Source organism: Somniosus microcephalus, chromosome 29, assembly GCF_052327205.1.
Source record: "Somniosus microcephalus isolate GS21.2 chromosome 29, FLI_Smic_1.0, whole genome shotgun sequence".
NCBI classification, from domain to species: Eukaryota; Metazoa; Chordata; class Chondrichthyes; order Squaliformes; family Somniosidae; genus Somniosus; species Somniosus microcephalus.
The window spans coordinates 6,136,724-6,208,812 of NC_141015.1; the positions used below are offsets into that span (position 1 = coordinate 6,136,724).

General features: G+C 44.3%; 4 protein-coding genes and 1 pseudogene across 4 annotated transcripts; all 5 read left to right on the forward strand.

Annotated features, from left to right (window-relative positions):
• The first annotated feature begins 8,200 nt into the window (after positions 1-8,200).
• LOC147098421 (histone H2A type 2-C-like) lies at positions 8,201-8,659 on the forward strand. Its single transcript, XM_085970110.1, has one exon. The coding sequence runs from the start codon at positions 8,216-8,218 to the stop codon at positions 8,603-8,605; it is 390 nt and encodes a 129-aa protein (XP_085826236.1). The 5' UTR covers positions 8,201-8,215; the 3' UTR covers positions 8,606-8,659.
• A 12,902-nt stretch (positions 8,660-21,561) lies between these two features.
• Positions 21,562-21,976, forward strand: LOC147098422 (histone H2A type 2-C-like). Its single transcript, XM_085970057.1, has one exon. It carries the CDS (start codon positions 21,562-21,564, stop codon positions 21,949-21,951), a length of 390 nt encoding a protein of 129 aa, XP_085826183.1. The 3' UTR covers positions 21,952-21,976.
• A 26,966-nt stretch (positions 21,977-48,942) lies between these two features.
• On the forward strand, positions 48,943-49,405 carry LOC147098423 (histone H2B-like). Its single transcript, XM_085970058.1, has one exon. The coding sequence runs from the start codon at positions 48,967-48,969 to the stop codon at positions 49,339-49,341; it is 375 nt and encodes a 124-aa protein (XP_085826184.1). The 5' UTR covers positions 48,943-48,966; the 3' UTR covers positions 49,342-49,405.
• A 2,986-nt stretch (positions 49,406-52,391) lies between these two features.
• Positions 52,392-52,792, forward strand: LOC147098424 (histone H2A type 2-C-like; annotated as a pseudogene).
• Positions 52,793-68,897: 16,105 nt separating this feature from the next.
• LOC147098425 (histone H2B) lies at positions 68,898-69,343 on the forward strand. Its single transcript, XM_085970059.1, has one exon. It carries the CDS (start codon positions 68,905-68,907, stop codon positions 69,277-69,279), a length of 375 nt encoding a protein of 124 aa, XP_085826185.1. The 5' UTR covers positions 68,898-68,904; the 3' UTR covers positions 69,280-69,343.
• Positions 69,344-72,089: the final 2,746 nt, after the last annotated feature.

The window sequence follows — 72,089 nt, forward strand, 5'->3', positions numbered from 1 at the left end:
GTGAAACTCACACTCACATACCAGAGACTGTCAGATACAGAGTGAAACTCACACTCACTTACCAGAGACAGAGATACATAGATACATAGAAGATAGGAGCAGGAGTAGGCCATTCGGCCCTTCGAGCCTGCTCCGCCATTCAATGAGATCATGGCTGATCATCCAAATTCAGTACCCGGTCCCTGCCTTCTCCCCATATCCCTTGATCCCTTTAGCCTTAAGAAATATATCCAACTCTTTCTTGAATATACTTAATGAACTGGCCTCCACCGCCCTCTGTGGCAGAGAATTCCACAGGTTCACCACTCTCTGGGTCAAGAAATTCCTCCTCATTTCAGTCCTAAATGGCTTACCCCTTATCCTTAGACTATGACCCCTGGTTCTGGACTTCCCGGCCATCAGAAACATCCTTCCTGCATCTAGTCTGTCCAGGCCTGACAGAATTTTAAAGGTTTTCATGAGATCCCCTCTCAATCTTCTAATCTCCAGTGAGTATAAGAGTATAAGTATAAGACTGTCAGATACAGAGTGAAACTCACACTCACATACCAGAGACTGTCAGATACAGCATGATACTCACACTCACATACCAGGGACTGTCAGATATAGAGTGAAACTCAAACTCACATACCAGAGACTGTCAGCTACAGAGTGAAACTCACACTCAGACACCACAGACTGTCAGATACAGAGTGAAACTCACACTCACATACCAGAGACTGTCAGATACAGAGTGAAACTCACACTCACATACCAGAGACTGTCAGATACAGAGTGAAACTCACACTCACATACCAGAAACTGTCAGATACAGAGTGAAACTCACACTCACTTACCAGACACTGTCAGATACAGAGTGAAACTCACACTCACATACCAGAGACTGTCAGATGCAGTGTGATACTCACACTCACATACCAGAGACTGTCAGATACAGAGTGAAACTCACACTCACATACCAGAGACTGTCAGATACAGTGTGATACTCACACTCACATTCCAGAGACTGTCAGATACAGTGTGATACTCACACTCATATTCCAGAGACTGACAGATACAGAATAAAATCCACACTCGCATCCAAGAGACTGTCAGCTATAAGAAGATAAGAAATAATAGCAGGAATAGATTATAAAGCCCCTCAAGCCTGCTCTGACATTCAATAAGATCATGGCTGAACTTCGACCACAACTCCAATATCCCACCCTATCCCTATATCCCTTGATTCCCTTAGTGCCCAAAAATCTATGATCTCAGTCTTGAATACACTCATCGACTGAGCATCCACAGCCCCATGCAGTAGAGAATTCCAAAGATTCACGACACTCTGAGTGGATACATTTATCATCAACAAGTCCTAATTTTCCGATGCCTTATCGTGAGACTATGAACCCTAGTTTTAGACTCTCCTGCCAGGGGAAACAGCCTCGCAGCATCTACCCCTGTCAAGCCCGCTAAGAATTTGAAATGTTTCAATGAAATCACCTCTCATTCTTCTAAACTCCAGAGAATATCAGCCCATTATACTCAATCTCTCCTCATAGGACAGCCCTCTCATCCCAGGAATCAATCTCGTGAACATTTGACGCACCCCCTCTAAAGCATATATATCCTGCCTTAGATAAGGAGTCCAAAATGTGCAAAGTACTCCAGTAATGAGATAACCAAAGGCCTGTATAATTGCAGCAACACATACTTACGCTTTACTGCAACCCCTTTGCAATAAATGCTAACATACGTTACCTTCCTAATTGATTATTTTACCTGCATGACCACATTCTGCGATTCATGTAAAAGGACACTCAAATCCCTTTGAATACTGACAGAGTTAAACCCACGCTCACATCCCAGAGACATTGAGGTAAAGAATAAAACACACACACACGTGGCAGAAACTGAACATTACAGTCAAAAACCCACACTCACATCCCAGAGATATAAGAATTAGAAGCATTAGCAGTTCATACGGCCCCTCGAGCCTCACAGATACAGAATAAATCCACTCTCACACAACAGAGACTGTCAGGCACAGAATGAACACCAACTTTTCCATGCCAGAAACTGACAGGTAAAGATTAAAACCTGGCACTCTGAAAGCAGAAAGTGACAGGTAGATTAAAACTCACACACACACACCAAAGACTAACATATACAGAGTAAGAACCGCACACACATCCCAGAGTATGACAGATACAGAGTAAAACCCCCAGATACATCCCAGGTTATGGCATATACAGAGTAAAACCCCCACACACATCCCAGAGCATAACATTTACGGAGTAAAACCCACACTCACATCCCAGAGACAGACAGATAGAGAATAAAGTGCTCACTCATACACCAAAGACTGAGATACAAAGTAAGTCCCACATTCACATACCAGAGACTAAAAGATACAGAGTAAAACTCACACTCACATCCCAGAAACTAACAGGTACCGATTGAAATCCACACATACAACAAAAACTAAAAAGTACATAATAGAACCCACTGGCACATACAAGAAACCATAATGTACAGAATAAATCTGATCCTCACGAACCAGACACTGACAGGTACAAAGAAAATCACACTCTCAGCTACCAGAAACTGACAGAGACAGAATAATCTCACACTCACTCACCTGTGACTGACTGATACAGAAGAAACCCACACTCACATACCAGAAGCTGACAGGTACATAAAAAACACACATTTGTATAGAAGAAAAAGAAGATAGTGAAAAAGACACTCACATAGCAGAGACTGACAGATAAAGACAAAAACCTACACTCACAAACCAGAAACTTCCAGATTCAGAGTGAATATACTTGGCCTGCTACCTTCAGGGATCTGTAGACATGTATTCCAAGGTCTCTTTGTTTCTCTGCACTGCTCAGTGTCCTACCATTTAATGTGTATTCCCTTTCCTTTTTACCCCTCCCCAAATGCATTACCTCACATTTCTCCGGATTGAGTTGCATTTGCCACTGTTCTGCCCACCTGACCAATTTATTGATACCTTCCTGCAGTCCACAGCTTCCTTCTTCAGTGTCAACCACACAGCCGATTTTAGTATCAACTGCAAACTTCGTAATCATACCCCCTATATTCAAGACAAGATCGTTGATATATACCACAAAAAGCAAGGGACCTAGTGCTGAGCCCTGCAGTATGACTCCCACACTCACACACAGTACCAGAGACTGACAGATACTGAATTAATCTAACTCTCACATACAGAATCATAGACTGACAAAGAGAAAATGAATCACACACTACCTCAGAGAATCAGAGACAGACAGGCACATAATTAATCCCCCACTCATATACAGTACCAGAAAATGATAGGTACAAAATGAATCTCAATCTGATACAGAGTATTAAAGACTGACTGATACAGAAGGAATCTCACTCTCAATCTAATACCAGAGAATGACAGACACAGAATGTACCTCACTGTGACATAGAGTATTTGACACTGACTAATTCAGAATCAATCCACACTGACACAGATTATCAGAGACTGACAGGTACAGATAAATCTCACGCTCACATACTGTATCAGAGATGGTCAGATACACATAATTAATCTCACATTCACTTACATTACCAGATAGTGAGAGACAGAATTAAACTGACTCTCACATGCAGTATCAGAGATGACAGATACACAGAATGAATCTCACACTCTGAAACAGTACCAAATAATGACAGAGACAACATTAATCTAACTCACACATACAGTATCAGAGACTGAAAGGTACAGAATAAATCCTAAACTCACATGCCATAGCAGGAACTAACAGATATAGAATAAATCTCAGTCTCACATACATTATTAGAGATTGTCAGAGAAAGAGAATTAATCTCACACTGACACAGCGTATCAGACGGTGACAGACCCAGGATTAATACACACTCGTACACAGTACCAGCAAATGAAAGAGACAAAGCTAACCCCAAATTAAATGCTGATTGGTGCAGAATGAATCTCACTCTCACATACAGTACCAGAGATTGACAGATATATAACTACACTAACATTGACATATAGAGCAGAGACTGACAGACAGAGATGGAGTCTCACAGTAACACAGAGCATCAGAGGGCCTGGCAGATACAGAATGAGTACACAATCACAGGCAGTACAATTAATTTGCAGAGAGGTTCATTCCCACACTCACATACAGTACAAGATACTAGCAGAGATGGAAAGTATCTCAAACTAACATCAAGTACCAGAGACTGATAGATGCAGTACGAATCCTACTTTCATAAACCGAGTGAGTAGCATATTCATGCAGAAACCGTCGCTGAAATACAGTACGAGAGACAGACTGATTCAGAGCTAATTCAACACTAATGTACAGTACCAGAGACTGACAGATACAGAATAACTCCGACACTCACAATCAGCACCAGAGACTGACAGATGCAGAATGAATTTCATACTCGCACACCGTCCCAGTGATATATAATTACTCTAACACACACATACAGAAGAGACTGATAGACAGAGAATGAATCTTATAGTAACACAGAGAATCAGAGGGCTTGGCAGATACAGAATGAGTACACAGTCACATGCAGTATAATTGATTTACAGATAGATTCAGTCCCACACTCACATACAGTACCAGATACTAGCAGAGATGGAAAGAATCTCAAACTAACATCAAGTACCAGAGACTGATTGGTGCAGTACGAATTCCACTTTCATAAACCGAGTGTATGGCATATTCATGCAGAATCCTTTGCTGAAATATAGTGCGAGAGGCGGACTGATTCAGAACTAACCTGACACTAACATACAGTACCAGAGACTAACAGTTACAGAATGAATCTCAGACTCACACATCCCAGTGACAGACAGATACTGAATTAATATCACACACACGTACACTACCAGAGAATGAAAGATTCAGAATGAATCCCAACACTGACACACGGTACCAGAGTCTGACGGATACAGATGGAATCCCACACTGACACATGTAACAGATGTAAGAAGTCACACAACACCAGGTTATAGTCCAACAGTTTTATTTGAAATCACAAGCTTTCAGAGCGCTGCTCCTTCATCAGGTGAAGTGGAGAGATGCATAAAGACACAGCTTATATAGTCAGAGAATAATGCCAGATGATTATAGGTAATCTTTCTAACTGCCATTTATCACACCTCGGCAGAGAGATAATCACAGCAAACAAAGGTGTGAATGGTGTCCAAACAGGTCAGTCAGGAAAACATTACATCAAAGAACAATGAGGTGGGATCACAAGGGGTCAAATGTTGCAGATGCTGGGGTCTGTATGAAAAACAAAAAACAGAGAAAAAAACATTTTTTTTTGCTGGAAATCACAGCAGGTCCGGCCGCATCTGTGTAGAGAGAATAAGCCAATGACGACTCGAGTCTGGATGACCCTACATCAGGTGGGGTTACATGTAGTGTGACATGAACCCAAGATCCCGGTTGAGGCCATCCTCGTGAGTGCGGAACTTGGCTATCAGTTTCTGCTCTACGATTTTGCATTGTCGTGTGTCTCGAAGGCCGCCTTGGAGAATGCTTACCCGAAGATCGGAGGCTGAATGTCCTTGACTGCTGAAGTGTTCCCCGACTGGGAGGGAACACTCCTGCCTGGCGATTGTTGCGCGGTGTCCGTTCATCCATTGTCGCAGTGTCTGCATGGTCTCGCCGATGTACCATGCTCCGGGGCATCCTTTCCTGCAACGTATGAGGTAGGCAACGTTGGCCGAGTCACATGAGTATGTACCATGTGCCTGGTGGGTGGTGTCCTCACGTGTGATGATGGTATCTGTGTTGATGATCTGGCATGTCTTGCAGAGGTTGCCGTGGCAGGGTTGTGTGGTGTCATGGTCACTGTTCTCCTGAAATCTGGGTAATTTGCTGCAAACGATGGTCTGCTTGAGGTTAGCCGGCTGTTTGAAGGCGAGTAGTGGAGGCGTGGGGATGGCATTAGCGAGGTGTTCATTGGCATCGATGACATGTTGAAGGCTGCGAAGAACATGGCGTAGTTTCTCCACTCCGGGGAAGTACTAGACGACGAAGGGCACTCTGTTGGTTGTGTCCCGTGTTTGTCTTCTGAGGAGGTCTATGCGATTTTTCACTGTGGCCCGTCAGAACTGTCAATCGACGAGTCGAGCGTCATATCCCGTTCTTATGAGGGTGTCCTTCAGCGTCTGTAGGTGTCCATCGCGTTCCTCCTCGTCTGAGCAGATCCTGTGTATTCGCAGGGCTTGTCCATAGGGGATGGCTTCTTTAACATGGTTAGGGTGGAAGCTGGAGAAGTGGAGCATCCTGAGGTTGTCCGTGGGCTTGCGGTAGAGTGAAGTGCTGAGGTGTCCGTCTTTGATGGAGATTCGTGTGTCCAAGAATGAGGCCGATTCTGAGGAGCAGTCCATGGTGAGTTTGAATAACCAGAGACTGATACAGAACTATTCACACACACACAGTACTAGGGACAGGCATTACTGAACTAAAGTGGCGCAGACCACCCCACAAGGCTTGAATATAGAGCACAGGTTGGACATTTAAATTGCAGACCCGTGCAGCAGAAGTGCTTGGGGCCTCTTTAATGATCTGGGAAATGGAGAATGGGAAGATGACCTCTCTGACTACAGGGGGCGTGCTTGTGACAGAAAATCAATCTGATTGGATTCTTAAAGCAGCCAATCAGAGATATGCATAACAATGGTAAATGACATCACTCGTCAGCAGCCAATCACAACCATTCCTTCACCCATCCCTCATTAGCATAGGGCGGTGGGGGCACCCTATTTAAGTCGAGCGCGGAGCAAGATTGCGTCATTTTGTGTCTGAAATCGAGTTTGAGAATGGTTGATGAAAAGAAGACAGTTACCAAGAAGGGCGCCAAAAAAACCGTCACTAAACCGGCAGCGAAGGGCGGCAAGAAGCGCAGAAAGTCGAGGAAGGAGAGTTACTCCATCTACATCTACAAAGTGATGAAGCAGGTTCACCCTGACACCGGCATCTCCTCCAAGGCCATGGTTGTAATGAACTCGTTTGTGAACGATATTTTCGAGCGCATCGCGGGTGAGGCTTCCCGCCTGGCCCATTACAACAAGCGGCACACCATCAGCTCCCGGGAGATCCAGACCGCCGTGCGCCTGCTGCTGCCCGGGGAGCTGGCTAAGCACGCCGTGTCGGAAGGAACAAAGGCGGTGACCAAATACACCAGCTCCAAGTAAAACTCCACGCTGTCCTGAAAGAACAAACCCAAAACACAACGGCTCTTTTAAGAGCCACCCACAATCTCTCTGAAAGAGCTACACAATCGCATCTCCCTTTAGAATCAGTTTACTGCAATTATTTACTGAACAAGTATCATTCAGAACGTTTAAAGTTCCAGCTGTGGATTTCGTTTTGAATTCTCAGATAAGCAGTTTTAATGTCTTGTTCGACATTAGCGTCACTTGAATTTCTCGCCCTCACAGTAAATTGCGAACACGATCCTTGGTCGCTCTTTACCTTTGTTCTCTGACCCGACGATTAACAGCTTGTTCTAGGGTAAGACTCAGATTCCAGTCACGTCGTTCTCAAGGCGTTTTCAAGTTTTAAAAATAAATGTTGGGGGTTTATTAACCCGAGACTACTTGCAGTGTTAACAGTCCAGAATGGGAGTTCTAACAGAGACGGAACGGGGACAGTTTGAACACTGTCCCTCTTCTTTTCACAGGGCTCCCGGTTCTGTTTTCACTCCCGCCTGTGCAAAGGATCCATCGATAATTATTGAAACCTCACTGTTAAAGAGATTGAGCTGGAAAGTGTCCGCTTACAGAATCAATGGGCATTGATTCCCACCCGTTACATTCTGAAATTGAACAGGCAAATAATCCTGATTGTCACAGCCTGGAATGTGCAAGGGAAATATGGAATAAGACAAACGGGAATAAAACGTGCTTGGAAATCTGTGGCTAATGGTGAATTTATTAACATAATCCTCAATTTAAAAAATATTGGCGGGGATTTTGAAATTTAAAAATTCGTTGGAGGTCTGACTGTTGAGGCTGTTATTTCCACCCTCTTTTCATTGGTGGGAAAACCAGACTGTGATCGGTCACTGAATAGCACCAATGAAATGCACCACAGACCGACCAATCACAAGTTCGCTCTCTGCATTCCTCCAGAAGGTATAAGAAGGGCAGATGTGGGAGGAGATTTTCATTCTTTCTCTAACCGTATTGATTGTGGAAATGTCTGGAAGAGGAAAAAGCAGCGGTAAAGCTCGGGCCAAAGCCAAGTCTCGCTCATCCCGGGCCGGACTGCAGTTTCCTGTGGGCCGTGTTCACAGGCACCTGCGAAAAGGCAACTACGCTGAGCGTGTGGGTGCCGGAGCCCCGGTCTACATGGCTGCTGTGCTCGAGTATCTGACCGCTGAAATCCTGGAGCTGGCCGGCAACGCGGCCCGCGACAACAAGAAGACCCGCATCATCCCCAGACACCTGCAGCTGGCCATCCGCAACGACGAGGAGCTCAACAAGTTGCTGGGAAAGGTGACTATCGCTCAGGGCGGGGTACTGCCTAATATCCAGGCGGTGCTGTTGCCCAAGAAAACCAGTACTGCCAGCTCCAAGACCAAGTAAAGCGAACAAAATTCAATCTAATAACCCAAAGGCTCTTTTCAGAGCCACCCACATTATCTTTGAAAGGGCTGGTTTCTGTTCTGTTCTATGGGTCACAATTATACCAGGTCTGATTTAACATGTTAAATCTTAAAATCTACTTTGAAATTCACAGATTTGTCGATTGTTATCTATCCACCACTCACCTGACAATCAAACGCTGCCACGGAGTAACAGATACAATTGGTATCCTGTATGAACGAATATTCCCTCAGTCACAAGCAGTACTAGTGAGTGAGTGGTAGTGCATTTCCTATACTCACCTGTAAATCCCGCACTAACACACTGCAAGAGAGTGACAGACACAGTATCTATCTTCCCATATACAGCAGTGAATCTCACCTTGCCACATAGTTCCAGAGTGATAGAGGAAGTGTCTATCCCACACTCAATGATCAACCACACTGTTCACCCTAGAATCGGGTGAGCGCGTCCATCTGCTTTTAATGGTTTTTTGGAGTTTTCAGCTTGACCAATAAACTACTTGGCAATGGTTTTAAGCGGAACATAAACACGGTGCTGAGGTATCTGTCGAAAACAAAATGGTTTCTGCTGAATCATTGTCTCTTGTTGCAGCACTCGCTTTCAGCCAGGAGATGGCACCAACCTCTAACACTTTGGAGAGTGCGGATTGTGGACACACATCCAGACCGCCGTGAGTCTGGTGCTGTCGGGGAGTTGGCCAAGCACGGGGTGGCCAAGAACGCCAGCTCCAAGTAAAACTCCACAATTTACTGATAGAAATATAGAAATCACAACGGGTCCTTTAAGAGCCACCCACAGCCTCTCTGCAGGAGCCGCCTGTTTAATGCACTGACTTCGTCGGTTTATTCATTCCGGCTAAAGTCCTGTCAATCTGGTGAGGAAATTATCAGAAAATTAGTGAAACTGCCCCAATTTAATGTCTGTCTCGGTTGAATTGAATAATTATAAATAAAATCTTTTTTGAATTTGGTGGAATGTTTCAAACTTAATTTTAAAACTGATCAATTGAGGCCAATAGTTTATTCTGTTAAGGAAATGGGATTCCAATCAAGCGACCAATCCGAAGTAGCCTCAGGTTACAGCGGGCTCCGACAGATGGAACTGGAGTCATTACAGTCCATCCAATGACTTTACTTAAACCCTTGATTTTCACAATCCCCGACAGTAAGCAAACTTCAGAAGGGGAATAATCTCACAAGTTGGCCTCTTGTCATAGAAGCTCGGTTTAACCTATTGTGAGGTGGAAAGCTCCGGTTCCCCGTCACACCATCTGTCTGATATATAAAAGCTGAATGGAAACAGAACACTGAGCGCATGGACACCCAGGAAGACTAAAGGAGCATTTCACTGTGAGGGGAGAATACAGGGTCCGGCCCAAAGAGTCACTTGTAACCCCATAATCCTTATAATTCTGAAGCTATACCCCACCCCAATATATCCCCGCTCCCGGTCCTGGGGCGCTGCTCTCTCTCTGTGAGGCGGTGTGGGGTTCTAAGAAGAGCCTTTGTTTTGTGCCCTGGATGTTGTCACTAAGCACTTTACGGTGGCGCTTGGATCCGCCTTTTCCCAGTCCTTTGCCTCCTTTACCTCTTCCAGTTATGACGATTCCTCACAGGAATATAAACTGAATGATACACTCTCGCCGTCCTTATGTATTTATGAAGCCAGCCCGGATCTGGTTGAGAAAAGCAGAGTGTGAGAGAGGCTGGGAGGAGACAGAATCAGAGTGACAGACAGAGCAGAGACAGCGTCCTCTGAGCTTCAGCTCCGCCTCCAGCTTTCAGGCTTCAGCATTGAAATATTTGCCTGCTCCTCCCCCTCTCCCCGCACAGTGTTTAAAGCGACAGGAAGGGCCCATGCGAGCTCCCCTCCCCCAGCTCTGCCAGCGGGGGCCGTTTCCTCTGGGCTCGGCTGATGATCGCTGAACACATCAGGGAGCGGAGATATCACGGGCCCGAGTAAGGGAGCAAACAGCAGCCTCCTCACAGCAGCACATCGCATTGGGACTGTGTCCACAGATGGGCTTTGAGTCGGGGCAAGTTCATCGGAAATAACAACAGAAAATGCTGGAAAAACTCAGCAGGTCAGGCAACATCCGTGGATAGAAATTTGAGTTGACGTTTCGGGTCGAAACCCTTTTTCAAAACTGGAAAGAAAAGAAAGTAGATCGAAGGCAGGGCTGCGATCGATAAAAGAAGTAAAAGAGACAATAAAAGGTATTCGAAACCAGACGAGATGGTAATAGGCCGGTGGAGACAAAAGGCAGCTGAGATTAGGTGTGAATTGTACAGGCAGGTAAGAGACAGCTGCCAGGTGGGAGAGAGAAACAAAAGGAAAGGGGGGGGGGGGAAGGAAGACTCAAAAGAAAGGGGTGGAAAAAATTATAAGTAAAAAAGTAATAGGGGCCGAGGTTATGATCTGAAATTGTTGAATTTGATATTGAGTCCAGAAGGCGGCAAAGTGCCTATTCGGAAGATGAGGTGCTGTTCCTCGAGTTTACGTTGAGCTTCTGTGGAACAATACAGGAGGCCAAGGACGGTGAGGTCCGAGTGGGAATGGAGCGGTGAATTAAAATGACAGGCGACTGGAAGCTCGGGGTCACCCTTACGGACTGAACGGAGGTGTTCCGCAAAGCGGTCACCCAATCTGCGTTTGGTCTCCCCAGTGCAGAGGAGACCGCATCGTGAGCAGCGAATACAGTATGCTAGATTGCAAGAAGTACAAGTAAATCACTGTTTCACCTGGAAGGGGTGTTTGGGGCCCTGGATAGTGGGAAGGGGGGAGGTATAGGGGCAGGTGTTACACCTCCTGCGCTTGCACGGGAAGGTGCCAGGCGAAGGGGAAGGGCTGTTTGGGGTGATAGAGGAGTGGGCTAGGGTGTCTCGGAGGGAGCGGTCCCTATGGAATGCTGAAAGGGGAGGGGAGGGGAAGATACGTTTGGTGGTGGGGTCACTTTGGAGGTAGCGGAAATGGTGGAGGATGATCCATTGAATGTGGAGGCTGGTGTGGTGAAAGGTGAGGACAAGGGGAACCCTATCGTGGTTCCAGGAGGGAGGGGCAGGGGTGAGGGCAGAAGTGCGGGAGATAGAACGGACACGGTCGAGGGCCGTGTCAACCACGGTAGAGGGGAATCCTCGGTTGCGGAAAAAGGAAGACATGTCGGAAGCACTGGTGTGGAAGGTGGCAACGTCGGTGCAGATATGGCGTAGATGGAGAAACTGGGAGAACGGGACTGGACGGGCCTCTGTTCAAGGAAGAATCGGAGCGCCCTCAGACCATCATGCTGGGGGATGGAGGTGTAGAGGGATTGTACGTCCATGGTGAAAAGGAAGCAGTTGGGGCCAGGAATCTGGAAACTGTTAAAGTGGTGGAGGGCGTCCAAAGAGTCGCGGATGTAGGTGGGAAGAGACTGGTCAAGGGGAGAAAAGATAGAGTCGAGATAGGAAGATATAAGTTCCGTGGGGCAAGAACAGGCTGAAACGATGGGTCTACCAAGGCAGTCCTTTTTGTGGATCTTGGGGAGGAGGTAGAAGCGGGCTGTGCGGGGTTGGGGAACTATGAGGTTGGTGGCAGCGGGGGGAAGATCTCCAGAGGAGATGAGGTCAGTGTCAGTGGTTTGATGTTCGGCAGTGGGGTCATGGTCCAGGTGGAGGTAGGAGAAGGTGTCGGGGATTTGGAAGCCGGGGATTGTTTGTAAGAGACAGATTGGAACAGGAACTAGTTCCTTAACATGGAGTGAGTGGGGGCAGGGAGAAGCCATTCTCGGGCTGTGTGTGTACAGTGTAAGGTAACATAGAAAGTAAATCACCTCGCACTTTCAAATCATTGCTGTTTTCTCCAAATCAGCAGTGAATGTTACTGATTCAGTTTGAATCTCACCGTGTCTGTTGTTATTGAACAGTGAACAGTGGATCGGAGCCTGAGAGTGAGGATGTGAGGAGTTTCACAAAGTGCATCTATTGCAGGCACCAGGTGAGAAGTGTGAAATAACACATTTCAAAAATTGGTGATTCTGTTTCGGTGCATTGAGTTCTCCAGAACCGTGTTGCTGGTGATTGGGAGATACATAGTCGCTCCTTCAGGTACATCAGAATCCGTGCTCTGAGACATTCTGTTAATTACACAGGCCCTCAACTCGGTTTCAATGGAATGATAGAGCCATAATCATAGAGTCATAACGGCACAGAAGGAAGCCATTCGGCCCATCGAGGGTGTGCCATCTCTCTGCAGAGCAATCTAGTCAGTCCCATTCCCCCGCTCTAACCCGTAGCCCTGCAAGTTTATTTCCCTCAAGTGCCTATCCAGACTCCCCTTGAAAACATTGAGTGTGTCCGCTTCCACCACTTCCATCGGCAGCGAGTTCCAGGTCCTCAACACTCGCTGCGTAAAAATGTTTTTCCTCACACCACCCCACCCCCCACCCCCCCGCCCCATCTCTTGCCCAAAACCTCAAATCTGTGTCCGCTAGTCCTGGCACCATCAACTAGTGGGAACAGCCTTTCCCCATCTAGCCGATCCAAACCCGTTATAATCTTGTACACCTCTATCAAATCACCCCTCAACCTCCTTTGCTCTAATGAAAAAAATCCAGCACATCCAACCTTTGCTTGTAGCTAAGATCCCCAATTCGCAGAACTTTTTGATAAATCTCCTCTGCACCCTCTCAAGGGCCTTCTCATCCTTCCTAAAGTGTGGTGACCAGAACTGGACGCAATTCTCCAGTTGTGCCCTAACCAGCGCTTTATAATGATTCAGCATAACTTCTCTACATTTGTACTCAATACCTCTATTTATGAAACCCAAGATCCCATATCCTTTGCTAACCACTATCTCAATATGTCCTGCCACCTTCAGGGACCTATGCCCATTAACTCCCAGGTCCCTCTGTCCCTGCACATTCTTTACAATTGTGCCAATACGTGTATATTGCCTCTCCCTGTTTCCTCTGCCAAAATGCATCACCTCACACTTCTCTGTTTAAATTCCATCTGCCACTTGTCTGTCCATTCTGCCAATCTTTCTATGTCCTGTTGCAGTCGATTGGTATCATCCTCACTCTATGGCACACCCCCACATGAGGTGTGAATTGGAAATTTAGAAATTCTACTTTGTATTCCAATTTCCAGGTCATTTATTATAAATATAAAGAATACCGTGGCCCCAGCACTGACAGTTGGTGAACACTACTGTCTACCATCCTTCTGTCTGAAAAACAGCCATTTACCACAACTCGCTGTTTTCTGTCCATAGACTGAAAACAATTGCTTGTACAGACCAGGTACCTGTGGTTATATTCCAGGAAGCCTTGCGGAATTTGATAGGTAGTCCAATGGGACTGGGAGATATAAACCTGGACTGTGGCAATAGGGTTGTCCCATTCATGGTCCAATGCTGGGATTGGTTTGTGTCTGGATGCTGATAACATACTATAGAACCGTCCTACACACCTGCTGTGGAGAATCGGAGTCCTGCTGTATTGCAGTGAGATCAGACCATGACACCATTTGTATCGCAGTTTCCTCTCCCCAGATACTTTACTTTGTTATCATAAACAAACACATTAATTATTAATTTATTTTTATTTTCTACCCACAACTGTTCATATCGTATAACTAATTCTGTTCTCATATTGTAATTCTCGGAGCAAAATACTTCACTGAGCCAGAGTAAATGTGATCTTTCCTCCACACGGAACAGGAGGATCAATGCAGGCAGCTCCTTCTCACACACAGTAAGTACATTATCACACACAGAAAGACAGATTGAGATTGAATCACAATCACTTACTGTAACTGAGATTGACTGACAGATACAGATGAAGACCCACACTCAAATACCAGAGATAGACAGTTACTGAGTAAAATCCACACTCCCATACTAGACATAGACAGATAGACAGAAACTGAAGCTCACATAGCAGATACAGACAGGTAGAGAATTAAATCCACAGTCACTCACCAGAAACTGACAGGTACAGATAACATCCAATGAGAAGCTGATGGGTACAGGACAACATTGCACTTACATACCAGAAACTGACAGACACAGGACAAAACCCCACTCACATACCAGAAACTGACTGGTATAGGACAAAATCCCACTCACATAACAAAAACTGACAGGTACAGGACAAAATCCCCCTCACATACCAGAAACTGACAGGTACTGGACAAAACCCCCCTCACATAGCAAAAATTGACAGGTACAGGTCAAAATCCCCCTCACATAACAAAAACTGACAGGTATAGGACAAAATCCCCCTCACATTACCAAAACTGACAGGTACAGTGGAAAATTCACTCACATACCAGAAACTGACAGGTACTGGACAAAAACCCATGCACATGCCAGAAACTGACTGGCACAGGAAAAAAACCCTCTCCCATATCAGAAATGGACAGGTACAGTACAAAATCCCACTCACATAAAAGATAATGGCAGCTACATTACTAAATCTCACCCACATATCAGAAACTGCCAGATACAGAACAAAACCGCAATCATATATCAGAAACATATTTACAGGACAAATCCTCCCTCACATTTCAAAATCTGGCAGGTACATTTTTCTGGACATTATGTGACATTCTGGACATTTTTACATGCAGTAGCACGCTCTGGTGGTGGTTATTGTGTTAGCAGTGTGTTTGTATGAAACAGAGGTCATTTGACCTTTGTTCCTTTCTTCCTGTGAGAGGTCATTTGACCTTTGTACCTTTCTTTCTGTGTAATCCAGGAAGTAGAATTCCAGGAAGAACCTGGCAGTAATGGAGGATTCCATAAGGGATTCACAATCCAATGTAATCTGATTTCATATGTTAGGCCAAGCGCAATATCTGTGAGCATCTTTGTTTGTTAGCATAATAGCAACGTTGTCAGAGTAGTATTTTGATAACACTATGTTTATAAAAGGTTAATATTTGATAGTTATAGAAGTTAGTCCAAATGTTAGTTAGTTATACAATTAGTCTATTCTACTGTTGTAAATATGTTTATATCTTATGTAATATCGAATGTATAGTACTCAGTTTATGTACAAAACATACTTTATCTTTGTTTACAGTTTCACAAATTTGTTCAAGTAAAGCTTCAAAACAGCAAACCGCTTCACGAAGAATTATTTTTGAATAAGTGTTTAACTTGCTGGATAACTAGATAGGAGCACATCTAGCGCGGCCAGTACAACAGGACAAAACCACACTCGCATATCAGAAGCTGTCAGGAACAGGTCAAAACCACATTCACAGATGAGAAACTGACAGGAAAATGTCAAAACCCCACTCACATATCAGAAACTGACAGCTACAGGAAAAAAGAACAATAACAAAAGAAACTGCCATATACAGGACAAAACCCCACTCATGTACCAGAACCTAACAGGTACAGGACAAAACCCACTCACATATCAGAAACTGACAGTTACAGGGCAAAACCCCACTTACATACCAGAAACTGACAGGTACAGGACAGAAACCCACTCACATACCAGAAACTGACAGGTACAGGACAAAACCCCACTCATGTACCAGAAGCTGACAGGTACAGGACAAAACCCCACTCACGTACCAGAAGCTGACAGGTACAGGACAAAACTTCACTCACATACCAGAAACTGGCAGGTACAGGACAAAAACCCACTCACAAACCTGAAACTGACTGGCACAGTACAAAACCCCACTCTCAAACCAGAAAGTCAGGTACAGGACAAAACCTGACTCACATATCAGATACTGACATTTACAGGACAAAGACCGACTCACATGTCAGAAACTGAGAGGTACAGGATATAACCCCACTCGCATACCAGAAACAGACAGGTACATGAGAAAATCCAATTCATATACCAGAAACTGACAGGTACAGGATATAACCCCATTCACATACCAGAAACAGACAGGTACAGGACAAAACCCAAATCACAGATCAGAAACTGACAAGTAAAGGACAAAATCCCACTCACGTATCAGAATCTGACAGCAATAGGAAAAATGAACACTAACATAAAGAAACTGCCAGGTACAGGATAAAGCCCCATTGACTTACAAGGAACTGACAGGTACAGGACAAAAATCCACTCACATATGAGAAACTGACAGGTACAGGGCCAATCCGACTCACATATCAGATATGAGACAGTTACAGGACAAAATTCCATGCACATTTCAGAAACTGAGAGATACAGCACAAAACCCACTCACAAACCTGAAACTGATTGGTACAGTACAAAACCCGACTGACAAACCAGAAACAGACAGGGAGAGGACAAAACCCGACTCACATATCAGATACTGACATTTACTGGACAAAGACTCACTCACATATCAGAAACTGAGAGGTACAGGACAAAAGCCCTCTCAAACACCAGAAACTGACAGATACAGGATATAAACCCATTCACATACTAGAGACTGATAGGTACATGAGAAATCTCAACTCATATGCCAGAAGCTGACAGGTACAGGACAAAACCGCACTCACAGATCAGAAAATGACAGCTATAGTACAAAACCCCACTCACATAACGGAACCTGACAGGTACAGGATAAAATTCCTCTCACATACCAGAAGCTGACAGCTAAGGGACAAAACACCACTCACATACCAGAAACTGACAGGTACAGGAAAAAAACATACTTACATAGCAGAAACTAACAGGAACAGGACAAAATCCAACTCACATTCTATAAAGTGACAGATACAGAACAAAACACCACTTACAGACACCACTTACAGACAAGGTAGTGACATCAATTATAGACAAGAAAGTGACAGGTACAGGGCAAAATCACACTTAACACCCCAGAAGCTGACAGGTACAGGAGAAAACCTCACTCACATAACAGAAACTGACAGGCAAATGCACTTCCACACTCACATAACAGAAACTGACAGGTACAGGACAAAACCCCACTGACATACCAGAAACTGACAGGTCCAGGAAAAAAGTCCAATCATATATCAGAAACTGACAGGTGCAGGAAAAAGAAACACCACCAACATACCAGAGAATGACAGCTACAGGACAAAGCCCCACTCACATACTCGCGGGTGCTGAAGGTTTTCCTAGAGAAAGTGATCAGGGATGCGGTCACCTACACTGAGCACTCCAAGCGCAAGACGGTCACTGCCATGGACGTGGTATACGCTCTTAAACGGCAGGGCCGCACTCTCTATGGATTCGGCGGCTGAACAACTCGACCCTTTCCACCAAACACAGCACAAAAGCTCTTTTAAGAGCCACCCACCATCTCATAGAGAGAGCAATGACCTGGGAGCGAGGGTAGACAGTTGATTTACATCGTGATCGGTGTAGATCTATATTTTACTCCAAGATCTGTATCTTGGTGTGTGGATGTTTTAAATCAACATAGGCACGATGGGCTGAATGGTCTTTATTCACAGAATCGTAGACATTTACGGTACAGAAGGATTCAGCACAAAAAATATCTATGCTGCCGAATCCCACTTTCCAGAGCTTGGTCCTTAGCTTTTCAGTTTATGACACTTCAAGGGCGTAACATATAGTTTTAAAATATGATGAGGGTTTCTGCCTCTACCACATTATCAGGCAAAACGTTCCAGACCCCCAACAACCGATGGGTTAAAAAAGTTCTGCTCAACTCTCCTGTACTTCTTCTACCAATTATTTTAAATCTTTACCCCCTGGTGATTGATCTCTCTGCTAAGGGAAATAGGTCTTTCCTGTACACTCTATGTAGGCCCTTCATATACACATCAATCAAGTCTCCTCTCGGCCTGCTATTGTGCGGAATCGTTCTGTGATTCTATAAAAGGACGATATCCCGAATGAATAATTCGACTATATTAATGCTGCGACTTCCTCTGAAAAGAGCCGTTGCTTTGTTTTGTGCTTTTACAGTGCGTTGTGAAGTTTATTTGCTGTTGTCCCTTCCGACACCCCGTGCTTGGCCAGCTCCCGGGCAGCACCAGGCTCACGGCGGTCTGGATGTGTGGTTACAATCCGCACTCTCCAAACTATTGGAGTTTGGTCCCATCTCCTGGCCGCAAACCAGTGGTGCAACAGGAAAACCATTCATCATGAACTATTTTAAACTGGAGAGAAATAACCTGAACATCTTGTTTCCGTTCAGTCTAAGATGATTGCAAAGTGTTTTACACGTCCTGACTAACGCTCCAAAGGCCTATGGCGAATGATCTGTAAATACAGCGTCTAACTTTTTAAAATTAGGGTGATGATTGTATCGTGGTGTGGCTCACTGCCCTTCCTCGCGCGAGTTATTTGAAGTTCGATTCGAGGCATCACAACCAGGCTCCTGTTAACACAGTTTAGGTAACCCTATCGCAGTTTATAGTAGATCATATAGTAGGTCATCTTCCAAAATTCTATAGGCTCTGGAACAGTTCCCATGGATTGGAGGATAGCTAATGTATCCCCACTATTTAAAAAAGTTGGTAGAGAGAAAATGGGGAATTACAGACCGGTAAGCCTGACATCGGTAGTGGGGAAATGCTAGAATTCATTATAAAAATGTAAAAGCAGAGCACATAGAAAACAGTGACAGGATCGGACAAAGTCAACATGGATTTACAAAAGGTAAATCGCGCTTGACTAATCTACTGGAATTTTTTGAGGATGTAACTGCTCGAATAGATAAATGAGAACCAGTGAATGTGGTGTATTTGGACTTTCAGAAGGCTTTCGATAAGGTCCCGCATAAGAGATTGTCGTGCATAGTTAAAGCACATGGGATTGGGGGGTAAGGTACTGTGTTGGATAGAGAACTGGTTGGCAGACAGGAAGCAAAGAGTAGGAATAAACAGGTCTTTTTCCGAGTGGCAGGCAGCGACTAGTGGGGTACTGCAGGGATCGGTGCTAGGACCCCAGCTATTCACAATATATATAAATGATCTAGACGAGGGAATTAGATGTAATATCTCCAAGTTTGCAGATGACACAAAGCTGGGTGGGCGCGTGTGCTGTGAGGAGGATGTGGAGAAACTCCAGTATGGCAGCACGGTGGCATAGGTGGCAGCACGGTGGCATAGTGGTTTGCACTGTTGCCTCACAGCGCCAGGGACCCGGGTTCGAATCCGGCCTCGGGTGACTGTCTGTGTAGAGTTTGCACATTCTCCCCGTGTTTGCGTGGGTTTCCTCCGGGTGCTCCGGTTTCCTCCCACAGTCCAAAGATGTGCGAGTTAGGTTGATTGGCTATGATAAATTGACCCTTAGTGTTAGGGGGATTAAATACATGGGGTTACTGGGATATCGGTGCAGGCTCGATGGGCCGAAATGGCCTCTATCTGCACTGTGGGGTTTCTGTGATTCTGTGATTTGGACAGGTTGGATGATTGGGCAGATGTATGGCAAATGCAGTACAATGTGGATAAATGCGAGGTTATCCATTTTGGTATCAAAAACAGGAAGGCAGATTATTAACTGAATGGCAATAGATTGGGAGAAGGGGAAGTGCAACGAGACCTGGGTGTCCTTGTGCACCAGTCGCTGAAGGTAAGCAATTCGGTGCAGCAGGCGGTTAAGAAGGCATATGGTATGTTGGCCTTCGTAGCAAGAGGGTTCGAGTACAGGAACAAGGATGTCTTGCTGCAGTTGTACAGGGCCTTGGTGAGACCACACCTTGAGTATTGTGTGCAGTTTTGGTTGCCTTATCTGAGGAAGGCCGTTCTTGCCATGGAGAGAGTGCAGCAGAGATTCGCCAGATTGATACCTGGGATGGCAGGAATGACGTATAAAGAGAGATTGGGTCGATTAGGTTTATACTTGCTAGAGTTTAGAAGAATGAGAGGGGATCTCATTGGAACTTATAAAATTCTAACAGGACTAGACAGACTAGATGCAGGAAGGATGTTCCTGATGGTGGGGGAGTCCAGAACCAGGGGTCACAATCTAAGGATAAGGGGTAAGCCATTTAGGACTGAGATGAGGAGGAATTTCTTCACCCAGAGAGTGGTGAACCTGTGGAATTCTCTACCACAGAAGGCAGTTGAGGCCAATTCATTAAATATAATCAAGAAGGAGTTAGATATGTTTCTTAAGGTTAAAGCGATCAAGGGATATGGGGAGAAAGCAGGGACAGGGTACTGAATTTGGATGATCAGCCATGATCTCATTAAATGGCGGAACAGGCTCGAGGGGCCGAATGGCCTACTCCTGCTCCTATCTTCTATGTTTCTTTGTTTCCCTTTGTTCTCAGACCCGTTCATTTACAGCGCCTGCCGACGAATTAAGAGCTTGTTCTACGGGTAAGACTCAGATTCCAGTCACATCGTTCTCTCTCAAGGCATTTTCAGGTTTTAAAAATAACTGTTGGGGGTTTATTAACCCGAGACTTCTTGCAGTGTAACAGCCCAGAATGCGAGTTCTAACAGAGACTGGAATGGGGGCAGACTGAACACTGTCCCTCTTCTCTTTTCACAGGGCTCCCGCTTCTGTTTTCACTCCCGCCTGTGCAAAGGATCCATCGACAAATATTGAAACCTCACTTTTACAAAGATTGAGCTGGAATGTGTCCGCTTACAGAATCAATGTGGGTTGATTCCCGCCCGTTACATTCTGAAATTAAACAGGCTGATTGTCACAGCCCGGACTGTGCAAGGGAAATATGGAATAAGACAAACGGGAATAAAACGTGCTTGGAAATCTTTGGCTAATGTTGAATTTATTTATTAACATAATAATCCTCAATTTAAAAATTATTGGCGGGGCTTTTGAAATTTCAAAAATCGTTGGAGGTCTGACTGTTGAGCAGTTATTTCCGCCCTCTTATCATTGGTGGGAAAAGCAGACTGTGATTGGTCACAGGAAAACACCAATGAAATTCACCACAGAGCGACCAATCACTAGTACGCTGTCTGCATTCCTCCAGAAGGTATAAGATGGGCAGATGTGGGAGGAGATTTTCATTCTTTCTCTGACCGTGTTGATTGTGAAAATGTCTGGAAGAGGAAAAACCAGCGGTAAAGCTCGGGCCAAGGTCAAGTCTCGTTCATCCCGGGCCGGACTGCAGTTCCCTGTGGGCCGTGTTCACAGGCACCTGCGAAAGGGCAACTATGCTGAGCGTGTGGGTGCCGGAGCCCCGGTCTACATGGCTGCTGTGCTCGAGTATCTGACCGCTGAAATCCTGGAGCTGGCTGGCAACGCGGCCCGCGACAACAAGAAGACCCGCATCATCCCCAGACACCTGCAGCTGGCCATCCGCAACGACGAGGAGCTCAACAAGCTGCTGGGAAAGGTGACCATCGCTCAGGGCGGGGTGTTGCCTAATATCCAGGCGGTGCTGCTGCCCAAGAAAACCAGCACTGCCAGCTCCAAGAGCAAGTAAAGCGCACAAGATTCCATCTAATAACCCAAAGGCTCTTTTCAGAGCCACCCACATTATTTTTGAAAGGGCTGGTTACTGTTCTGTTCTATGGGTCACAATTATACCAGATCTGATTTAATATGATAAATCTTGAAATCTACTTTGAAAATGATTTGCCACAGTTTTGCCCATTAAGTTATCTATTCACCACTCATCTGACAATCAAACGCTGTCACATAGTAACAGAGTGACAGATACAATTGCTATCCTGTATGAATGAATACTCCCTCACTCACATGCAGTACCAGTGAGTGAGTGGTAGTGCTTTTCCTATACTCACCTGTCAATTCGACACTGACACAGTACCAGAGAGTGACAGATAAAGTATCTAGTGTAGCCTCACCAGACAATTTAAAAATGTCACACTGTACTAGACAGTGTCAGATAGAGTATCTATCGTTTTTCAACAGCCAATCTGCCACTGACAATATAAAGAGTGACAGAGGCGTTCTCTATCATAGGCATTTTTGTCAATCCCACACTGACGCACAGTACCAGAGAGTGACAGATACAGTATCTATCCCATATTCAGCAGTGAATCCCACATTGGCACATAGTACCAGAATGACAGAGGAAGTGTCTATCCCACACTCAATGATCAACCACACTGTTCACATTAGAATCGGGTGAGCGCCTCCATCTGCTTTCGATAGCAAAATACTGCGGATGGCAGCTGTCTCCCATTCTGCCAGCGGATTTCACACCTAATCTAGAGCTGTCTTTTGTCTCCACTAGTCCTATCACCATCTCGTCTCGTTTTGAATACCTCTTAATGTCTCTTCTCTTTTGTTGTCTCCCAGCCCCTTAATCTATTTCATTCCCTGTGCCTCTTTAGTCTTGATAAAGGGTTTTGACCCGAAACGTTGACTCTAATTTCTCTCCACGGATGTTGCGTGGCCTGCTGAGTTTTTCCAGCATTTAATGGTTGTTTGTAGTTTTCAGCTGGACCAATAAACTACTTGGCAATAGTTTTAAGCGGAACATAAACAGGGTACTGCGGTATCTGTCGAAATCAAAATGGTTTCTGCTGAATCATTGTCTCTTGTTGCAGCACTCGCTGTCGGCCAGGAGATGGCACCAACCTCTAATAGTTTGGTGATTGCGGATTGTGTCCACACATCCAGACCGCCGTGAGTCTGGTGCTGTCCGGGGAGCTGGCCAAGCACGGGGTGGCCAAGAACGCCAGCTCCAAGTAAAACTCCACAATTTACTGACAAAAAAAACCACAACGGCTCGTTTAAGAGCCACCCACGGCCTCTCTGAAGGAGCCGCCTGTTTAATGCACTGATTTCGTCAGTTTATTCATTCCGGCTAACGTCCTATCAATCTGGTGATGACATTATCAGACAAATAGGGAAACTGCCGCATTTTAAAATCTGTCTCTGTCGAATTTATTCATTATAAATAAAAGTATTTATTTTTTTGAATTTAGCGGATTGTTTCAAGATTAATTTATAAATTCTTCAATTGAGGCCAATAGTTATTTTTGTTAAGATAATGAGATTTCAATCAAGCGACCAATCCGAAGTAGCCTCAGGTTACAGCGGGCTCCGAGAGTTAGAGCTTTTCACTGTGAGGGGCGAATACAGAGAAAGCAAATCACCTCGCTCGTTCAAATCATTGCTGCTTTCTTTCCTCAAATGTAAGAAATCACAAACCAGGTGATAGTCCAACAGCTTTATTTGATATCACAAGCTTTCGGAGCTTGTGATTTCAAATAAAGCTGTTGGACTATAACCTGGTGTTGTGTGATTTCTTACATTTGTCCACCCCAGTCCAACACCGGCATCTCCACACCATTCTTTCCTCAAATCAGCAGTGAGTATTCCTGATTCAGTTCCAATCTCAACGTGTCTGTTGTTCTAGGACAGTGAACAGTGGAAACACAGCCTGACAGTGAGGATGTGAGCAGTTTCACAAAGTGCATCTATTGCAGGCAGCAGGAGAAAGATCACATTTCAAAATCGGTTATTTACTTTCGATGCTTTGAGTTCTCCAGAACAGTGCTGCTGGTGATCGAGAGATACATTGCAGCTCTCTCAGATACATCAGGATCCGGGCACTGAGATATTGTGTTAACTGCACAGGCCCTCAACTCGGTTTCAATAGATTGAAAACAATTCTTTGTACAGCCCAGGTACCTGTGGTTATATTCCAGGAAGCCATTCTGAATTTTATAGGTAGCCCCATTGGAATGGGAAATTAAACCCTGGACTGTGCAATCGGGTGGTCTAATTCCTGGTCCAGTGCTGGGTTTGGGTTGTGTCTGGATGCTGATAACTTACTGTAGAACCGTCCTACACACCTGGTGTGGAGAATCTGAGTGCCGCTGTGCTGCAGTGAGGTCAGACAATGGCACTGTTTGTATCGCGGTTTCCCCTCGCCAGATAATATACCTTATTGCAAACAAACACATTAATTATAACTCTATTTTTATATTCTCCTGGAACCTGTCGTTATCTTATAACTAATATTAATCTCGTATTATTATTCTCATAGCAAAATACTTCAATGCGCCCGCATGAATAGGATCTTTCCTCCACCCGGAATGCAAGGAACAGTGCAGGCAGCTCCTTCTCACACAGAGTAAGTACATTATCACTCACAGTGCGCAGAAACACAGAACTGGCCTCAGTCCTATTATCACAGGCAGCAGGAACTGTCCCACTTTGATCCGAATTTCCAGAGTTATATTATGAATCTCACAGTCGTTATCTGAGGAATGTTGTCCTTATCTGAGGAATGTTGTCCTTATCTGAGGAAGGGTGGCCTTATCTGAGGAAGGATGTTCTTGCCATGGAGGGAGTGCAGTGAAGATTCACCAGACTGATACCTGGGATGGCAGGAATGACGTATGAGGAGAGATTGGGGCGATTAGTCTTATATTCGCTAGAATTTAGATGAATGAGAGGGGATCCCATTGAAACTTATAAAATTCTAACAGGACTAGACAGAATAGATGCAGGAAGGATGTTCCCGATGGCGGGGGCGTCCAGAACCAGGGGTCACAGTCTAAGGATAAGGGGTAAGGCATTTAGGACTGAGTTGAGGAGGAATTTCTTCACCCAGAGAGTGGTGAACCTGTGAAATTCACTACCACAGAAGACAGTTGAGGCCAATTCATTAAATATTTTCAAGAACGAGTTAGATATATTTCTTAAGGCTAAGGGGATCAAGAGATATGGGGAGAAAGCAGGGACAGGGTACTTAATTTGGATGAGCAGCCATGATCACATTGAATGGCGGAGCAGGCTTGAGGGGCTGAATGGCCTAATCCTGCTCCTATCTTCTCTGTTTCTATGTCACTTGCAGCAGCAGAATAAGTTGTTATTTCAAAGCCCAAACACATTGCACTGATAGGCAGATCCATTTTCACTCCCTTACTCACACACATGAACAGATAGACACTGATATGGAGTCAATGCTCGCTGCTGGCAGTACATGGACTGTCAAACCCAACAACTACCATTCAAGACCAGAGAATCGGAGATAATGGACTGAACCAAATCCTGAGACAGCCACTTTATGATCACAAACTAGCATTAGCTTACACAGGTGGAGAAGGAATGCAATCCAACATTCACACAGAGCAAGAATAGTACAGTACAAAAGACTGTCAATTACATAATAATTCTCAAACTCACATATATTACCAGTCTAACAAATACAGAATCAATCCCACACTCTCAAACAGTAGCAAAAACTGACAGCTCCATAATAAAGCAGACATTCTCAAAGCAGAGACAGACAGGTACATAGTAAATTACAGAATCACACCAGAAACTGACAGACAAAACAGTACATCAATATACTGGAAACTGAGATAGAGGATAATCCACACACACATCCTAGAGATGGATATTGCTAGGCGAAATCCCACATTCATATACCAGGTTGACAGCTATAGATAAATTCAATGCACATTTAAAAGAGACTGACAGATGCAGAGTGAATCTCGCACTCACATCCCAGAGAGTGACAGGTATAGGGGGAAACTTGCACTCACATCCCAGAGACTGTCACCCACACCCACAAGCAAAGACTGGCAGAAACTCCACACTTCCATAACAGAAACAGGCAGTAACTGATTAAAACCCTTACTCATATAACAGAAACTGACAGGTACAGCATAAAACCCCACTCACATACTAGAAACTGACATTTACAGAGATAATACCACAATCACATACAAGAGACAGAAAGTAACAGAGTGATATCCACACCCGCACAACAGAAGGTGACAGATACAGAATAACATCCCGGAGACTGACAGGTACAGAGTAAAGCCCACACTCACACTCCAGACTCTGAATGATAAAGAGGAAAATAAAACTCAGGCACCGGAGAATAACAGATACAGAATAATGCCATTACTCACAAACCAGTGACTTACAGATACAGAGTGAAACTCACACTCACATAACAGAGACTGTCAGGTACTGAATAGAATCCTTACTCCTACAACAGAAAGTGCCTGGTACAGCAAAAAACCCACACTCACATACCAGAGACTGTCAGATACAGAGTGAAACTCACACTTACATACCAGAGACTGTCAGATACAGAGTGAAACACACACTCACATACCAGAGACTGTCAGATACAGAGTGAAACCCACACTCACATACCAGAGACTGTCAGATACAGAGTGAAACTCACACTCACATACCAGAGACTGTCAGATACAGAGTGAAACTCACACTCACATACCAGAGACTGTCAGATACAGAGTGAAACTCACACTCACATACCAGAGACTGTCAGATACAGAGTGAAAGACACCCATACCAGAGACTGACAGGTACAGAGCGAAACTCACACACATACCAGAGACTGTCAGATACAGAGTGAAACTCACACTCACATACCAGAGACTGTCAGACACAAAGTGAAACACACACTCACTTACCAGAAGATCATAGGTGCATAATAAATCCAAGACTTGCATACCAGAAACAGAAGATAGTGAAATAAAACAACACTCACATTTCAGAGACTGACAGATACAGAATAAAATCCACACTCACATCCAAGAGACTGTCAGCTATAAGAAAATAAGAAATAGTAGCAGGAATCTATATATATCTATATCTATATATATAAAGCCGTTCATCTGTCTGTCTGTCTGTCTGTGTGTATGTCCTCTGTACAATCAAAAGTTATAGAGCATACCTGCACATATGTTATATCAAAAGAAAGCTTATGATTATGGGAGTGTCATAGGTGTATTTAATTTTTGATCGGACTAAAATTCTTCGGACAGTATACAAAAAACTTTCAAAAAATTGACAACTCTGCTCATTATCGTTGAGTGACGTAATGGTTGACCAATCATACAGGGGATAGTGTTGAGTGACGTGATGGTTGACCAATCGTACAGGGGATAGCATTGAGTGAAGTGATGGTTGAGCAATCGTACAGGGGATAGCGAGTCAGCAGAGAGTGCTGTGAGTTTGGGTAAGTGTGTGAGTTCTTTAATTGTTATTTCTCTTTAAATCATTCTTGATAAGATTACTTACGTAGTTTAAGTAAAGGGGAAAATTTAAATATTTGGGATTCTGTTGGTTTAAGAAGAGTAAAACAAGGTTACACTGCAGTAGGAGTAAATTGGCACAGCAGGCAGTGGAAACCAGTTTTCTAACCAATCAGCAGGGGTGACTCATTTGGCTGTAAACAAACAAACAGTATAAAAAGACCAGGCTAGTGCGAGCAAGCACTGAGTGCGAGTCAGCAGAGAGTGCTGTGAGTTTGGGTAAGTGTGTGAGTTAGGGTAAGTCGGGTGTTAGGTGCTCTTTTCAAACTTTAACTCTGTGGGTTGTAGTTAATAAGGGCTTTCTGGTGCAGAGTGACTGTTGGTAAACCATTTAACTGGTGTAATTAGAGGGATTGATTTAAATTAAATCCAATTAATTAAAGGGGATACTAGCATCTATAATCGGGCAGAGGGTGTCCATAACTAACAATAAAAAATTTAATTAATTACATAGAATGGAGCAGGTGATGTGTTACTGTTGCAAGATGTGAGAGCCGGTGAACCCCATTGAGGCTCACAGTGATTACGTCTGTGACAAATGTCTGCTGCTACAGGAACTCCAGCTCCATGTTGATGAGCTGGAGTCTGAGCTATAGACACTGCGACACATCAGGGAGGGGGAGAAGTACCTGGACTCTGTGTATCAGGAGGTGATCACGCCTATGAAGCTAATTAATTCAGATGTAGCCCATGGTCAGGGACAGGACGGTGTGAGGCAGGTACAGGGATCCAGGAGGTAGAGCTATGGAGCCGCAGCCCTTGCTCTTGTCCAACAGGTTCGAGGTTCTTACTCCCTGTGGGGACAGGAGAAGGGACTGCAGGGAGGATGAGCAACCTGGCCACATCACCGTGGAACGGGGGGCCATTCAAGAGGGGGGAGTAACTAGAAATGTTGTAGTGGTAGGGGATAGTATTACTAGGGGGATAAATAGAGTTCTCTGCAGCCGAGAGCGAGAGTCCCGAAGGCTGTGTTGCCTACGCGGTGCCAGGGTTAAGGACATCTCCTCTGAGCTGGAAAGAAACTTGCAGTGGGAGAGGGTGGATCCCAGTTTCCGTGGTCCATGTTGGTACAAATGACGTAGATAGGACTAGGAAGCCAGTTCTGTTAAAGGAGTATGAGCAGATAGGGGTCAAACTAAAAAACAGAACCTCAACCACGAGCGAATTTGGCTAGGTCAAATAAAATTAGAGAGTTAAATGCGTGGCTCAAAGACTGGTGTGGGAGAAATGGGTTTTGCTTCCTGGGACACTGGCACTAGTACTGGGGCAGGAGGGAGCTGTTCCGTTGGGACGTGCTTCACTTGGCTGGTGCTGGGACTAGAGTCCTGGCGGATCATATAACTAGGGCTGTAGAGAGGGCTTTAAACTAACTAGTCGGGGTGGGGGAGGTTCCTAGAGAGCAAATAATAAAAATGACAACAGAGAAGGTCATAGACTTAGGTAGCAGTGGGGAAATTAAAAACCAGAGCATGTCAGGAAGGGGCAGAAGGTATGGAGTGAAAGGTAAAGTAATAAAAAGGGCAAAAGCAGGAACTAAGTGTCACAAAACATATTTGAAAGTTCTCTATCTGAATGCACGTAGCATTCGTAACAAAATAGACGAGTTAATGGCACAAATAATTACATATGGGTATGATCTTGTGGCCATTACAGATACATGGCTGCAGGGTGACAATGCCTGGGAATTAAACATACCAGGTTATTTAACGATCAGGAAGGACAGGCAGGAAGGAAGGGGAGGTGGGGTGGCTATGTTAATAAAGGAAGGAATCACTGTAAAACAGAGAAATGATATTGGGTCAAAAGATCAGGATAATGAAGCAGTTTGGGTGGAGGTAAGGAATAATAAGGGGAAAAAAGCACTAGTGGGTGTAGTCTATAGGCCTCTGAACAGTTGCAACTCTGTTGGATGGAGTATCAATCAGGAAATAGTTGAGGCTTGTAATAAGGGAGCATCTATAATTATGGGGGATTTTAACTATCATATTAATTGGACAAATCAAATTGGGCAGGGCTGCCTTGAGGATGAGTTCATTGAGTGTATTAGGGATGGGTTTCTTGAGCAGTATGTAACTGAACCAACCATGGGGCAAGCAACCTTAGATCTGGTCCTGTGTAACGAGACAGGATTAATTAAAAACGTTCTTAGTAAAGGATCCCCTTGAAATGAGTGACCATAACATGGTTGAATTCCATATTCAATTAGAGGGTGAGAAGGTTGGATCTCAAACAAGCGTGCTAACCTTGAATAAAGGAGACTATGAAGGTATGAGAGCGGAATTGAGTAGAGTGGATTGGGAAAATAGATTAAAGGGTAAGACGATACATGATCAGTGGTGTACATTTAAGGAGTTATTTTACAACTTCCAAAAAATATATATTCCACTGAGAAGAAAAGGGTGTAAAAGAAAAGACAGCCATCCGTGGCTATGTAAAGAAATTAAGGATAGTATTCGACTAAAAACAAGGGCATATAAGGTAGCCAAATCTAGTGGGAGGATAGAGGATTGGGAAAACTTTAAAAGACAGCAAAAAATAACAGAAAGATTGATTAAGAAAGGGAAGATAGATTACGAAAGTAAATTAGCAAAAAATATGAAAACAGATAGTAAGAGCTTTTATAGTTATATAAAAAGAAAAAGGGTGGCTAAAGTAAATGTTGGTCCCTTAGAGGATGAGACCGGGAAATTAATGGTGGGAAATATGGAGATGGCAAAAACACTGAATGAATATTTTGTATCAGTCTTTACAGTAGAAGACACTAAGAATATCCCAACACTGGACAAACAGGGGGCTATAGGAGGGGAGGAGCTAAACACGATCAAAATCACTAAGGAAGTGGTACTCGGTCAAATAATGGGACTCAAGGCGGATAAATCACCTGGACCTGATGGCTTACATCCTAGGGTCTTGAGGGAAGTGGCGGTAGGGATTGTGGATGCATTGGTAATAATTTTCCAAAACTCCCTGGACTCAGCAAAGGTCCCGGCAGACTGAAAAACTGCTAATGTAGCACACTTATTTAAAAAGGGCAGTAGACAGAAGGCTGGAAACTATAGACCGGTTAGCCTAACATCTGTGGTAGGTATAATTTTGGAGTCCATTATTAAGGAGACAGTAACAGGACATTTGGATAATCATCATTTAATAGGACAAAGTCAGCATGGTTTTATGAAGGGGAAGTCATGTTTGACAAATTTGCTGGAGTTCTTTGAGGAAGTAACATATACGGTGGATAAAGGGGAACCAGTGGACGTAGTGTATTTAGACTTCCAAAAGGCATTTGACAAGGTGCCACACAAAAGATTATTGCTTAAGATAAAAAATCACGGGATTGGGGGTAATATTCTGGCATGGATAGAGGATTGGCTATCTAACAGAAGGCAGAGAGTTGGGATAAGTGGTTCATTCTCAGAATGGCAATCAGTAACTAGTGGTGTTCCGCAGGGGTCGGTGCTGGGTCCCCAACTCTTTACAATCTATATTAACGATTTGGAGGAGGGGACCGAGTGTAACATATCAAAGTTTACAGATGATACTAAGATGGGAGGGAAAGTAGTGAGTGAGGAGGACATAAATAACCTGCAAGGGGACATAGACAGGCAAAGTAAGTGGGCAGAGATTTGGCAGATGGAATACAATACTGGAAAGTGTGAGGTTATGCACTTTGGCAGGAATAATCGTAGAGTAAGCTATTATCTTAATGGCAAGAAACTGGAAAGTACTAAAGGAGTTTCCAGTTTCTTGCCATTAAGATAATAGCAAGGTGCATTAAGATAATAGCAAGTATGCAGCACGGTGGCATAGTGGTTAGCACTGTTGCCTCGCAGCGCCAGGAACCCGGTTTCAAATCCGGCCTCGGGTGACTGTCTGTGTGGAGTTTGCACATTCTCCGTGTTTGCGTGGGTTTCCTTCAGGTGCTCTGATTTCCTCCCACAGTCCAAAGATGTGCGGGTTAGGTTGATTGGCCATGATAAAAATTGACCCTTAGTGTTAGGGGGGATTAAATACTTGGGGTTACAGGGATAGGGCTTTGGTGGGATGGCTGTCGGTGTAGGGACCGGCTGCTAGGGTTTGGATGATCAGCCATGATCTCGTTGAATGGCAGAGCAGGCTCAAAGGGCCGAATGGCCTACTCCTGCTCCTATCTTCTATGTTTCTATGTAAAGTACAAAGGGATCTGGGGTCCTGGTGCACGAAACTCAAAAGGTTAGTATGCAGGTGCTGCAAGTGATTAAGAAGGCCAGTGGAATGTTGGCTTTCATTGCTAGGTGGATAGAATATAAAAATAGGGATGTATTGCTTCAGTTGTACAAGGTATTGGTGAGACCGCACCTGGAATACTGCATACAGTTTTGGTGTCCATACTTAAGAAAAGACATACTTGCTCTCGAGTCAGTACAAAGAAGGTTCACTCGGTTCATCCCGGGGATGAGGGGATGGACATATGAGGAGAGGTTGAGTAGATTGGGACTCTACTCATTGGAGTTCAGAAGAATGAGAGGCGATCTTATTGAAACATATAAGATTGTGAAGGGGTTGGATCGGGTGGATGCGGGGAGTATGTTCCCGATGATGGGTGAAACTAGAACTAGGGGGCATAGTCTTAGAATAAGGGGCTGCTCTTTCAAAACTGAGATGAGGAGGGACTACTTCACTCAGAGGGTGGTAGGTCCATGGAATATGCTGCCCCAAAAAGCTGTAGAAGCTACATCATTACATAAATTTAAAACAGAAATAGACAGTTTCCTAGATCTTCTTGTTTTTTTTTGTTTTTTTCTTGAAACTTGATGTCTGTGTCGATATGCGCGATCTTCTTGAAGTTTCCTAGAAGTAAAGGGAATTAAGGGTTACGGGGAGCGGGCAGGAATTTGGACATGAGCCTAGGTTCGGATCGGACATGGCCCTGTGGGTAGCGGAGCAGGCCCAGGGGCCGTGTAGCCTGATCCTGCTCTTATTTCGTGTGTCTAATTCTGTTAGATTCAGGAGATTGTTCTGTGATAGTAGATTGGCGGTTAGGATCAGATCAGCCATGATCTTATTAAATGGCGGAGCAGGCTCGAGGGGCCGATTGGCCTACTCCTGCTCTTATTTCTTATGTTCTTATGTGATGGTTGACCAATCGGTGCATCATGGGGGGGGGTTCATTGTGTGTGTGGGCGGGCCATCCTACAGGAGATAGCATTGATTGACGTGATGGTTGACCAATCCTACAGTTGAGTGACCTGATGGTTGACCAATTGGTGCATCACGGGGGGCATCTCATTGCGTGTGTGGGCAGGCCTAATCCTTCTGAGCTGAGGTGAGTGGCCGCCATCTTGATTCCTAACTGTTGATTTATTTTTCCCACTTTCTGTGTGTTTAGTTCTCCCACTTTCAACACAATTAAATAGCTTTTTTTAAAGTACTGTGGGAGACTACAGTCTCTCGCATAAAGAAATAGGCAACACAGCGAGCTACAAGAAATAGGTCTTTACTCCAACTCTCACAATACAGTACTGAATTCGTAAAGCCCGCGAGCCTGTGATGACTCACGGATTGGTCACCTGCTGGAACCTGATTGGTTTTCCTTCTCTCAGCAGCAGGCAAGTCTGAACATGCCTTATTCCTCTCAGCTTGCAACTGTCTTGCGGGGGGAGGGGAATACAGCAGTTAAAAGGGGATTATACAGGTTTATCTACATACACACAGTGTTTCCCCAATGTGGCAATGCCACAGTACATTAATTTGTAAATATTTTTTCCAAGCTCATTAATTTTCCTGGCATTCACCCTCTTCTTTTGCTCTTGACTCGCTGCCTCCGCCGGGCGCCTCAACTTTGGAGGGTTACCCCAGCAACCGGGCCCGGGCCTCTCTCACAGCCTGTAGCCGCTCAGGAGGGCAGAGAGGAGGGGAGGAGGGTTACCCCAGCAACTGGGCCTGGACCTCTCTCACAACCTGTAGCCGCTCAGGAGGGCGGGGAAAAAAGTTTTCCCCGGCAACCGGGCCCGGGCCTCTCTCACAGCCTGTAGCTGCTCAGGAGGGTGGGGAGGGGAGGAGGATTACCCCGGCAACTGGGCCCGGGCCTATCTCAACGTCAATTGTGCGGCCGGAGAGCCCGACAGAAACCGTGCAGGTCAGCGGCGGTGTCACTTGCACGGGGGCTCCAGGCCACCAAGGCCTCTCCCTCTCTCCTCCCACCGCCCCTCTCTCTCCTCCCACCCCCATCTCTCTCCTCCCACCCCCCACCTCTCTCTCCTCCCGCACGCCTCCCCCCTCTCTCTCCTCCCGCCTCTCTCTCCTCCCCCTCTCCTCTCTCCTCCCCTCCTCTCTCCTCTCCCCCTCTCTCCTCACCCCCTCTCCTCCCCCTCCCCCCCTCTTTCTCCTCCCCTCTTCCCCCCTCTCTCCCCCCTCTCTCTCCTCCCCCCCTCTCCTCCCCCCTCTCTGTGGTGTATGTGCCTTTAAGAGCCCCAGGTGAGCTGTAATGCCGGTAATTGCCACTCGGGCTATATAAGCCTGTATATTGTGTATATCCATTAGAACCCCCCCCCCGAGACTTTGCTTAGTAAATACCTATGAACCAACTCCTGTCTTCAGTGTCTTTATCAACACACGGACACTACAGTGGTGACGAAGTGGAAACGGACTTACCTGCAATTCGGCAGCACCTCAAGGGCATCAATTCCTCGGGCGTCCAGAAGACTCAAGGAAGTGAGAGAAGCTGTGGTTTCACCAGCTGGCCAAGCTGGTGGCAGGTACTGCGCTAATCCTTCCTGGGCGTCAGGCTGGGGCTCCAGCGGCTGGCTCTACAGCTGAGACAGGCAGCAAAATCGGTGGCAAGCAATAACGGACTGGGAGGGAGCACTCGGGAGACGGCCGGCGTGGCAAGCAGGTCAGCATTCAGACTTCCAGCGGGAACGAGTCTCCAACAGTAAATTAAAAAAAAAAGAGAACGGAAACCACAGTAAACAGCGTTGTTATTGGCAGCAGCGGCGGGAAAGCGCGGGAAGCGCCATATCTTTGCTACAGAAAAGAAAAAAAAGCGCACGAAGCGCCATATCTTTTCTGAAATGCCTAAGTCTGGCAATATTGATGCTTTTGATAGCGAAATAGAAGATTGGACCACATACGTGGAAAGAGTAGAGGTATATTGCACTGCAAATGGAATAGAAGATGAAAAAAAAGCTTCAGTACTTCTGAACTTAATGGGCGCAAAGACATACGGGCTGTTACGAAATTTAATCACTCCAGCCAAACCAAAGGACAAGAATTTTAAAGAAATTGTTGATACCCTGCAGGAGCACTTAAACCCAACACCGCTGCTGATAGCGGAACGATTCAAGTTCTTCAAGAGCAATCAACACAAGAATGAAAGTAACGCTGATTACCTAACCGAATTAAGAAAGCTATCAAAGTACTGCCAATTCGGGGCAGGACTATCAGATTATCTTCGCGACAAATTCGTTTGCGGTCTCTTAAGTGAAGCAACACAAAAAAGACTGCTTTCTGAAAAAGATTTAACATTGGACAAAGCTTTCAGTATGTCTGTATCATACGAAGCAGCAGCAAAAGGAGCAGCAGATATACAACAAAAGACACAGGACTTCGGCACCCACGAAATGACACAGGGTTTCAAAAGATGTTATCGCTGCGGCAGATCCACCCATAACCAGAGGGACTGCTGGTTCAAGGACAAAGCATGCAGGCAATGCAGAAAGATTGGACAAATTGCACGGGTATGCTGATCTGGACAAAATAAATCCACTGACAGAAAAAAAAAATCAATAAAGAAAAGTACAGGAAGGTACAAATGAAGGCCAGAAGAGCGATAGCGACTTCGAAAACAAGAGACTAAGCTGTCTCAAATTACATAATGTACTTGCCAAAGATGATTACCAAACCATTTGGGTTACCCTCACAATAGCAGGGTCCCCAGTTAAAATGGAGCGAGATACAGGATCAGCTCTAACCGTAATAAATCGACAGGATTACGAGAGGCTATTTTCGCATATACCTCTAAAAGACACATCCATTATCTTAAAACCATATACGGGGCAGCAAGTATACCCCAAAGGAAAAATAAGGGTGCCTGTTGTATACAACGGCAAAGAAATACAAAAGTTGTATTTATACATTCTACAAGATGGTGGTCCATCGTTGTTGGGACGTGAATGGATCAGGAAGATACGTTTAGACTGGCACTCCATTCAGGCACTGACGGTGACCAGTAAGGAAAAAAAACAACGATGACATCATACCTGAACGATTAAAAGACATCTTGGCCAACGCCAAAGAAGTGTTTCAAGAGAAACTAGGAACCTTGAAAGGCATCACCGCCTCAATAAAAGTGGAAAAAGCAGCAATTCCCAAATTTTTTAAGGCAAGACCGGTGCCATACGCAATACGTCCAGCAGTCGAGGCAGAGCTGGAGAATTTGGAAAAAGCAGGCGTATTATCCAAAATAGATTGGAGCGAAGGGGCAACACCCATCGTTCCAGTCATGAAAAAAGCATTGAATAAAGATTAATCTGAAGAACAGAGAAAAATTTGCATCTGTGGTGACTTCAAGGTGACTGTAAACCTGGTCCTTCACACAGTACAGTATCCTCTTCCGAGGATAGAAGATATTTTCGCCTCACTATCCGGAGGGAAACGTTTCACCAAAATTGACTTGGCACAGGCGTATCTACAGATGGAGGTTGAGGAGGCCTCTAAAAAGTATCTCACGATAAACACACACAAAGGCCTGTACCAGTACAATCGACTGGTTTTTGGAGTAGCATCAGCTCCAGCTATCTGGCAAAGAGCTATGGAGCAAGTCCTGCAAGGGATTCCGGGGACTCAATGCTACCTAGACGACATCCTTGTAACAGGAGAAAACGACAGCGAGCACCTTGCCAATTTGGAGCAGGTGCTCACTAGGCTGAAAGAACGGGGCCTACGAGCGAATCGCCCCAAGTGCGAATTTTTCCAAAATCAGATATCATATTGTGGCCACATAATTAATAATGAAGGGTTGCATAAGTCACCTGAAAAAATTGAAGCGGTTATAAAAGCCCCAGCACCTGAAAATGTTTCACAATTAAGGTAGTTCCTGGGATTAATAAATTACTATCATAAATTTTTACCGAACTTATCAACTCTTCTACACCCTCTTAATGAACTTCTACAAACAGGAGTGATTTGGAAATGGAACGAAGACTGTAAACGTGCCTTCCATAAATGCAAAGACTTAATCACATCCGAAGAAGTTCTGGTTCATTACAACCCATCACTGCCAATCAGACTGGCGTGCGATGCATCCCCTTACGGCGTAGGAGCAGTATTATCCCATATATTCCCTGATGGCTCAGAACGGCCGATAGCATTTGCGTCATGCTCATTAAACTCAGCTGAGTGTAACTATGCCCAAATCGACAGGGAAGCACTCAGCCTGGTATGGGGAGTGAAGAAATTCAACCATTACCTACACGGACAAAAATTTACCTTGTTGACTGACCATCAACCCCTTATCTCCATATTCAACCCTAAAAAAGGTGTTCCCATTATGACAGCGCAAAGGCTACAGAGGTGGTCCCTTTTTCTAGGGGCACACCAATACAACATAGAATACAAAGGGTCAAAACAGCATGGGAATGCTGACGGTTTATCGTGCCTACCGTTGCCAATGGTAGAAGAGGCACCTACAGTAGACCCAGTAGAGATGTTCCACTCTAGCATAGTGGAATGTCTACCAGTGACGAATTCTGCCATTGAAAGGGAGACGAGAAATGACCCGACTCTCTCACGGGTCTACGATTTAACAGTGAAGGGATGGCCAGCACATGGCGAACCACTGTTGCCAGCATTCCCGCAAAGAAGAGAACAGCTGTCAGTGTGCCGAGGAACCTTGATGTGTGGATCCAGAGTGGTGATTCCACCCAAACTCCAGGATAAAGTGCTAAAGGAGCTTCACGAGGGGCATCTGGGTGGAGTGAAAATGAAGAACCTAGCTAGGGCGTTTGTATGGTGGCCAGGTATCGATGGAGACATCGAAGAAATGACCAAGAGCTGCCTAGGATGCCAGAAGGTCCAAAACGCTCCACCACAAGCCCCTCTACATCCATGGGAGTGGCCCTCATCTCCCTGGCAAAGGGTACACATCGACTTTGCTGGTCCATTTAGGGACTCAATGTTCTTAATCACGGTTGATGCACACTCCAAGTGGCCGGAGGTAATAAAGATGTCCTCCACCACCACGGAAAAAAACATCACAGTATTAAGGACCATATTTGCCAGGAATGCACTGCCGGAACAGATATGTTCTGATAATGGACCGCAATTTGTGTCCGAAGAATTCAGAAAGTTCTTAAAAAACAATGGGGTTAAGCACTACACGTCCGCCCCATACCATCCCGCCACCAATGGATTGGCTGAAAGGTTTGTCCAGACCTTCAAGAAGGCCATAAAGGCCATGGGTAATGAAGACATATAACTTCAGCACAAGGTGGATAACTTCTTATTCGCATACAGGAAGGCAACACATATGGTTACCAACCAAACTCCCGCCATGATGTTCTTCAATAGAAACCTAAGATGCCGGCTGGATTTGGTCAACCCCAATATCAGCAGGGACGTGGAGAACCGGCAGTTTCAAGGCATGAATGAAAGGCCAACTAGAACCTTCCAGATAGGTCAACAAGTTTTGGCCCGGGACTACCGTACCGAGAAATGGCAGCCTGGAACTATCTGCACATGACTAGGACCACTGATGTATACCGTGGACATCGGAGAAAGCATAATAAGGCGCCATGCTGACCAAATCATAAAGTCATCCGAGAAGGGACAACCTACACCACAACTCTATACATTTAACGATGAAGTAGAGATACCCATATCTACCACCGATCCGGTGATACTGGAACCCGATGAACCCGACACTGGCATTCAAGCTGAATCAGCCTTGCCAGAAGAACCTACTACACCACCAGAAACTACTAGACCCCCGAGGCGTTATCCGGACCTAGTCAGGAAGCCTCCTGAGAGACTAACTTATAATTAATTAACTACAGCAATGTATATTATTTTGCTTATAACATGTAATTAATAATTACTTAAAATATGATGTACTGGTTAGCTAAAAGGGGAGGAATTGTGGTGTATGTGCCTTTAAGAGCACCAGGTGTGCTGTAATGCCGGTAATTGCCACTCGGGCTATATAAGCCTGTATATTGTGTATATCCGTTAGAACCCCCCCCCCCAGACTTTGCTTAGTAAATACCTATGAACCAACTCCTGTCTGCAGTGTCTTTATCAACACATGGACACTACACTCTCCTCCCCCCCTCTCTCCTCCCCCCCTCTCTCCTCTCCTTTTTTCATAACAACATGCCCTCAAAAAAACCTCGGCACCGCTGGGCACTCCAGCTGGTAGATTATAAAGCCCCTCAAGCCTGCTCTGACATTCAATAGGATCATGGCTGAACTTCGACCACAACTCCAATATCTCACCCTATCCCTATATCCCTTGATTCCCTTAGTGCCCAAAAATCTATGATCTCAGTCTTGAATACACTCATCGACTGAGCATCCACAGCCCCATGCAGTAGAGAATTCCAAAGATTCACGACACTCTGAGTGAATACATTTATCATCAACCAGTCCTAATTTTCCAACGCCTTATCATGAGACTATGAACCCTAGTTCTAGAATCTCCTGCCAGGGGAAACAACCTCGCAGCATCTACCCCTGTCAAGCCCGCTAAGAAGTTGAAATTTTTCGATGAAATCACCTCTCATTCTTCTAAACTTCAGAGAATATCAGCCCATTATACTCAATCTCTCCTTATAGGAGAGCCATCTCATCCCAGGAATCAATCTCTTGAACATTTGATGCACCCCCTGTAAAGCATGTAGTCAGAAATGTGCAAAGTACTCCAGTAATGATATAACCAAAGGCCTATATAATTGCAGCAACACATACTTACGCTTTACTGCAAACCCTTTACAATAAATGCTAACATACGTTACCTTCCTGATTGATTATTTTACCTGCATGACAACATTCTGCATTTCGTGTAAAAGGACACTCAAATCCCTATGAATATTGACAGAAGTAAACCCACATTCACATACCAGAGACGGTCAGGGAAAGTGTAAAATCCTCAATCATATAAAATGAACTGACAGATATATAATACCACTGTGGTGATTATTCTTGTTTTGTAAGAAGTATTGTGATTGGTTGCCTGTTTCCTGCCTTGAGATATATGCTGTAAACTCATTGGTAGTTGATGTCATGTGATTTGTGGTGGCCATCTTAAATTCAGTTCTCTACAGCCTTGGTTGGGACTGGGTGTTGAAGATGTGCTGCTGGGTTTTTAAGGTTAATAAAGCCTAGATTTAGAAAGGCAAACCTACTCTTCATTTCAATTTATTAACCTTTTGTTAGAATGGAGTGATATCTTCAACCGGAACGATTTAATGCTGACCCTAATTCTGCAGGAGTGGATGATAAATGGAAACACTGGTAGCGTACATTTAAAAACTTTTTGGGTGTGTTGGATCAAGAGTCTCTAAATAAGTTGAATATACTGATTAACTACATTGCTCCGGATGTGTATAAGTATATCTTGGACTGTGAAACTTACGAATTGGCTATTGCTACATTGGAAAATATTTTTGTTAAACCAAAGAATGAGGTATTTGCACGTCACCTTCTATCTGCCCATAGGCAGCAGGTGGGAGAATCTTTGGATGCTTATTTACAAGCACTTCGGTGCCTTGAAGCTAACTGTAATTATAAGGCAGTGTCGGCAGAAGAATATAAGGAAGAATCGGTACGGGATGCTTTTATTAATGGATTACTGTCTAGATCAATTCGTCAGCGGTTATTAGAAAATAAGACTTTGGATCTCAAGAGTGCTTTTGAGCAAGCCTCTACATTGGATTTGGCTCAGAGAAGTTCGGATTCTTACGCTCTTTTTAATCGGCCTGCGACTGTGGTTTTGGCAGTTCCAGATGAAAAGGAACTATGTGGACTTAATAGGAGTGGTTTACCAGATTCTGAAACAGTTTCTACTTCAGCTGCTGTTGCCTCTAGGATTCAGAAGTGTTATTTTTGTGGGAACGCCCGGCACCCTCGTCTGAAGTGTCCTGCTCGGGAGGCTGTGTGTAGTAAATGCAGCTTGAGAGGTCATTATGCACGTGTTTGTAAATCAATTGCCTCCTCTGCGACTATTCAGCCTTTAGATAGGGCGTTTATTGCATCAGTTTCTGCTGCCTTTGCTCATGGCCTAAATAAAGCTATAGTTATGGCCCAAGTTAATGGGTTAGAAGTGAAGGCCCTTATAGATACGGGCAGTACCGAGAGTTTTATAAGTCTTTAGTTTGTGAAGGAGAAGCGTTTGAAAATTTCGCCTGTTACTTATCAGGTGTGTATGGCTCAGACGACTCTCACCTCACAAGTAGCTGGTTGTTGCCTTGTGAAATTAATTCTTCTAGGTAATACGTATACTGATATATGCCTATCTGTTTTGCCTAATCTCTGTGCGGATATTTTGATTGGTCATGATGTGCTTCAATTACACGAGTCTCTCAGTCTTTCTTTTGGAGGAACTAAGCCACCTTTATCCATTTGTGGATTAACTTCTTTATTCATTTCTCCATTATCACTTTTTTCCAATTTGATGCCAGATTGTAAGCCAATTGCTACCAAGTCAAGAAGGTATAGCAGTCAGGATAAAGAATTTATTAATTCTGAAGTTCAACGTCTTTTATTGGAAGGAATCATTGAACCTAGTTGTTCGCCCTGGCGGGCACAAGTAGTTGTCACCACTAACGAGAGACATAAGAAACGAATGGTGATAGACTACTCTCAAACTATTAATAGGTATACTCAATTAGATGCGTACCCTTTGCCTAAGATTGATGAGCTTATCAACAAAGTATCTCAGTATAAGCTTTTTAGCACTATTGACCTAAAGAGTGCTTATCATCAGATTCCTATCGTTAAGAGGGAGCAACCATATACAGCCTTTGAGGCTGGCGGAAAGCTGTATCAGTTTTGCCGAGTACCATTTCGTGTTACTAATGGTGTTGCCTGTTTTCAAGGGGCAATGGATGCTCTTATAAGTGATAACTCTCTCTCTGACACCTTTTCATATTTAGATGACATCACGGTGTGTGGCAAATCAAGGGTGGAGCATGATTCTAATTTAGAGAGATTCCTTCAAGCTGCGGAAAAAGTTGGTTTAACTTTTAATAAAGCGAAGTGTATCTTTTCGACCACTGAGGTAAATCTACTGGGGTATATTATCTCGGGAAACAAGATTAAACCAGATCCAGAATGCCTGCGACCATTGATTGATTTACCTTGTCCTACTAATTCTAAGGCTTTGCAAAGAGTTGTTGGACTGTTTTCTTATTATTCTAATTGGATTGCAAACTTTTCGCAGAAGATCCGGCCCCTTATTCGGGATACGACATATCCTCTATCATGGGAGGCTAGGACGTGTTTTGATAATTTCAAAAAGGATATCCTCGGAGCAGTTGTGCATTCTATTGATGAGCAGGTTCCCTTTGTGATTGAGACGGATGCTTCCGATTTTGCAATTGGGGCTACTCTGAACCAAAATGGAAGACCTGTGGCCTTTTTCTCACGCACTTTGAACAATAGTGAGAAAAGACACTCCTCAATAGAGAAAGAGGCGTATGCAATAGTAGAAGCACTGCGTAAATGGAGATATTATTTATCGGGGTGACATTTTACGTTGGTTACTGACCAAAAATCTGTGTCCTTTATGTTTGATGTCAAACATTTTGGAAAGGTCAAGAATGAAAAAATAATGAGGTGGAGGATTGAGTTGGCATGTCACCATTTTGATATAGTTTACTGTCCGGGGAAGGATAATGTTGCTGCTGATGCGCTGTCGAGGGCTTATTGTTCTGTGATTCATGGAGTTACGCTTATTAATCTTCATAATGCTTTGTGCCATCCTGGTGTTACGAGGATGATACACTTCATACGCAGTAAGAATTTGCCCTTTTCAGTTGAAGACATCAAGCGGATGACTTCATTATGTTCTATCTGTGCTCGGTGTAAACTGAATTTCTTTAAGCCTCAACGAGCTCATCTTATAAAGGCTACTTCTCCTTTCGAACGTTTGAGCGTTGATTTTAAGGGGCCTCTTCCTTCAACGACTCAGAATCGATATATATTTACTGTTGTGGATGAGTTTTCAAGGTTCCCTTTTGCTTTTCCTTGCGCAGATGTATCAGCTGCTACAGTTATCAAATGCCTGACTCAACTTTTTGTCATCTTTGGGATGCCTGCGTATATCCATTCGGATCAGGGAAGTTCTTTTATGTCTTCCCAGTTGAAGGAATACCTCCAGAGTCGGGGAATCTCTACTAGTAGAACTACCCCGTATAATCCCCAGGGTAATGGACAGTGCGAACGATATAATGGGGTGATCTGGAAGGCAGTTATGTTGGCTTTGACATCCCGGAACCTTAAGAATACACAGTGGGAAATGGTATTGCCTGATGCCCTGCATTCCATTAGATCATTGCTTTCAACGGCTACTAATGTGACCCCCCATGAAAGGCTCTTTAACTATCCACGGAGATCAACTACGGGATATTCGGTACCTTCATGGCTTACTATGCAGGGACCTGTGCTGCTTTGACGCCATGTTAGATTGTCAAAATATGATCCTTTAGTGGAGGAGGTGGAGCTGTTGGAGGCAAATTCCCAATATGCTCATATTCGATTCCAAGATGGGAAAGAAAGTACTGTTTCAATTAAAGACTTGGCTCCTTGTGGTGGCCAGCCCTCTTCTGAGGATATTAACAATAGTCATGATTCAGAGAATGTGGATGTCATCACAGATACTACGAATATTTCCAATCCTATTGCAGATAATTATAATTCTATTAGTCAGCCTTCGATGGATGTTCATGACCGTCCCAGTTTACCTCCTGATGGGATTTCCAATCCGGAAACCGTTGATAATCGGGATATGGATAGCCTTCCTGCAGAAGATACTTCCGTGTCTCCTGGTGTGGGAGGGCAAGGAATTTCACCAAGGTTAAGAAGGTCGACACGAACAAGATCTCCGGTCGACCGATTGAAAATGGACTTTTAAAATAATTTGATAGTAATGTTTTAAAATTGTTGAAATATTATATTTGTATTGTTTTAGTTATAAATAATTAATTGTAAATTGTAAAGGCTACCTAGGTTGGAGTATGTTTTAAAAGGAGGGGTGAATGTGGTGATTATTCTTGTTTTGTAAGAAGTATTGTGATTGGTTGCCTGTTTCCTGCCTTGAGATATATGCTGTAAACTCATTGGTAGTTGATGTCATGTGATTTGTGGTGGCCATCTTAAATTCAGTTCTCTACAGCCTTGGTTGGGGCTGGGTGTTGAAGATGTGCTGCTGGGTTTTTAAGGTTAATAAAGCCTAGATTTAGAAAGGCAAATCTACTCTTCATTTCAACCACATAATCACACATACCAGAAAACACAGGTACAAAATAAAGCCCATATATACATACCATACTCTGACTGGTACAAAGAAATACCCACACGCACATCCCAGAGACTTTGAGGTAAAGAATAAAACACATACAAACGTGGCAGCAACTGAATATTACAGTCAAAAACCCAAATTCACATCCCAGAGATATAAAAATAAGAAGCAGGAGGAGCCCATACAGCTCCTCGAACCTCACAGATACATAATAAAGCCACTCTCACACACCAGAGACTGCCAGGCACAGAATGACCACGCACGCTTCCATTCCAGAAACTAACAGGTAAAGATTAAAACCTGGCACTCTGAAGCAGAAAGTGACAGGTATAGATAAAAACTCACACACACACGCCAAAGACTAACATATACAGAGTAAAAACTGCACACACATCCCAGCGTATGACAGATACAGAGTAAAAACCCCACATACATACCAGATTATGGCATATACAGAGTAAAACCCCCACACACATCCCAGAGTATAACATTTACAGAGTAAAACCCACACTCACATCCCAGAGACAGACAGATACAGAATAAAGTGCTCACTCATACACCAAAGACTGAGATACAAAGTAGGTTCCACATTCACATACCAGAGGCTAACAGATGCAGAGTAAAACTCACACTCACATCCCAGAAACTAACAGGTACTGATTGAAATCCACACATACAACAAAAACTAAAAAGTACACAATAGAACCCACTGGCACATACAAGAAACCAAAATGTACAGAATAAATCTGATCCTCACGAACCAGACACTGACAGCTACAAAGAAAAACACACACTCTGATACCAGAAACTGACAGAGACAAAATAATCTCACACCTGTGATTGACTGATACAGAAGAAACCCACACTCACATACCAGAAGCTGATGGGTACATAAAAAAAACACACCTTTGCATAGCAGAAAAAGAAGATAGTGAAAAAGTCACTCACATAGCAGAGGCTGACAGATAAAGACAAAAACCCACACTCACGAACCAGAAACTTTCAGATTCAGAGTGAACCCTTTCTTCCAGTGTGGAAATTGACAGGTAGAAAGGAAAACCCACACTCATGTATCAGAAACTGACTGGTACTGAATAAAACCAGTACTAGCATACCAGACATCGATGGGTACAGATTAGAACCCACATTCACAAACCAGAGACTGATTGATAGAGTAAAACTCACAATCACAAATCAGAAACAGCCAGCTATAGCAGAAAACCCAGAATCACATTTCAGACACTGATAGATAGAGAATAAAAAAAGTATTCAAATATCATAGTCAGACAGACAGACTAAAACCCACATTCACAAACCAAAGACTGACAGAAACAGAGTAAAATCCATTCTCACAGAACGGAAATTGAAAGATGCAGAATAAAACCCACACTCACATATCAGACTGACTGGTAGAGTAAAACCTAAAATTCGCACAGCAGAAACTGACAGGCACAGGGTAAAACCCACATTTAAGTACCAGGAACTGACAGGTATAGGTTGATTCAAACATTGACACAAAGTATCGGAGGGTGACAGAATCAGAATGAATCCCACACACACATGCAGAACCAGAAAGTGAGAGAGACACAATGAATCCCTCACTGACACCGATTATTAAAGACTGATTGCTACAGAATGAATCTCACTCACACACAAAATCCAGAGGCTAACAGAAAATGCGCCTCACTGTCACATACAGTACTAGACACTGACAAATACAGAATCAATCACACAATGACAAGAGTTTCAGAGACACATATACAGAATTATTCTCACTCTCACACAAAGTACCAGAGACTGAAAGACACAGAATTAATCTAATTCCAAGACAGACCACAAGAGACTAACATATATAGCATAAATCCCACTCATACATACAGTATCAGAGAATGACACATACATAGAATCATAGAAATTTACAGCACGGAAGGAGGCCATTCTGGCCCATTGTGTCCGCGCTGGCCAACAAAGAGCTATCAACCTAATCCCACTTCCCAGCTCTTGGTCCATAGCCCTGCAGGTTAGAGTATCCCAATTGCACATCCAAGTACGTTTTAAATGTGGTTAGGTTTCCTGCCTCTACCACCCTTTCAGGCAGTGAGTTCCAGACCACAATAACCCTCTGGGTGAAGAAATTTCCCCTCAAATCCCATCTAAACATTCCCCTAAATACTTTAAATCTATGCCCCTGGTTTTTGACCCCACTGTTAAGGGAAATAGGTCCTTTCTATCCACTTTATCTATGCACCTCATAATTTTACACACCTCAATAAGGACTCCCCTCAACGTCCTCTGTTCCAAGGAAAACAGACCAAGCCTATCCAGTCTATCCACATATTTAAGATTCACTACTCCTGGCAAGATCCTTGTAAATCTGCTCTGTATCCTCTCTAGTGCAATCACATCTTTCCTGTAATGTGGTGACCAGAATTGCATGCAGTACTCTAGCTGAGGCCTAACTAGTGTTTTATACAGTTGAAACATAACCCCCCTGCTCCTGTATTCTACTCCACGGCTAATAAAGGCAACCATTTCTTATGCCTTCTTAACCACCTTATATACTTGGCCTGCTACCTTCAGGGATCTGTGGACATGCATTCCAAGGTGCCTTTGTTTCTCTACACTGCTCAGTGTCCTACCATTTAATCTGTATTCCCTTTCCTTTTTACCCCTCCCCAAATGCATTACATCACACTTCTCCGGATTGAATTCCATCTGCCACTGTTCTGCCCACCTTACCAATTTATTGATATCTTCCTGCAGTCTAAAGCTTCCTGCTTCAGTATCAACCATACAGCCGATTTTAGTATCAACTGCAAACTTCTTAATCATACCCCCTATATTCAAGACAAGATCGTTGATATATACCACAAAAAGCAAGGGACCTAGTGCTGAGCCCTGCAGTATGACTCCCACACTCAAAAACAGTACCAGAGACTAACAGATACAAAATTAATTTAACTCTCACACACAGTATCAGGGACTGACATATACCGAACGAATCCCACACTTTTATACAACACCGAGACTGACAGATACTGAATTAATCTAACTCTCACATACAGAATCATAGACTGACAAAGAGAAAATGAATCACACACTACCTCAGAGAATCAGAGACAGACAGGCACATAATGAATCCCACACTCATATACAGTACCAGAAAATGATAGGGACAAAATGAATCCCAATCTGATACAGAATATTAAAGACTGAATGATACAGAATGAATCTCACTCTCAAACATAATACCAGAGACTGACAGACACAGAATGTACCTCACTGTCACATAGAGTATTTGACACTGACTAATACAGAATCAATTCACACTGACACAGATTATCAGAGACTGACAGGTACAGATAAATCTCACGCTCACATACTGTATCAGAGACGGTCAGATACACAGGATTAATCTCACACTCACTTACATTACCAGATAGTGAGAGACAGAATTAAACTGACACTCACATGCAGTATCAGAGATGACAGATACACAGAATGAATCTCACACTCTGAAACAGTACCAAATAGTGACAGAGACAACATTAATCTAACTCACACATACAGTATCAGAGACTGAAAGGTACAGAATAAATCCTAAACTCACATGCCATAGCAGGAACTAACAGATATAGAATAAATCTCAGTCTCACATACAGTATTAGACATTGTCAGAGAAAGAGAATTAATCTCACACTGACACAACGTGTCAGACGGTGACAGACCCAGGATTAATACACACTCATACACAGTACCAGCAAATGATAGAGACAAAGTTAACCCCACATTAAATGCTGATTGGTGCAGAATGAATCTCACTCTCACATACAGTACCAGAGATTGACAGATATATAACTACACTAACATGGATATATAGAACACAGACTGACAGACAGAGAATGAGTCTCACAGTTACACAGAGCATCAGAGGGCCTGGCAGATACAGAATGAGTACACAATCACAGGCAGTACAATTAATTTGCAGAGAGGTTCATTCCCACACTCACATACAGTACCAGATACTAGCAGAGATGGAAAGAATCTCAAACTAACATCAAGTACCAGAGACTGATTGGTGCAGTACGAATTCCACTTTCATACACCGAGTGTATAGCATATTCATGCAGACGCCTTAGCAGAAATATAGTGCGAGAGGCGGACTGATTCAGAGCTAATTCGACACTAATGTACAGTACCAGAGACTAACAGTTACAGAATGAATCTCAGACTCGCACACCGTCCCAGTGATTGACAGATACAGAATGAAACACAGACTCGCACGTCTCAATGACTAAAAGATGCAGAATCTCAGACTCGCACATCCCAGTGACAGACAGATACAGAATTAATATCACACACACGTACACTACCAGAGAATGAAAGATTCCGAATGAATCCCAACACTGACACAAGGTACCAGAGCCTGACGGATACAGATGGAATCCCACACTGACACATGTAACAGAGACTGAGATTGAGAATGATTCCAACACTTACATAAATAACCAGAGACTGATACAGAAATATTCACAAACACACACAGTACTAGGGACTGGCATTACTGAACTAAAGTGGCGCAGACCACCCCGCAAGGCTTGAATATAGAGCACAGGTTGGACATTTAAATTGCAGACCCGTGCAGCAGAAGTGCTTGGGGCCTCTTTAATGGTCTGGGAAATGGAGAATGGGAAGATGATGATTCCTCTGCGCTTGCAATGACCTTTCTGACTGCAGGGGGCGTGCTTGTGACAGATACTCAATCTGATTGGACACATATAGCAGCCAATCAGAGAGATGAAGAACAATGGGAAATGACATCACTCCTCAGCAGCCAATCACAACCATTTCCTTCACCCATCCCTCATTAGCATAGCGCGGTGGGGGCAGCCTATTTAAGCCGGGCCCGGAGTGGGATTGCGTCATTTTGTGTCTCAATTCGATTTTGGGAATGGTTGGTGAAAAGAAAACAGTTGCCAAGAAGGGCGCCAAGACAACTGTTACTAAACCGGCAGCGAAGGGCGGCAAGAAGCGCAGAAAGTCGAGGAAGGAGAGTTACTCCATCTACATCTACAAAGTGATGAAGCAGGTTCACCCCGACACCGGCATCTCCTCCAAGGCCATGGGCATCATGAACTCGTTTGTGAACGATATTTTCGAGCGCATCGCGGGTGAGGCTTCCCGCCTGGCCCATTACAACAAGCGGCACACCATCAGTTCCCGGGAGATCCAGACCGCTGTGCGCCTGCTGCTGCCCGGGGAGCTGGCCAAGCACGCCGTGTCGGAAGGGACAAAGGCGGTGACCAAATACACCAGCTCCAAGTAAAACTCCACGCTGTCCTGAAAGAACAAACCCAAAACACAACGGCTCTTTTAAGAGCCACCCACAATCTCTCTGAAAGAGCTACACAAACGCATCTCCATTTAGACACAATTTACTGTAATTAGTTCCTGAACAAGTGTGTTTGAGAACATTTGAATTTCCAGCTTTAGATTTAATTCTGTATTCTCATAAGCAGTTTCACTGACCGGATCGACCTTAGCGTCTTTGTTGAATTCCCTGTTCAGTAAACTACAAACACGATCCGTGGCCGCTATTTCCCTTTACACTCAGACTCTATTTCCAGAGCTGCCGAAGAATTAAAAGCTTTTTTTTGGAATGAGACTCGGATTTGAGAAGGGCCGAATGGCCGTCAATGTGCTGTAATGATTCTGTAATAGATCTGAAGTGCAGAGTGCCTCCATTAATGAATTTTAATTATATTGTCCGCCTATTGCTTTTATGGAAAGCGAGTGGTCAGGGTCTGGCATGAACTGACTGAGAGGGAGGTGGAGGCAGACTCAATCGTAGCGTTCAACAGCGAATTGAATGAGTACCGGTAGGGAAAAAATGCAGGGGTGCGGAGAAAGGGCGGGGGAGTGGGATTAGCTGAAGTGTTCTTGCAGAGAGCCGGCACGGGCTCGATGGGCCGAATTGCCTCCTACTGTGAGGTTATGATTCTGTAATCGATTTGAAGTGCAGCGTGCCCACTTAATTGATTTTTAATTATATATTCCGTTTACTGCTTTTCTGGAAATCCCAGGATGTCTCTGAAAGTGTATTTAGTTTTTGTGAAGATTTTACAGAGGATTTTAACGTCAACGTGGAGAGGTTGCTGGAAGCTCAGAGCCCTTTCTCTCTGAATCTGTCTTCTTCCCTCCCGCTCTCTCAATTTTTTTTTACAATTTTTTACAATTTAAATCGCTTTATTGGCATGATAAGTTACATCTTATGTTGCCAAAGCATCAAAATACATTTATGGTTTAGCACATAAACGCAGTTCTATTCATACAGTGTATAAACAGGTATATCCCTGAGTGTATAAATATACATTCGCATTGTTTATATATATTTTTTTCTTAGTTTACTCTCTCTCTCTCTCCACTCTCTCTTTCACCCCCCCCCCCCCCCCCACCCCCCTTCACGGACAGTCTGCCTTTCTCAGCCAGGTCCGTTCAGGCTGCATAAATAAAGTTGTAAGGCAAGAAATTTTCATTCAGCGACGATTTCAGTTAAGAATCAATATGACAGGACGAGGTAAAGGAGGCAAAGGACTTGGCAAAGGCGGAGCGAAGCGCCACCGTAAAGTGCTCCGTGACAACATCCAGGGCATCACCAAACCAGCCATCCGCCGCCTCGCTCGCCGTGGCGGTGTCAAGCGGATCTCAGGTCTGATCTACGAGGAGACCCGCGGGGTGCTGAAGGTTTTCTTGGAGAATGTGATCAGGGATGCGGTCACCTACACTGAGCACGCCAAGCGCAAGACGGTCACTGCCATGGATGTGGTGTACGCTCTGAAACGGCAGGGCCGCACTCTCTATGGATTCGGCGGCTGAACATCTCGATTCTTTCCACAAATCACAACACAAAGGCTCTTTTAAGAGCCACCCACCACCTTACTGAGAGAGCAGTGACCTTGGAGCGGAGATAGATTGTGGATTTACATTGTGATCGCTGTAGATCTATATTTTATTACAAATCAAATTTAGGTGTGGAGCTAATTTAAATCAGCATAAGCTCGATGGGTCTAATGCCCTTTATTCATAGAATCGTAGATATTTACGGCCTTGTCGATAGCGGCACTTCTGTATCTGTCAAATCCACTTTACAACTCTTGGTCCGTAGCCTTGCAGTTTACAGCTCTTATGGTGATATCCAAGTACTTTTTAAATGCGATGAGGGTTTCTGCCTCCCACCCTTTCAGGCAAAACAGTTCCAGACCCCCACCACCCTGTGGGTGAAAATAAAATCTCAACTGACGGAATGTGGGAACCTGTTCAGGAACTCCCACTCCAGTGTCCGGGTCACACACTCGGCTTATCAGTAATTCGGATGATAATGAACAGCGTCTCCATGTGGCCCATTTAATGAATGATAAAAGCGATTTGTGAAACAATCACATTTTTGCTGATTTAAGTGTTATAAGAAAGGAGTCTGAGCATGCGCTAAAATTCAAGCTACGCCTCCCCCTCCCGCACACTTTTGAAACGGACGGGAAGGGCCCCTGCGAGCACCGCTCCCCCAGCTCGGCCAGCGGAGGCCGTTTCCTCTGTGCTGGGCTGATAAGAACTACAAACACGGTCATGGTCGCTCTTTCCCTTTGCTCTCAGTCCCGTTCATTTACAGCGCCTGCCGACGAATTAAAAGCTTGTTTAAGGGACGAGACACGGATTTCAGTCACTTTATTCTCTGTCAAGACCTTTCCAATGTTTTAATGCCATTTGTGATTCATCCGTGTATTAATTGAGACTTCCTGCAGTGTAACAACCCAGAATGGGATTTATTTTAGAAAACAGAACGGGGTCAGTTTGATCACTCTGTCCCTCTTCCCTTCTTAAAGAAGGACTCCCAGTTCCAGCTTCACTCCCGCAGCAGTGTCTGTGCGAATGATCGATCGATAATCTGTGAATCCTCACTTTTACAAAGATTGAGCTGGAATGTGTCCTGTTTCAAAGTCAATGGAAATTGATTCCCGCCCGTTGCAGTTTCAAATTGAACGCGGAATTAATCCTGATTGTAACAGCCTGGAATTTGCAAGGGAGAGATGGAATAAGACAAAAGGAAGAAAAAAAATGTTCGGAATTCTTTGGCTAATGGTGAATTTATTAACTTAATTCGCTCGTTTAGGAAAATATTGGCGGGCTTTTTGAAATTAAAAAATCGTTGGCGGTCTGACTGTTGAGAACAGTTATTTGCAGTCACTTTTCATTGGCGGGAAAAACAGACCGTGATTGGTCACCGGAAAGCATCAATAAAATTCACCACAGAGCGACCAATCACAAGGGCAGATGTGGGAGGAGATTTTCAATCTTTTTCTGAACCTGCCGATTATGGAAATGTCTGGACGAGGAAAAACCAGCGGTAAAGCTCGGGCCAAGGCCAAGTCTCGCTCATCCCGGGCCGGACTGCAGTTCCCTGTGGGCCGTGTTCACAGGCTCCTGTGAAAGGGCAACTATGCTGAGCGTGTGGGTGCCGGAGCCCCGGTCTACATGGCTGCTGTGCTCGAGTATCTGACCGCTGAAATCCTGGAGCTGGCCGGCAACGCGGCCTGCGACAACAAGAAGACCCGCATCATCCCCAGACACCTGCAGCTGGCCGTCCTCAACGACGAGGAGCTCAACAAGCTGCTGGGAAAGGTGACCATCGCTCAGGGCGGGGTGCTGCCTAATATCCAGGCGGTGCTGCTGCCCAAGAAATCCAGCACTGCCAGCTCCAAGAGCAAGTAAACCGCACAAGATTCAATCTAATAACCCAAAGGCTCTTTTCAGAGCCACCCACATTATCTTTGAAAGGGCTGGTTACTGTTCTGTTCCATGGGTCACAATTATCTCCGATGTACGATAACATGTTAAATCTTAAAATCTACTTTGAAATTCACAGATTTGCCCATTAAGTCATCTATCCCCCACTCACCTGATAATCAATCGCTGCCACACAGATACAGAGTAACAGATACAATTGGTATCCTGTATTAAGGAATATTCCCTCACTCCCAAGCAGTACTAGTGAGTGAGTGGTAGTGCATTTCCTATACTCACCTGTCAATCCCACAATGAGACAGTACCAGAGAGTGACAGATAAAGTATCTCGTTTAGCCTCACCAGACAATTTAAAAATGTCACATTGTACTAGACTCAGATACAGTATCTGTCGTTTTTCAACATCCAATCTGCCACTAACAATGCAAAGAGAGACAGATGCGTTGACTATCATATGCACATTTGTCAATCCCGCACTAACACACTGTGCAAGAGAGTGACAGATACAGTACCTGTCCCATATTCAGAAGTGAATCTCATCTTGCCAAATAGTACCAGAGTGACAGAGGAAGTGTCTATCCCACACTCAATGATCAACCACACTGTTCACACTAAAATCTGGTGAGCGCGTCCATCTGCTTTTAATGGTTGTTTGGAGTTTTCAGCTTGACTAATAATCTACTTGGCAATGGATTTAAGCGGAACATAAACACGGTGCTGAGGAATCTGTCGAAATCAAAATGGTTTCTGCTGAATCATTGTCTCTTGTTACAGCACTCGCTTTCAGCCAGTAGATGACAAAGACGTCTAATAGTTTGGAGAGTGCGGATTGTGTCCACACATCCAGACCGCCGTGAGTCTGGTGCTGCCCGGGGAGCTGGCCAAGCACGGGGTGGCCAAGAACGCCAGCTCCAAGTAAAACTCCACAATTTACTGACAGAAATATGGAAATCACAACGGCTGCTTTAAGAGCCACCCAGAGCCTCTCTGCAGGAGCCGCCTGTTTAATGCACTGATTTCACAGAATCACAGAATCACAGAAACCTCACAGTGCAGATAGAGGCCATTTCGGCCCATCGAGCCTGCACCGACACATATCCCACCCGATCCCCGTAACCCCACCTATTTAATCCCCCTAACACTAAGGGTCAATTTATCATAGCCAATCAACCTAACCCGCACATCTTTGGACTGTGGGAGGAAATCGGAGCACCCGGAGGAAACCCACGCAAACACGGGGAGAACGTGCAAACTCCACACAGACAGTCGCCCGAGGCCGGATTCGAACCCGGTCCCTGGCGCTGTGAGGCAACAGTGCTAACCATTATGCCACCGTCAGTTTATTCATTCCGGCTAAAGCCCTGTCAATCTGGTGAGGAAATTATCAGAAAATTAGTGAAACTGCCCCAATTTAATGTCTGTCTCGGTTGAATTTAATAATTATAAATAAAATCTTTCCTTTTTGAATTTGGTGGAATGTTTCAAACTTAATTTTAAAACTGATCAATTGAGGCCAATAGTTTATTTTGTTAAGGAAATGGGATTCCAATCAAGCGACCAATCCGAAGTAGCCTCAGGTTACAGCGGGCTCCGAGAGTTGGAACTGGAGTCATTACAGTTCATCCAAGGACTTTACTTAAACCCCTGAATTTCACAATCCCCGACAGTATCTGTGCAGGAAGCAAACTTCAGAAGGAGAATAATCTCACAAGTTGGCCTCTTGTCACAGCAGCTCGGTTTAACCTATTGTGAGGTGGAAAGCTCCGGTTCCCCGTCACACCATCTGTCTGATATATAAAAGCTGAATGGAAACAGAACACTGAGCGCATGGACACCCAGGAAGGCTAAAAGAGCATTTCACTGTGAGGGGAGAATACAGGGTCCGGGCCAAAGAGTCACTTGTAACCCCATAATCCTTATAATTCTGAAGCTACTCCTCACCCCAATATATCCCCGCTCCCGGTCCTGGGGCGCTGCTCTCTCTCTCAGGCGGTGTGGGGTTCTAAGAAGAGCCTTTGTTTTGTGCCCTGAATGTTGTCACTAAGCACTTTACGGTGGCGCTTGGCTCCGCCTTTTCCCAGTCCTTTGCCTCCTTTACCTCTTCCAGTTATGACGATTCCTCACAGGAATATAAACTGAATGATAAACTCTCGCCGTCCTGATGTATTTATGAAGCCTGGTTGAGAAAAGCAGAGTGTGAGAGAGGCTGGGAGGAGACAGAATCAGAGTGACAGACAGAGCAGAGACAGCGTCCTCTGAGCTTCAACTCCGCCCCCAGCTTTCAGGCTTCAGCATTGAAATATTTGCCTGCACCTCCCCCTCTCCCCGCACAGTGTTTAAAGCGACAGGAAGGGCCCATGCGAGCTTCCCTCCCCCAGCTCTGCCAGCGGGGGCCGTTTCCTCTGTGCTTGGCTGATGATCGCTGAACACATCAGGGAGCGGAGATATCACGGGCCCGAGTAAGGGAGCAAACAGCAGCCTCCTCACAGCAGCACATCTCATTGGGACTGTGTCCACAGATGGGCTTTGAGTTGGGGCAAGTTCATCGGAAGCCGGGGATTGTCTGTAAGAGACAGATTGGAACAGGAACTAGTTCAGGAACATGGAGTGAGTGGGGGAAGGAAGAGGCCATTCTCGGGCTGTGTCTGTACAGAGTAAGGTAACATAGAAAGTAAATCACCTCGCACTTTCAAATCATTGCTGCTTTCTCCAGATCAGCAGTGAATGTTCCTGATTCAGTTCCAATCTCACCGTGTCTGTTGTTATTGTTCAGTGAACAAGGAAACACAGCCTGACAGTGAGGATGTGCGGAGATTCACAACGTGCATCGATTGCAGGCAGCAGGTGAGAAGTGTGAAAGAACACATTTCAAAAATCGGTTATTTCCTTTGAGTTCTCCAGAACCGTGTTGCTGGTGATCGAGAGATACATTGTGGCTCCCTCAGATACATCAGCATCCAGGCTCTGAGACACTCTGCTAACTATTCAGGCCCTCAACTCGGTTTCAATATACTGCAAAAAATAGATGTGCAGCCCAGCTACCTATGGAATTATTCCAGGAAGCGATTCAGCATTGTACACCTGCTCCCGTGGGAGTGGGAGATATAAACCTGGAGTGTGCCAATCGGATGGTCCCATTTATGGTCCAGTGCTGGGTTTGGGTTTTGTCTGGATGCTGATAACTTACTGTAGAACCGTCCTACACCCCTGGTGTGGATAATCTGAGTGCCGCTGTACTGTAGTGAAGTCAGACAATGACACTGTTTGTATCACGGTTTCCCCTCTCCAGATACTTTACTTTATATAAACAAACACGTTAATTATTACTTTATTGTTATAGTCTCCCAGCACCTGTCCATATCCTACAACTAATATTGTTCTCTTTGTTATTCCCAGAGCAAAATACTTCAACGAGCCGGAATAAATGGCTCTTTCCTCCACACAAGGAACAGTGCAGGCAGCTCCTTCTCACTCACAGCAAGAACATTATCACTCATAGAGCTCAGAGACACCGAACTGGCCTCAATCCTATTATCACAGGCAACAGAAGCAGTCAGTCCCACAGTGATCCCAATTTCCAGTGTTACATTATGAACATTACAGTAACTTGCAACAGTTGAATAATATGTTGTTTCAAAGCCCAAACACATTGCACTGATAGGCAGATCCATTTTCACGCCCTTACTCACATGCACGAACAGATAGACATAAGAAATAGGAGCAGGAGTAGGCCAATCGGCCCCTCGAGCCTGCTCCGCCATTCAATAAGATCATGGCTGATCTGATCCTAACCGCCAATCTACTATCACAGAATCATCTCCTGAATCTATCAGAATTAGACACACGAAATAGGAGCAGGATCAGGCTACACGGCCCCTGGGCCCGCTCCGCTACCCACAGGGCCATGTCCGATCCAAACCTAGACTCATGTCCAAATTCCTGCCCGCTCCCCGTAACCCTTAATTCCCTTTACTTCTAGGAAACTGTCTATTTCTGTTTTAAATTTATGTAATGATGTAGCTTCTACAGCTTTTTGGGGCAGCATATTCCATGGACCTACCACCCTCTGAGTGAAGTAGTTCCTCCTCATCTCAGTTTTGAAAGAGCAGCCCCTTATTCTAAGACTATGCCCCCTAGTTCTAGTTTCACCCATCATCGGGAACATCGTCCCCGCATCCACCCGATCCAACCCCTTCACAATCTTATATGTTTCAATAAGATTGCCTCTCATTCTTCTGAACTCCAATGAGTAGAGTCCCAATCGACTCAACCTCTCCTGTTATGTCCATCCGCTCATCCCTGGGATTAACCGAGTGAACCTTCTTTGTACTGACTCTGTCGTGTCCGTGTGTTGATAAAGACACTGAAGACAGGAGTTGGTTCATAGGTATTTACTAAGCAAATTCTGGGGGGGTTCTAACGGATATACACAATATACAGGCTTATATAGCCCGAGTGGCAATTACTGGCATTACAGCACACCTGGGGCTCTTAAAGGCACATACACCACAATTCCTCCCCTTTTAGCTAACCAGTACATCATATTTTAAGTAATTATTAATTACATGTTATAAGCAAAATAATATACATTGCTGTAGTTAATTAATTATAAGTTAGTCTCTCAGGAGGCTTCCTGACTCGGTCCGGATAACGCCTCGGGGGTGTAGTAGTTTCTGGTGGTGTAGTAGGTTCTTCTGGCAAGGCTGATTCGGCTTGAATGCCAGTGTCGGGTTCATCGGGTTCCAGTATCACCGGATCGGAGGTAGGTATGGGTATCTCTACTTCATCGTTAGATGTATAGAGTTGTGGTGTAGGTTGTCCCTTTTCGGATGACTTTATGATTTGGTCAGCATGGCGCCTTATTATGCTTTCTCCGATGTCCACGGTATACATCAGTGGTCCTAGTCGTGTGCAGATAGTTCCAGGCTGCCATTTCTCGGTACGGTAGTCCCGGGCCAAAACTTGTTGACCTATCTGGAAGGTTCTAGTTGGCCTTTCATTCATGCCTTGAAACTGTCGGTTCTCCACGTCCCTGCTGATATTGGGGTTGACCAAATCCAGCCGGCATCTTAGGTTTCTATTGAAGAACATCATGGCGGGAGTTTGGTTGGTAACCATGTGTTGCATTCCTGTATGCGAATAAGAAGTTATCCACCTTGTGCTGAAGTTTTATGTCTTCATTACCCATGGCCTTTATGGCCTTCTTGAAGGTCTGGACAAACCTTTCAGCCAATCCATTGGTGGCGGGATGGTATGGGGCAGACGTGTAATGCTTAACCCCATTGTTTTTTAAGAACTTTCTGAATTCATCGGACACAAATTGCGGTCCATTATCAGAACATATCTGTTCTGGCAGCCCATTCCTGGCAAATATGGTCCTTAATACTGTGATGGTTTTTTCCGTGGTGGTGGAGGACATCTTCATTACCTCCAGCCACTTGGAGTGTGCATCAACCGCGATTAAGAACATTGAGTCCATAAATGGACCAGCAAAGTCGATGTGCACCCTTTGCCAGGGAGATGAGGGCCACTCCCATGGATGTAGAGGGGCTTGTGGTGGAGTGTTTTGGACCTTCTGGCATCCTAGGCAGCTCTTGGTCATTTCTTCGATGTCTCCATCGATACCTGGCCACCATACAAATGCCCTAGCTAAGTTCTTCATTTTCACTCCACCCAGATGCACCTCGTGAAGCTCCTTTAGCACTTTATCCTGGAGTTTGGGTGGAATCACCACTCTGGATCCACACATCAAGGTTCCTCGGCACACTAACAGCCGTTCTCTTTGCGAGAATGCTGGCAACAGTGGTTCGCCATGTGCTGGCCATCCCTTCACTGTTAAATCGTAGACCCGAGAGAGAGTCGGGTCATTTCTCGTCTCCCTTTCAATGGCAGAATTTGTCACTGGTAGACATTCCACTATGGTAGAGTGGAACATCTCTACTGGGTCTACTGTAGGTGACTCTTCTACCGTTGGCAACGGTAGGCACGAAAAACCGTCAGCATTCCCATGCTGTTTTGACCCTTTGTATTCTATGTTGTATTGGTGTGCCCCTAGAAAAAGGGACCACCTCTGTAGCCTTTGCGCTGTCATAATGGGAACACCTTTTTTAGTGTTGAATATGGAGATGAGGGGTTGATGGTCAGTCAACAAGGTAAATTTTTGTCCGTGTAGGTAATGGTCGAATTTCTTCACTCCCCATACCAGGCTGAGTGCTTCCCTGTCGATTTGGGCATAGTTACGCTCAGCTGAGTTTACTGAGCGTGACACAAAAGCTATCGGCCGTTCTGAGCCATCAGGGAATTTATGGGATAATACTGCTCCTATGCCGTAAGGGGATGCATCGTATGCCAGTCTGATTGGCAGTGATGGGTTGTAATGAGCCAAAACTTCTTCGGATGTGATTAAGTCTTTGCATTTATGGAAGGCACGTTTACAGTCTTCGTTCCATTTCCAAATCACTCCTGTTTGTAGAAGTTCATTAAGAGGGTGTAGAAGAGTTGATAAGTTCGGTAAAAATTTATGATAGTAATTTATTAATCCCAGGAACTACCTTAATTGTGAAACATTTTCAGGTGCTGGGGCTTTTATAACCGCTTCATTTTTTTCAGGTGACTTATGCAACCCTTCATTATTAATTATGTGGCCACAATATGATATCTGATTTTGGAAAAATTCGCACTTGGGGCGATTCGCTCGTAGGCCCCGTTCTCTCAGCCTAGTGAGCACCTGCTCCAAATTTGCAAGGTGCTCGTTGTCATTTTCTCCTGTTATAAGGATGTCGTCTAGGTAGCAAGGAATCCCTTGCAGGACTTGCTCCATAGCTCTTTGCCAGATAGCTGGAGCTGATGCTACTCCAAAAACCAGTCGATTGTACTGGTACAGGCCTTTGTGTGTGTTTATCGTGAGATACTTTTTAGAGGCCTCCTCAACCTCCATCTGTAGATATGCCTGTGCCAAGTCAATTTTGGTGAAACGTTTCCCTCCGGATAGTGAGGCGAAAATATCTTCTATCCTCGGAAGAGGATACTGTACTGTGTGAAGGACCGGGTTTACAGTCAACTTGAAGTCACCACAGATGCGAATTTTTCTCTGATCTTCAGATTTATCTTTATTCAATGCTTTTTTCATGACTGGAACGATGGGTGTTGCCCATTCGCTCCAATCTATTTTGGATAATACGCCTGCTTTTTCCAAATTCTCCAGCTCTGCCTCGACTGCTGGATGTATTGCGTATGGCACCGGCCTTGCCTTAAAAAACTTGGAAATTGCTGCATCTTCCACTTTTATTGAGGCGGTGATGCCTTTCAAGGTTCCTAGTTTCTCTTGAAAAACTTCTTTGGCGTTGGCCAAGATGTCTTTTAATCGTTCAGGTATGATGTCATCATTGTTTTTTTCCTTACTGGTCACCGTCAGTGCCTGAATGGAGTGCCAGTCTAACCGTATCTTCCTGATCCATTCACGTCCCAACAACGGTGGACCACCATCTTGTAGAATGTATAAATACAACTTTTGTATTTCTTTGCCGTTGTATACAACAGGCACCCTTATTTTTCCTTTGGGGTATACTTTCTGCCCCATATATGTTTTTAAGATAATGGATGTGTCTTTCAGAGGTATATGTGAAAATAGCCTCTCGTAATCCCGTCGATTTATTACGGTTAGAGCTGATCCTGTATCTAGCTCCATTTTAACTGGGGACCCTGCTATTGTGAGGGTAACCCAAATGGTTTGGTAATCATCTTTGGCAAGTACATTATGTAATTTGAGACAGCTTAGTCTCTTGTTTTCGAAGTCGCTATCGCTCTTCTGGTCTTCGGAGCTACTGTCCGTCATCATTTGTACCTTCCTGTAGTTTTCTTTATTGATGTTTTTTTTTCTGTCAGTGGATTTATTTTGTCCAGATCGGCATACCCGTGCAATGTGTCCAATCTTTCTGCATTGCCTGCATGCTTTGTCCTTGAACCAGCAGTCCCTCTGGTTATGGGTGGATCTGCCGCAGCGATAACATCTTTCAAAACCCTGTGTCATTTCATGGGTGCCGAAGTCCTGTGTCTTTTGTTGTATCTCTGCAGCTCCTTTTGCTGCTGCTTCTGATACAGACATACTGAAAGGTTTGTCCAATGTTAAATCTTTTTCAGAAAGCAGTCTTTTTTGTGTTCCTTCACTTAAGAGACCACAAACGAATTTGTCTCGAACATAATCTGATAGTCCTGCCCCGAATTGGCAGTACTTTGATAGCTTTCTTAATTCGGTTAGGTAATCAGCGTTACTTTCATTCTTGTGTTGATTTCTCTTGAAGAATTTGAATCGTTCCGCTATCAGCAGCGGTGTTGGGTTTAAGTGCTCCTGCAGGGTATCAACAATTTCTTTAAAATTCTTGTCCTTTGGTTTGGCTGGAGTGATTAAATTTCGTAACAGCCCGTATGTCTTTGCGCCCATTAAGTTCAGAAGTACTGAAGCTTTTTTTTCATCTTCTATTCCATTTGCAGTGCAATATACCGTTACTCTTTCCACGTATGTGGTCCAATCCTCTATCTCGCTATCAAAAGCATCAATATTATCAGATTTAGGCATTTCAGAAAAGATATGGCGCTTTCTGCGCTTTTTTTTTCTTTTCTGTAGCAAAGATATGGCGCTTCCCGCGCTTTCCCGCCACTGCTGCCGAAAACAACGCTGTTTACTGCGGTTTCCGTTCTCTTTTTTTTTATTTACTGTTGGAGACTTGTTCCCGCCGGAGGTCTGAACGCTGACCTGCTTGCCGCGCCGGCCGTCTCCAGACTGCTCCCTCCCAGTCCGTTATTGCTTGCCTCCGATTTCGCTGCCTGTCTCAGCTGTAGAGCCAGCCGCTGGAGCCCCAGCCTGACTCCCAGGAAGGATTAGCGCAGTACTTGCCACCAGCTTGGCCAGCTGGTGAATCCACAGCTTCTCTCACTTCCTTGAGTCTTCTGGACGCCCGAGGAATCGATGTCTTTGAGGTGCTGCCGAATTGCAGGTAAGTCTGTTTCCACTTCGTCGCCACTGTAGTGTCCGTGTGTTGATAAAGACACTGAAGACAGGAGTTGGGTCATAGGTATTTACTAAGCAAAGTCTGGGGGGTGTTCTAACGGATATACACAATATACAGGCTTATACAGCCCGAGTGGCAATTACCGGCATTACAGCACACCTGGGGCTCTTAAAGGCACATACACCACAGACTCGAGAGCAAGTATGTCTTTTCTTAAGTATGGACACCAAAACTGTATGCAGTATTCCAGGTGTGGTCTCACCAATACCTTGTACAACTGAAGCAATACCTCCCTATTTTTATATTCTATCCCCCTAGCAATGAAAGCCAACATTCCATTGGCCTTCCTAATCACTTGCTGCACCTGCATACAAACCTTTTGTGTTTCGTGCACCAGGACCCTCAGATCCCTTTGTACTTCAGTACTTTCCAGTTTCTTGCCATTAAGATAATAACTTGCTCTACGATTTTTCCTGCCAAAGTGCATAACCTCACACTTTCCAGTATTGTATTCCATCTGCCAAATCTCTGCCCACTTACTTAGCCTGTCGATGTCCCCTTGCAGGTTTTTTATGTCCTCCTCACTCACTACTTTCCCTCCCATCTTAGTATCATCTGCAAACTTTGATATGTTACACTCGGTCCCCTCCTCCAAATCGTTAATATAGATTGTAAAGAGTTGGGGACCCAGCACCGACCCCTGCAGAACACCACTAGTTACTGATTGCCATTCTGAGAATGAACCATTTATCCCAACTCTCTGCCTTCTGTTAGATAGCCAATCCTCTATCCATGCCAGAATATTACCCCCAATCCCGTGATTTTTTATCTTAAGCAATAATCTTTTGTGTGGCACCTTGTCAAATGCCTTTTGGAAGTCTAAATACACTACGTCCACTGGTTCCCCTTTATCCACCCTATATGTTACTTCCTCAAAGAACTCCAGCAAATTTGTCAAACATGACTTCCCCTTCATAAAACCATGCTGACTTTCTCCTATTAAATTATGATTATCCAAATGTCCTGTTACTGTCTCCTTAATAATGGACTCCAAAATTTTACCTACCACAGATGTTAGGCTAACCGGTCTTTATAGTGATACGGTGTCAATCCTCGCTGCTGGCTGTACACGGACAGTCAACCCCAATAACTAACATACAAGAGCAGAGAATCCGCGGTAATGGACTGCAACAAACCTCCTCCTGAGACAGTCACAGATAATCTCAAACTAGCATTGGCCTGCACAAGGTGGAGAAGGAATAGAATCCAACAGTTACACAGAGCAAGAATAGTACAATACAAGAGACTGTCAATTACATAATAATTCTCACACTCACATACATTACCAGTATGAGAGATACAGAGTCAATCCCACACTCACAAACAGTAGCAGAACTGACAGCTACAGAATAAAGCCCACACTCACAAAGCAGAGACAGACAGGTATAAAGAAAAATCCACAATCACACCAGAAACTGACAGGTACAGACAAAACATTACATCCATATTCTAGAAACTGAGTTAGAGTAAAATACACACACACATCCTAGAGACAGATAGCTATAGAGTAAAACCCACATTCGCATACCAGGTTGACAGCTATAGATAAAATCAACACTCAATCAGACTGACAGATACAGAATGAAACTTGCACTCACATACCAGAGGGTGACTGGTACAGGGTGACAACCACACACACACAAGCATAGACGGGCAGATACCGACTAAAATCCGCACTCCCATACCAGAAACAGGCAGCGACTGATTAAAACCTTACTCATATAATATAAACTGACAGATACAGCATAAATCCCCACTCACGTACTTGAAACTGACAGTTACAGAGATCACACCACACTCACATACAATAGACAGAATGGTACAGAGTGAAACACATACTCACATAGCAGAAGCTGACAGATAAAGAATAAAATCCCAGAGACTGACAGATACGGAGTAAAGACCACACACAAATTCCACACTCGGAATGATAAAGGGGACAACATAACTCAGGCACCAGAGAATAACAGCTAGGGATTAATGCCATTACTCACAAACCAGTGACTTACAGATGCAGACTAAATTCCACACTCCCATCCCAGAAACTGACAGGTACTGAACAAAACCCTTACTCTTACAACAGAAATTGACAGGTACAGCATAAAACCCACAATCACATACCAGAGACTGTCAGATACAGAGTGAAACTCACACTCACATACCAGAGACTGTCAGATACAGAGTGAAACTCACACTCACATACCAGAGACTGTCAGATACAGAGTGAAACTCACATTCAGTACCAGAGACTGTCAGATACAGAGTGAAACTCACACTCCCATATCAGAGACTGTCAGATACAGAGTGAAACTCACATTCAATACCAGAGACTGTCAGATACAGAGTGAAACTCACATTCAGTACCAGAGACTGTCAGATACAGAGTGAAACTCACATTCAGTACCAGAGACTGTCAGATACAGAGTGAAACTCACACTCACATACCAGAGACTGTCAGATACAGAGTGAAACTCACACTCACATACCAGAGACTGTCAGATACAGAGTGAAACTCACACTCACATAGCAGAGACTGTCAGATACAGAGTGAAACTCACATTCAGTACCAGAGACTGTCAGATACAGAGTGAAACTCACACTCACATACCAGAGACTGTCAGATACAGAGTGAAACTCACATACCAGAAGATCACACGTGGATAATAAATCCAACATTTCCATATCAGAAAATGAAGATAGTGAAATAACACAGCACTCACATTCAAATGACTGACAGAAACAGAATAAAATCCACAATCACATCAAGAGACAGTCAGCTATAAGAAAGTAAGAAATAGTTATAAAACCCCTCAAGCTTGCTCCGACATTCAATAAGATCATATCTGAACTTCTGCCACAACTCCAATATCCCATCCTATCCCTATATCCCTTGATTCCCTTAGTGCCCCAAAATATATTATCTCAGTCTTGAATACACTCATCGACTGAGCATCCACAGCCCCATGCAGTAGAGAATTCCAAAGATTCACAACACTCTGAGTGGATACATTTCTCATCAACTCATTCCTAATTGTCCGATGCCTTATCATGAGCCTATGAACCCTAGTTCTAGACTCTCCTGCCAGTGGAAACAGCCTCGCCACACCTACCCCTGGCAAACACTCTAAGAATTTGAAATGATTCAATGAGATCACCTCTCATTCTTCTAAATTCCAGAGAATATATGCCTATTATAATCAATCTCTCCAAATAGGACAGCCTAGGAATCAATCTCGTGAACATTTGATACACCCCATCTAAAGCATGTATATTCTGCCTTAGATAAGGAGTCCAAATTGTGCAAAGTACTCCAGTTATGGTATAACCAAAGGCCTATAAAATTGCAGCAACACATACTTATACTTTTACTTCAACACCTTTGCAATAAATGCAAACATACCTTTTACCATTCTAATTGTACCTGCATGATAACTTTCTCTGATTCGAGTAAAAGGACACTCAAATCCCTCTGAATAGGGACAGAGAAAAACCCACACTCACATACCAGAGACAGTGAGTAATAGGGTAAAATCCTCAATCATATAACAGAAACTGACAGATATATAATACAACACATTCACACATACTAGAAAAAACAGGTACAAAATGTGGTAAACCACTGTTTGTATTCCACTGTGTACATGCCTGGACATGCCTCGGCTGACTCCTCCCACAAGTCCTAGTATAAAGGTGACTGCTCCCCAGCCCCTTTGTATTCTGGACCGGTCGACCACTTGAGGCAGACCTTCATTCTTTTGTTAATAAAAGCCTTTAGTTACTCTCGTAACTCTCAGTCTTTTATGAGTAATTGATGGCGCATCACAAAATAAAGCCTACATTTTGATACCAGACACTGAATGTTAAAAAGAAAAAAATCACACTCACTTCAAAGGGACAGAGAGGTACAGAGTAAAACACACACACACATGGCAGAACTAAATATTACAGTCAAAAACCCATACACACATCCCAGAGATATAAGCATTAGAAGCACCAATAGGTCATACGGTTACTTGAGCCTCACAGATATAGAATAAAGCCACACTCGCACAAAAGACACTATCTGGTACAGAATGACCACAGACACTTCCATGCCAGAAACTGACAGGTAAAGATTAAAACCTGACACTCGGAAAACAGAAACTGACAGATATAGAGTAAAATCCACCCTTGCACACCAAAGACTAACAAATACAGAGTAAAACGCGTACACACATCCCAGAGTATGACAGATATAGTGTAAAACCCACACACACATCCCAGAGTATGACAGATGCTGAGCAAAACCCACAAACACATCCCAGAGTATGACATACAGAGAAAAAAACACACTCATATCCCAGAGTATGACTGATACAGGGTAAACCCCCCACCACACCTCCCAGATAATAATCAACTTTATTGTCATTGTTAGTGCACAAGTGCAGTACAACGAAATGTAGGCTTGCGGCTCCCGAGAGTATACATTTAGATTAAGACAGTGTAAACCCCGCACCACACATCCCAGATTATGACATTTACAGAGTAAAACCCTAACACACATCCCAGAGTGTGACATATACAGAGTAAAACCCACACTCACACACAAAAGACTGTGAGATAAAGTGTAAGTCCCACATTCACATACCAGAGACTAACAGACACAGAGTAAATCTCACACTCACATCCCAGAAACAAGCAGGTATTGATTCAAATCCTCACACATACAACAGAAACTAAAAAGTAAAGAATACAACCTACTCACACATACAAGAAACCAAAATGTACAGAATAATGTCCGTCCTCACAATCCACACACTGACAGGTACAAAGAAATATGCACACACTGATACCAGAAACTAACAGAGACAGAATAATCTCACACTCAATCTCCTGTGACTGACTGATACAGAAGAAACCCACACTCACACACCAGAAGCTAACAGGTACATAATAAAGCACACCTTTGCATAACAGAAAATGAAGAGAGTGAAAAAGACACTCACATATCAGAGACTGACAGATAAAGAAGAAAAACCACACCCACGAACCAGAACCTTACAGATTCGGAGTGAACCTTTTCTTCCATAGCAGAAATTGACAGTTAGAAAGGAACCCCACAGTCATGTATCAGAAACTGACTGGCACTGAGTAAAACCAGTACTAGCATACTAGAGAGCGACAGAATAGAACCCACGTTCACAAACCAGAGACTGATTGATGCAGAGTAAATCTCACAATCACTGATCAGAAACAGCCCGTTATAGCATAAAACCCACACTCACACTTCAGACACTAATAGATAGAGAATAAAAAATGCATTCAAATACCATTGACAGACACAGACTGAAACCCACATTCACAAACCAAAGGCTGACAGAAATAGCATAAAAACAATTCTCACAGAACAGAAATTGCAAGATGCAGAATAAAACCCACACTCTCTCATCAGAGACTGACAGGTACAGAGTAAAACCCACATTCACGTACAGAATCAATCAACACTGACACAGATTATCAGAGACTGACAGGTACAGAATAAATCTCACGCTCACATACTGTATCAGAGACTGGTAGTTGCACAGAATAAATCTCACACTCTCATAAAGTGCCAGATAGTGACAGAGAGAGAATTTATCTAACTCTCACATAAGTATCAGTGACTGACAGGTACAGAATAAATCTCAAACTCACATGCCATACCAGGCACTGACAAATATAGAAAATATCTCAATCTCACATACAGAATCACAGATTGGCATAGAAAGAGAATTAACCTCACACTGACACAAATTATCAGACGGTGACAGACCCAGAATTAATACACACTCGTACACAGTACCAGTAAATGAGACACAGTTAACCCCACCTTAAAGACTGATTGGTGTAGAATGAATCTCACTCTCACATAAACTACCAGAGATTGACAGATATATAATAACACTAACATGCACATACATAACAGAGACTGACAGACAGAGAATAAATATTACAGTAACACAGAGCATCAGAGTGCCTGGCAGATACAGAATGACTACACAATCAAATGCAGTACAATCGATTACAGATAGATTCAGTCCCACAATCACATAAAGTACCAGAAACTAACAGAAATGGAAGGAATCTCAAACTAACATCAAGTAGCAGAGACTGATAGATGCAGTACGACTCCCACTTTCAAAAACCGAGTGTGTAGCATATTCATGCAGAATCCTTCGCTGAAAAACAGTGCGAGACAGACTGATTCAGAACTAATCCGACACTAACATACAGTACCAGAGACTGACAGATACAGAATGATTCCCACACTCACACTCAGTACCAGAGACTGACAGATACAGAATAAATCTCAGACTCGCACATCCCAGTGACAGACAGATGCAGAATTAATATCACACACACGTACATTACCAGAGAATGGCAGATTCTGAATGAATCCAAACACTGACACACGGTACCAGATTTTGACGGATACAGATGGAATCCCACCCTGACACATGATATCGGTGACGGACAGGAAACGAATGGATCCCACACTCACATACTGTAACAGAGACTGAGATTGAGAATGATTCCCACAATTACATAAATCACCAGAGATTGAGTGAGACAGAACTATTCTCCCACACACAAATTACTCGAGACTGGCAGATACTGAACTAATGTGGCGGGGACCACACCGCAAGGCGTGAATATGGTGAACAGTTTGGAGGAAGTACATCTAAATTGCTGTCCCGTCTGATATGCTTGGGGCATTGCATAATGGTCTGGGAATTGGTGAATGGGGAGATGAATCCCTCTGCTCCTTGGATGACTTTTCTGACTGCAGGGGGCGCACTGGTGGCAAACACGCAATCTGATTGAATACATAAAGAAACCAATCAGAGAGATGCAGAACAATGGAAAATGACATCATTCCTAACCAGCCAATCATAATTATTGCCTTCACCCATCCCTCATTAGCATAGGGCGGTGGGGGCAGCCTATTTAAGAGGAGCGTGGAGCAGTTTTGCGTTATTTTGCATCTGAAATCGAGTTTGAGAATGGTTGACGAAAAGAAAACAGTGGCCAAAAAAGGCGCCAAGAAAACCATCACTAAACCGGCAGCGAAGGGCGGTAAGAAGCGCAGAAAGTCGAGGAAGGAGAGTTACTCCATCTACATCTACAAAGTGATGAAGCAGGTTCACCCCGACACCGGCATCTCCTCAAAGGCCATGGGCATCATGAACTCGTTTGTGAACGATATTTTCGAGCGCATAGCGGGTGAGGCTTCCCGCTTGGCCCATTACAACAAGCGCAGCACCATCAGCTCCCGGGAGATCCAGACCGCCGTGCGCCTGCTGCTGCCCGGGGAGCTGGCCAAGCACGCTGTGTCGGAAGGGACAAAGGCGGTGACCAAATACACCAGCTCCAAGTAAAACTCCACGCTGTCCTGAAAGAACAAACCCAAAACACAACGGCTCTTTTAAGAGCCACCCACAATCTCTCTGAAAGAGCTACACATTCGCATCTCCCTTTAGACAGAATTTACTGTAATTATTTCCTGAACAAGTGTGTTTGAGAACGTTTGAAGTTCCAGCTGTAGATTTAGTTTTGCATTCTCAGATAAGCAGTTTCACTGGCCGGATCGACCTTAGCGTCGCTGTTGTATTTCCCGTCCAGTAAACGACAAACACGGTCCCTGATCGCTCTTTCCCTTTGATCTCAGACCCGTTCACTTGCAGCGCCTTCCGATGAATTAAAAGCTTGTTTTCAAGATGAGACTCGGATTTTAGTCACCTCAATCTCTGCAAACACATTTTCATTTTTTTCAAGGCCATTTGTGGTCAATCCTTGTATTAACCCGAGAATTACTGCATTGCAGAAACCCAGAATGGGGTTTCTTACGGAGACCAGAACGGGGGCAGTTTAAACCCTGTCCCTCTTCCCTTCTTACAGCAGGACTCCCAGATCTGGTTTCACTCCCGCAGCAGTGCCTGCGCAAATGATCGATCGTAATCTGTGAATCCTCACTTTTACAAAGATTGAGCTGGAATGTCTCCCGTTACAGAATCAATGCAAATTGATGCCCGCCCGATACAGTTTGAACTTGAACCCGAAATTAATCCTGATTGTAACAGCCTGGGATTTGCAAGGGAGAGCTGGAACAAGACAAAAGGAAGAAAAAAAATGTTCGGAATTCTTTGGCTGATGGTTTAGGAAAATATTGGCGGGCTTTTTGAAATTAAAAAAATCGTTGGCGGTCTGACTGTTGAGAACAGTTATTTCCACTCACTTTTCATTGGCGGGAAAAAGAGACCGTGATTGGTCACCGGAAAGCACCAATGAAATTCACCACAGAGCGACCAATCACAAGTTCGTTATCTGCATTCCTCCAGAAGGTATAGGAAGGGCAGATGTGGGAGGAGATTTTCATTCGTTCTCTGACGGGAGGAGTGGCCATTGCTCAGGGCGGGGTGCTGCCTAATATCCAGGCGGTGCTGCTGCCCAAGATAACCAGTACTGCCAGCCCCAAGAGCAAGTAAAGCGAACAAGATTCAATCTAATAACCCAAAGGCTCTTTTCAGAGTCACCCACATTATCTTTGAAAGGGCTGGTTACTGTTTTGTCCAATGGAGCACAGATATCCCGGAATTAATTTAACATGTTTCGTCTCTGCAATTAAGCTGGGAGTTTTCTGATCACAAATGACCCTCAGCCATTTTTGGTTATAAACAAGACACTGTCGATCATGTAGAAATCTAGATCGAAAAACACTGCAGCGAGATTGCTGTAAGCGTAAAATCAGATCAGTTATTCAATATAGAGAGACTGGCTTCAGAGGAAAAACAAAACAAACGGAATCTTAACCTGAGAGCGGCTTGAAGACGGGAGACCTGAATATAAACCGATGTTAAAAACCGAGTATAAAGGGAATGAGCATTTGATGGGCTCACCATTTCTTATTGGGGCAATAATTCCATAGGGAGAAGTAAACACATTGATCCAGACAATTTTTCCTTGCTAATTTGGCCAAAGGATGGAATCAGAATTCCAGCTCTGGTTAATTGCAAATATTCAAATTTGTAACTGAAGTTCCCACCTGTCCCCGCATTAAGAATTCATTTTAAATGTGAAATTCAGACTTCAGGCACCTCGTTCTCTCACAAATCTATCACGTTATGTGGAGTGGGATCAATTTACTATCAGAACTCCCACTTATAGTTTCCGACTGGTCGGGTGCAGTCAGTCTACTGGGCAGCTGACTCACATTTAAACCTAGATCATAAACGCACCGTCAGATATTCAATGCCCAAGTTTATAAATCCCCAGTTACAGTAACACTACAAGACCTGCACGGTGTGTGCACAGCCCAATCTGACTGGCAGAGATCGCAGCTCTTTTCTTTGCTGATTTGGTGGCTCTTAAAAGAGCCGTTGTTGTATTTGGTGCTTAAAGTCTGTGTTGTGTATGTACCTTTGAGAACTGCTTTTATACTGTAGTACCGGCTTCTGTACTTTCAGTTCCAGCATACCCTCTGTTCAGTAAACACCTCTTATTACCGTTCTCCTGCAGTCCGTGTGTTATTGACACGCGGACACTACAGTGGCGACGAGCAGGTTCGAACTCACCTGCAGTACTGCATCACCTCACGGGGATCCATCCCTGAAAAGAAGCTTCTTGGAGGTCGAAGCCAGAGCAACGGGTGTCGACTGTGGGCAACCGCCCAGTGATCCATCGGAGTTCAGTGAATCACAGGGGAAGCTGTGGAGAGCTGGGCTTGGCTCCCCAGTCAAGGTGTTCCAGCAAATCGTGCTGGTAGCAGGTAGTGCGCTGACCCTTCCGGACTGCGGCGGGCTTGAGCTCGATCGAGCGGCTCTGCAAGGGGGCCGTGCAACATCATCGGGAAGGAAAAGAGAGAGAGAGGGTGGAGCGCACAGGGAGCAGTCGGTGCTCAAGAGCCGGGCAGTGTTAGAGAAAATAAAAGAGGGGAAGGAAAAGAGACGCGCAGTGGACAGCGTCGAAGAAGAATAAAACTAAGGAATTTAACTAACAAAAGAGAGACGTGCCGAAGTCGCGGAGCACCGCCATTACTATTTACAATGCTAGGAGCAGCATTGGCAGCAAGGGGAAGAAGGAAAAGTGGGGGAGGCGCCATTTTAATCTATTGGGGAAGAAGGAAAAGCACGGGAGGCGCTATTTTAAACCACCCAAGATGCCGAAGAGTGGCAGTATCACTGCTTTTGAC

Excerpts from the sequence above, each read along its gene's own strand:
- LOC147098421 (XM_085970110.1), top strand. The coding sequence starts at position 8,216 with ATGTCTGGAAGAGGAAAAAGCAGCGGTAAAGCTCGGGCCAAAGCCAAG.
- LOC147098423 (XM_085970058.1), top strand. The coding sequence starts at position 48,967 with ATGGTTGGTGAAAAGAAAACAGTTGCCAAGAAGGGCGCCAAGACAACT.
- LOC147098425 (XM_085970059.1), top strand. The coding sequence starts at position 68,905 with ATGGTTGACGAAAAGAAAACAGTGGCCAAAAAAGGCGCCAAGAAAACC.
- LOC147098422 (XM_085970057.1), top strand. The coding sequence starts at position 21,562 with ATGTCTGGAAGAGGAAAAACCAGCGGTAAAGCTCGGGCCAAGGTCAAG.